At 49.3% G+C, this 69,161-nt stretch overlaps 5 protein-coding genes across 12 annotated transcripts; 3 read left to right on the plus strand and 2 right to left on the minus strand.

Annotated features, from left to right (window-relative positions):
• Positions 1-3,669: 3,669 nt before the first annotated feature.
• LOC122374098 (alpha-1,3-mannosyl-glycoprotein 2-beta-N-acetylglucosaminyltransferase-like) lies at positions 3,670-26,201 on the plus strand. Of its 2 annotated transcripts, none has more exons than XM_043352643.1 (10): positions 3,670-4,063; positions 6,583-6,711; positions 10,590-10,662; positions 13,107-13,351; positions 13,567-13,810; positions 14,118-14,241; positions 14,573-14,677; positions 15,102-15,192; positions 24,076-24,246; positions 24,759-26,201. In XM_043352643.1, exons 2-10 carry the CDS (start codon positions 6,601-6,603, stop codon positions 24,870-24,872), a joined length of 1,278 nt encoding a protein of 425 aa, XP_043208578.1. In that variant the 5' UTR covers positions 3,670-4,063; positions 6,583-6,600; the 3' UTR covers positions 24,873-26,201. The 2 variants fall into 2 exon arrangements, with proteins under 2 accessions (XP_043208578.1, XP_043208577.1); XM_043352642.1 differs by having other exon boundaries at positions 3,756-4,063; positions 10,551-10,662.
• A 2,278-nt stretch (positions 26,202-28,479) lies between these two features.
• LOC122374099 (NADH dehydrogenase [ubiquinone] 1 alpha subcomplex subunit 7-like) lies at positions 28,480-34,653 on the plus strand. 3 transcript variants are annotated; one of them, XM_043352644.1, is made up of 4 exons: positions 28,480-28,568; positions 28,847-28,940; positions 31,647-31,900; positions 34,483-34,653. In XM_043352644.1, the coding sequence occupies exons 2-4, from the start codon at positions 28,866-28,868 to the stop codon at positions 34,568-34,570; spliced, it is 417 nt and encodes a 138-aa protein (XP_043208579.1). In that variant the 5' UTR covers positions 28,480-28,568; positions 28,847-28,865; the 3' UTR covers positions 34,571-34,653. The 3 variants fall into 3 exon arrangements, with proteins under 3 accessions (XP_043208579.1, XP_043208580.1, XP_043208581.1); XM_043352645.1 differs by having other exon boundaries at positions 28,513-28,727; XM_043352646.1 differs by having other exon boundaries at positions 28,513-28,537.
• Positions 34,654-36,081: 1,428 nt separating this feature from the next.
• On the minus strand, positions 36,082-49,096 carry LOC122374100 (protein SSUH2 homolog). The gene is made up of 8 exons (XM_043352648.1): positions 48,995-49,096; positions 47,708-47,965; positions 45,836-46,035; positions 45,367-45,504; positions 39,109-39,216; positions 38,662-38,837; positions 38,019-38,226; positions 36,082-37,530 (listed from the first exon to the last, which is right to left on the minus strand). The coding sequence occupies exons 2-8, from the start codon at positions 47,895-47,897 to the stop codon at positions 37,384-37,386; spliced, it is 1,167 nt and encodes a 388-aa protein (XP_043208583.1). The 5' UTR covers positions 47,898-47,965; positions 48,995-49,096; the 3' UTR covers positions 36,082-37,383.
• A 960-nt stretch (positions 49,097-50,056) lies between these two features.
• On the plus strand, positions 50,057-59,204 carry LOC122374102 (protein SSUH2 homolog). Its single transcript, XM_043352654.1, has 8 exons — positions 50,057-50,540; positions 52,450-52,760; positions 53,193-53,392; positions 55,457-55,594; positions 56,595-56,702; positions 57,343-57,515; positions 57,810-58,020; positions 58,652-59,204. The coding sequence occupies exons 2-8, from the start codon at positions 52,451-52,453 to the stop codon at positions 58,796-58,798; spliced, it is 1,287 nt and encodes a 428-aa protein (XP_043208589.1). The 5' UTR covers positions 50,057-50,540; position 52,450; the 3' UTR covers positions 58,799-59,204.
• Positions 59,205-59,440: 236 nt separating this feature from the next.
• LOC122374101 (selenocysteine lyase-like) lies at positions 59,441-68,797 on the minus strand. Of its 5 annotated transcripts, none has more exons than XM_043352653.1 (7): positions 68,776-68,797; positions 63,184-63,443; positions 62,764-62,908; positions 62,092-62,233; positions 61,738-61,864; positions 61,208-61,450; positions 59,441-60,868 (listed from the first exon to the last, which is right to left on the minus strand). In XM_043352653.1, the coding sequence occupies exons 2-7, from the start codon at positions 63,421-63,423 to the stop codon at positions 60,386-60,388; spliced, it is 1,380 nt and encodes a 459-aa protein (XP_043208588.1). In that variant the 5' UTR covers positions 63,424-63,443; positions 68,776-68,797; the 3' UTR covers positions 59,441-60,385. The 5 variants fall into 5 exon arrangements, with proteins under 5 accessions (XP_043208588.1, XP_043208584.1, XP_043208585.1 ...); XM_043352649.1 differs by lacking the exon at positions 68,776-68,797 and adding an exon at positions 64,165-64,200; XM_043352650.1 differs by lacking the exon at positions 68,776-68,797 and adding an exon at positions 63,936-64,168.
• Between the last annotated feature and the right edge of the window lie 364 nt (positions 68,798-69,161).

Genomic DNA, 69,161 nt, shown 5'->3' on the forward strand with positions numbered 1-69,161 from the left:
TGACCTTGAAAGGTCAACTTGAAAATTTGACCTCAGGTCAAGGTCATGACCTGACCGGAAAGGGTCATGTTGCATATCAGTCGATCCGTATCGTCGAGCTGAACACATCTAAGGCGTTTTCATCGCTCTAGCATGCCTCTATCAAAAGTTATTTGCGAAAAACTGTTAGATACCATTCGTGACCTAAGATGACCTCAGGGCATAAACAAAGGTCACGGACACCATTTTCATGTTCAGTGTGTCTAAAACACTTGTAATTCGGTGTTTGGGAGTGTTTATAATGTCTTTCATCCAAAAGAGGCGCGTTTCAATTTTCTCCCATTGACTTATAATGGGGAGGTCGCAAAATTGACCTGACCTTAGGTCATCGATATCAAAATTCTGAGATATACATTTTGTACATGCTATTGCTCTTAGCAATCGCTGAAAGTTTCAAAGCGATCGGTCTCTCGGTGTAGCTATGACAGACATTGAAACTTTTTATGAGGTGAGGTCACTTCAGGTGACCTGGTGACCTGACCTTGAATGACCTTGGTCTGAAATTTTCACAACATGTGTAGAATTGATGTATGATAAGGTGTACCAAACACGGCGGCGCTCCGCGCCGCCGTTTTTGAGATATTCGCGAAAAACCACAAGGGGGGGTGTTCAAACACCCCCCCCCCCCCAGCAGGGCGCGGGTTAATATAGATTTGGCCCGAACCTTTTGAATGAAAGGAATCACAAGGAACAAGGAAGTCCCCGCTAAGCTGAGCTTGTGTTGACCCTGCCCTCTACCCTCCGATTAAGCAATCCCTGGTCTATGGCAGAATAAGTTCAAATTTTAACGTGCAACTGCACACGTAGCCGCGCACGGCCGGTCCCCTCACTGACTTCGCCTGGCAGCGGCCTGCCACCAACCAAACCATACCCGTCAGGAGCTCAAAAACGTCAAGCACACGTCGCGTTTCGAACCCGGAGTTTTGCAACCGGGACGTGCGCTCTCACCACACGGAGTCCATCGCCCTAACGACCGAGCTACCGGGACGGACATTTACCTAGGGGTTTCGCCTCGTGACATTGACAGACGTCAGACACTTTGGCCGAACTTTAGCCGTAGCACTGAGCAAGCTGCGCAGGGCGATAGGTGCCGTAGCGTTTAGGTTGGGTAACCTGTGAGCTGAACGCGATGTCGTGAGTTCGAGCCCCACTCCCGGGTCTGGTTTTATCTGGACACGAACCAAAACCTTTCCTTCTACTGCAACACAGACAAGCACGATGATATCTTTCACCAACATCTTTCCCCAATATCCTCTCAAAAAAGTCAAAATTATCGCTTATAAATGTTTAGCTAAGTTTCATTTTTAAAGAAAATATTTTTTGGTCGTTTTTCTGGAGCCATTTCAACTCTTTCTTTTCGGATTCTTTTCGATCCGATAAAGCCCACCAAAACTGAACGTGCCAAATGAAAAAAATACCCAACTCAAATAACAGTTTAGAAAAACCTAAGATATCATGCAACTATCGACTGAATAGTTGCATGCTATTAATCCGTCCTATATTTCAATTACCTATCATTGTTCAAGATTTTGGCTGGAACTGGCGCCATGCCTCTCGCTTGCCCGTTTGTTTGAGATAATGATTCCCTTCAGTCGCATTCTTGCTGGTTCCACATGAACAATATACCACCATACCGGAGTGAACGCACCCGCAACCATCATCCCCTCCCCTCAGCCTCGGCGCAGTGGCGGGCGGCCCTGGGCGGCCCACTCCCGGGCCCCGGCGCTACGCACGCCCCATGCGTCGTGATACCGCGTCACTTCCCCTCCCTCCTTCCCCCACAATGACCGGTGACCTCACTTCCCTCGGGATTTGGACTCGCCCTACCCCGACCGTAGCGCCACGTGGTGGCTCTGGAGATCTTAAATAGACCCACTGTACAAATAGCTGTGTGGAACTTGCTCTCAATGGCAACCAGCTCATGCTCGTGTCTGCTGTTTTGTTAGTGTACAGAGCATGCAACATTCATGCCTCCAACGGATCCCTGGGACGGCAGCTAAGGGGGAGGGGGCGGGGGGAGGATCCAACCGTCATCCCAGATAACCGTTCAAACGTTCCAGATAGCCATACGGCGTGCAGCCGTATATACGGACTACGGTACAGGGTACCCGGCCACAAATGAGTCACGATACCTACAATGTTACATCGATGTGATTTCAGATTGGGGCCGAATAGTTTTCATTGTAGAGCTGATATTCTCCAGGACAAGCTATCAAGTACGATATTCTCTGAAAGCGTGTCAAAAATGTCGCTGAATCAAGAAGATCCTTTTCCATCCCCGCACACCAGCTCTCGGCTCTAATGATGATCAGAGAGCAGTATCAGTATGAAGTTATGATCCTCCCCTAGCTGACATTTTGACGCAGGACCCAGTTTCCGCTTTGGTCCTAGTCCGGGTAGTTAGCAGCCTGAGCCGGCGCATCTCTCGCTATGCCCTGGGGTAGCACACCGACTTGCAATGTTGTGATGCAGCCGGGTTCAACCGGCCGATCCGATCCTAGATGGCAGCACTGCACGGAGGCCCGGCTCAAACGGCTCGAAGGGCGGCGGCAAGGGCGGCGGAATCGGCGACCGACCCGACCCGCGAGTCCGCGACCGACCTCTCGCCTCCGCGGTGAAGCATCAAGCGGCTGTGACTCGCTGGAACTGGCGACAGTCGATTGCAAAATACAACATACCTCTAATACTGACTAGACGAGTTCTAAACGCAGAACAAACTAATGAGACACCACTTTCAGTCACCCTACGCTACGCATTTCCATGCGTGAAATGAGAGGGATGTTTCAGGTTCTACAGCCTTCAGTTGAAAGAATATCATTAAGAATTATTCAAAAGTGCGTTGAATGACTGAAATATTTCCAATTGCCTTAAGCAGTTGACATTATCGTGCGGTAGATTGGCTACTTACCACTGTCGTGCCAATTCTATGTTGATGTTGATGTTGCTTGCAGGGGTGATTTCCTTTCAGCCTTCAGTCTTTTGAAATAAAATAACTAACAACAAAGGAAAATAAGTCTCAGGTCACAAATCCAGAATCCACAGGGCTGACTTGCACTTCACTGCACTTCGCTTCAGCTTGCACTTCAACTTCAATCTCGCTGTTCGAGCGCGCTCATTCTTCAACATTCTTATTTGCACACTGGCACCGGATTCTTTTCATTGACAACCAAATGTTTCAGTGAAACGTTTTATAAACTTTCTTCTAGTCCACCATGCATGAATCGTACAAATGGCAGACACCACGCAAACCAGATCCAGCATCACCTACCCGTGCACCTACCGCACCTACCTCATGGCCGAGGCCGCTTTTGTTTTGATTCGATTCCAAATTTGAGCTGTGCGCCAGTTTTGCCGCTGATAAAAGTTCAAAACCGGCGGTAGCAAAACTGTAAAAAAGTTGTTATTATTTTGCTATTAGTTCAACGATATTGAGTTGCGAGCGTTGCAGTCAGTACAGATAAGAAATAGAGTCGACTATCATTGATCAAAATGCGTCAAAAACCACTGCAACCTCTCTGATTCAATAATTAAAACAATTTAGCTACGGTGAACTTTTACTGATGAGGTTTCATTCAGCAAGCTTTTATGTTCACTTCTATTGATGATAGTGCGAAAAGTAAAAAAGCAAACATTCCGTCTTGACTCTTGAAAGTTGAAACGGAGATTTTTTAGTGCAAATCAAAACAAGTTTCACTTTTTGGTTACAAGGTCTATTTTGTAATAAATTTCTTGCCAAAGGCGAATCAATAAAAGTTTTACTATACGTAGTATTTCTCCTTGAATCTGCGATGATTCTGCGGACCCGGTTGATGAACAGAGATTCGTTCTTCATTTCTGGCGCATATCTTCTATTTGTCATTGAATTATATTTCCATGTAAAGAATATCAATATCGACACGATTTTCCATTGTTGTAGTCCATTTATTTTAGTAATAAAGATTAAGCTTCACCAATAATATAAAAAAAGAGCCTACAATGATACCACCGTACTGGGGTGGATGCTCATCTTGAAATAATAACAAAGGTAAGAATATCTCAATATTTTGTCAAACGAATCAACGTTAGGGGTAGATAAGGCATAAGAATTCCATAACGGTGTTGCATTATGGTAATGTAGTTGTATTGTATTGGTAAGGCAGACGTAGCACGAGCTGCCATATGCAATAGGATAATTTGTAGGTTGTAGAAATTAGGCCGTAGGTTGTAGGTCAGGTTAGTTAAGGTGGTTAGGTTTTGGTTTGGATTGGTTTAGTTACAAAGATGCATTCCCGCGCATCCAGTCTGAGTCTGCAAAGTATTGCAATTTTTATGAGATCTTGTCGGTGCTGGCTTGTTCTGCTGGTGCAGATTTGGTGTGGTGTGGTCAGTGGTGCGGATTTAGTAAAGTGTGGTGTGAAATTGGCTTAGTGACAGACATGACAGACCAGACGAGATAGATGAAGAAAATCGAAAAAACATGGATGGAGCTTCGACGCAACGTAATTCAGTGTGCTCGGGTCAAAATGAGTGTGCGGTGGTCAGAACGGACTGCCGCCCACTGCTGGTGGGCCCACCAATCGCGTGGGTCGCCCGCAACTCCGCACTCTTTGCACTGTTACAACACGAAACTCACCCCCTGGCTCTGCAAGGCGTGAGAGAGAGTGAGAGAGATGAGCATGGCCGATGAGAGGGATTCAAGATTTGTACCGCCGATGGGAGGGCCAGAATATCACTGCTCCGCCGCTTCAAGCAGTCAAGTGCGAACAATTTATCGGGTACGTTCGACGTAGCTAATGCCTAGGTTGCGTTGAAAGAAGCTGAGTTTGTTGCATTCTGCACTCTGCAGCATTCGTGAACGAGATGCTCTCAGTTCATATGAGAGTTTGGCGTTGTCGCTTGGTGGTAGGTAGGGCGAGATGCGCATGGCTGATGGCAGGCCTTGAGGACCACCGTTTTGCCGCGGCCAAGCCGCGGCTAAGTAGTCAAATTGACTTGCCTATCAAATTAGTTGTTTGATACAGCTAATGAACTAACGAGAAATGCCGATAATGCATGCATGCGATGGGCCCATTTTTTGCCATTTATATTTCAATTTTTGTAACTGGGGCCCTCACAACTGTCAAGCCGTTTAGCTAAATGGCAGTGTCGACACCATTAGGGTAACCTTGGTACATCGCACAATAATCACCATTTACCCACATGGATGAATCGCCAGGGGCAGGTACCGGATAGCCCGGATAGGGTTCTGTATCTGCGTGACATGCTTTTTGTTCTAGTCTTGCAGTGCGTATTTCTAGTTTCGTTTCCATCCTAGGTGCTGAGGCGGCATTCTTGTGGCTCATAGCAACAATTTGAATTGACTCAATTGAGGTCAGTGCAGCTTTTGACTGGTCACTTGTGCGGGTTCGGTGCGGATTTTTTTTTTGTACTCTCAGCCGGTTTTGGTGCGGATTTTCCGGCTCTGTTTGAAGGATTGGTGCAGATTTTGAACTTGGGCCGGTGCGCCCCATCGACCTGCGAGCCATACTTTGCAGACTGGCCGCGCATATGACAGCTCGTGATGTGTCTGCGTTACTGGTACCACAATTTTTGGACTTGTGTGATAGGCACTTTCCATTTGCAATGGATGTGTTCTCATCTGCCAGGCAAACTCTTTTTATTTGTTTTCCTTCCCTTCTCTCTATTCCTCTACCCATTTTGCTACTCTGAGACTATAGGTAGCCTTTGAGTCTAAGCTAAGTATAGTAAGCTGTTGTTATTTCAAAATTCAACATGATAATTTCTCAAATTGAAGTGCTAAGTAACAGTTAAGGAAGTACGTACAGATCAAGTTGTTCTGGATATAGTTTTGACTGCAAAACATAATGGTGGGTGGTTTCAGATTTCATCATGAAATCTGTCTTCATTAAGTTAACCAAGCCAGGTTTAAGATAGCACCTGTCTGAATGGCAAATGGTGTCTGAAATGGCCCTCAGGCACCTGTTTTCATCATCTACCCTCATAACCCTAACATTGTGCAGATCCTGACATGGTTAGTGCCTACTATGACAAACTTGAACAGATGGCTCTTCCAAGGAATATTCTCACTCAGAAGTTAAACTTCTGACTACCTTTTCTGTGATGTTTTAAGAAATGTAGATAATGACCAAGTAATTACATGCCCTTCACCATTGGGCATTTTGATTGTCACACTAGATCAAAATATTTTCAATGCTCCCATGTTTTACTACCATCCAGTGTAATTCTTGGAATTTAGTTAAAACATTATGAGTGGGCAGGCTTTATCTGTAGTGAGCAAAGTCACATCTATCAAAATTGGGTCCAGTCTGCCCCACTTAACAGACTTCAACTGGTTGTGGCTGCTCCCACCAACTGCAGACCATCCCTGTCAAGTGGCAAGGGTCTGTGTCAAGCACCACGGTGACTAGAACTGTGTTGTTACCACCAGGCACCAGTAGTCCAATACTCTGCCACAGAGCTACGGAATGGACTCTTTGATATGTTTGTCTCCAGTCTTCGCCCATTTTCTATGGCATCAGACTGCATACTGCCATATTTCGCCAGGACTGTGAGCTGTGAGCCATGCGTCAGAAGCTGCTGGTGTACGTGGTGGCCGGCACGCTGGTCTGGTCGCTGGTCTACCTGCTCGTGTTCGTGAACCGGCCCAATGGCAGCGTCCGCAGGACAGAGGAGGTGAGTGCTACTGACCGGGGATCAGGAAGGGGGAAGGGTTCGAGCAACATAATGTCATTAGGTAGTTTGTGTGTTTATGTAGTATTGCTGTAATCAGGACAACATCGAGACTCTTAGAAACTTTGGAACAGTATCTGATGCCTAATGCAATTTTGGCAAAACCTCAGTCTATTTGTATCTCATACCGCTCACTGCGGGAACGTGTCCCTCTGTTCCGGCGACGGGAACCGGTCGTGGGAACAGAGGGCGCTGCCAGAACAGAGGGTGGAGCCATTGCCGGGATGGTCCTGCCCGTTGCCGCCGGAGTGGTGCTGGCATGCTGGCCTGCCGCCGAGCTGCTTCCGCTGCCGCCGGTGACCTCGGCCCTAAACGGCGGGGGGTGGTGATTTTCGCTGACCTGGAATGACGCTGGTAACGCGTGATAGGTGTCATTTGACGTGTTTGCAGTCGACGCTCCGGTATTTTGGATGTTTTATTGTGATTATTCGGTGGTTTGCATTGGGCTGAACTTGTCGCGTTCGAAGGAGATTTAGCGATTGTGTTCACATGTCGGTGCTGACACATGACTGGCTGGGCTGACTGATGGCTACCAACTAATGGCTGACGCAGACATGATTGATTGAGTGAACTTCGGGCTCGAGTGTTGCCCCGTCTAAACTCGGTGAGATGAAGAAGTGGTGTCTAGTTGTTACCGGCCGGTCGCCGGACTAACCAGCATGGTGGCACCGGCATGCCTGACGCTCCGGATTTCAATTAAAAGACGGAATGTCCCAGTTTCTCCCTGGGCCTGTCTACCGGTTTGTCAATCGTTAGGTTGATAGCCCGTGTTCGGGTCTTACGGATGAAATAATTCGTCTGTTGTGGTTTCTGGTTTAGGACTCGCCCTACAGCTTCATTATTTCTGTTGTTCTTGAACATCTTGGTACCAAAACACTTGTCCATGTCGACATTTCCATTTGTATTGTCTCATTAACCCTTTGCTCTTCGTTGTGAACTTCAAGCAGCGAAACCACATGTTGGAGTGTCCTATGCCTATGAACTTAGCCTTCAGTATAAGCATGCGCAAAATTAACTGTGTATCATTTTTAGCTGCTTTTTGGGACCAACTATAGACCTCTACTTGGACTGTGGCCCCAGATAGAAGTCTATTGTCAAACGTCAGATAGAAGTCTATTTTCAAACGTCTGATTTTGTACTGGGCCAATTTTTCGGTGAGTTCTCTGGCTCTCCATTCTTACTGAAAAACATGCTTGTGATTAGGCATGAGGTTTCACTAGTAGTTTTTTTTTAAGGGAAATAATCAGCTATTACGAGCAGCGCTCATTGCAAGCTACCCAGTGCTGAAAACCGTCTTTTGATTACACCAAGGCCTTACTGTATATTCAAGTTTGCGACCTTATGAAACATATTCCTGAATTGCAGTTTGGCACGAAAGGTGGTGCGGCTCGGTTCCGCCCATTTCATACAGTAACTTTTGACGGATTGCGTGCGGGTGAATTTGTGCCGCAGCGCACGGGCGCCCGTGGCCATTAGGTGGTCGTTGGCGTGCGCCAACCGCCGCTGACGTGTATACAGGGCAATGTCGCCGTATGTATCGCTCGTCCGGCGGCAAACCCCGGTGGAATAAACCGCCGCTCCGTTTTGGAGGTCGATGGAAATTGTTCCTGGCTGCCACCATGGCGTGAGGTCTGTCCAGGGGCAGTGAGTGGACTGAGTCCCTGGAGAATACTCACCGCGATGAAGTTATGGGACTCATTGGGCAAATAACGACGCAGAGGATGCATTGCAATGCCCTTGCATAGGGAAGGGATAGAGTTCTCGCATGTAGGTTCGAGGAATGTTCGCGAACATGAAACGAATGGCTAAAATCTAGGGTTTTATGTTTTTTGCTTATCAAGCCTTTGTAGCCAATCCGTACAATCTGCCGAGCTCTTTTTCATACTTTGTAGCGTAACCACTACGGAATTATTTATCTTAAAATAGAAACTTTTTCAACATTGGTACAGATACTCGCCCGGTTGCTTTTCCGGTCTAATCTGCAGCTTTTTTGCGACCTCAGCCTGATTGCAACCATGCAAGCTTATCTGCAAAATTGCAAACTGTGCAGGCCCGTATGCGAAAGTGACGGATGTAACGGAAGCTCTCGTAATATTTTGTGCCGACGTCATTCGCGTTGATAGTGAGATGAGGCATTATTGTCGCACTGTGTTGCATGCCAAGCTCCTTTTATACATTATTTATGTTTAGAGATTATCCTGGTTTGAATCATCATCAAAATTATACTTTGAAGGTTAACTTAACCCACCAAGCTCATCGCTGTTACTGATGTTGGTAATCATTCTTTACCACAAACCTTGCCGCTTGAGCCCTTCCACTAGAATCATTACGTCCTCGTATCTCACCAGAATGTGATTTGGTCCTGTTGAGCCCGGCCACCCTCTCCCAGTCTCGTCTCTGTCGTTTTTGGGTGTGTTTCGCCAGGTGTCGGTGGGGACCCGGCGGGTCCCGTCGTCGCCGGGCGCCGGCCGAACTGCACCTGTGACCGACGCGGCGACCCGGTATGGGGGGCCAGTTGTCGGTGCTGGTGCGTGCACAGCGGACTGGTGGTGCTGCGTGCACGGTAAACTGGTGGTGCCTGGTGCGCTGTGATTTTGGTGCTCGCGCTGATGACACGGACTGGTGATCAGTGAACGTCCAGAAGCGTGTGGTGCCCCGATGTCGTAGACGTAATCACATCGTTGAGCGGATTTGAAGATCTCGCTGTCAAAGTACACTCGACTGAGTTGTTTCAAACCTCAGCGAGGTCATCTGATATTTGAGGTCTCCTGTCGCGGTCCATGCCCTCTGCACGTCCAGCGCCAGCCGTCTCAGCGGCTTTATCCCATCGCTTAGGCCTTCTCTCGCAGTTTCCACTTTTGTCAGGAGCTCTGTGGTCAAACGCCTTCCACTCTTTCGGGAACCTCGTCTGGCCCCATCCGGCATCTCTGTGTGTCTTTAAATTAGCCGGTGTTTGCGGTGCCTGCACGACGATGCGCCTGGAGCCGGTGTCGGCCCCTCTGCTGTTCTCGGCGGCGGCGCGGCTCCGTCCGGCGCTGCTGGCGGTGGCCACTGGCGGCGCCGTGCTGCTGCCGCTGCTGCACGCGCTGCTCTCGGCTCACGTGTGTGGCCGCACCGAGACGGGCGCCCAGCCGGCGGTGTGCGGCCGGCTGGCCGTTCAGAACGTGGCGCTGCAGCTGTCTGCCGGACTGGTCCTCTGGCTGGTGTACGGGTGGACGGCGCCGGCGGCACAGGCGCCCCACTGGGTACGAGCGCAGAATGGCGGAGTGGAGTGGTCACGAGCAGATTCAGAGTGGATAGGGGAATGCTGGGTGAATTTTGAAAGGAATGTAGGCTGGAATAGGCGGGAGAGCTCAGGAGATGGCATCCAGGCACTGTTGGGGTTGGACGAGGAGGGCAGTGAATAAGAACTTGTGGTGTTAGTCGACCCGCAAAGCAATGACCTAGAACAGCTATCAAATTTGATGGTGGTTCAGAATACGAGTCGTTACCCTGAATGTATGTACCAATAGGTGGATGAGTGTGTCTACGAATGCTAAAGATGATGTTGCCGTTAGTTGCAGCCATAAAACATATTCCACCACATTTGTGCCGTTTTGCCGTCGGTCGTCTGTATCGCTATACATGCACCACACAGCAGCTCCTCATTCGTGATATAGTGATGTTAAATAATTACAACCCAAATCGGCCGACCTTGCACAGTGAATTACCGTCATTGCAGCGGGCCCGACACGGCACCGCCATTCTATGTTGATGTGCTAACTTGCCCGCTCCGTTCGCAGACGTTGAACAGCCTGACTGAACAATTGGCTGACCTACAGAACACGCTGTCGCAGCAGAACGCCGAGAACCGGCGGCTTCTGGACGCACTCAATAAGATCGCGGACAACAGAGGTAACGTGACGCTTCGTGGTGAGCTAAATCACAGTCGCTTCTTCTGCTTTGACGCTTATCTTCTACCGTCTTGCATGCATGGTTTTGTAGCCATGTATGGCTAGTAAACGGTGAGTTTTGCTTTTGTGTCGAGCGCTTGTATTTCGTAGCTTTCTGTATTTCCCGGATGGTATTCATGCCAACCGGGTACCAACGGTGGCACTGCACCGTTCTGCACGCGTCTACATCGATTGCCGCTGTCGGCCGCGGCGACTCTACGAAATCTAGCGTCGTGCATTAGTCACGGGTGAGGCGCTATGAGGCCCGTTAGCATGCCTCGCACTCTTGCACGGGGTCAAATAGCACATCGTGTCGACTCGACGGTAGCACTGGACTAAAGTTTCAGGGCTGACACTGCGGGAGTCCCCACCGACGGTTTGGATTGTGCCATGGCCCGGTTGGCAGTTATGGTCGTATGCTATTATATTTTCATTCCTCACCGCCTACTTCCATTGAGGTTGTGTGCTCGACCAAAACAACGAAATGGAAGCCCATCGCAGTTGGAATTTCACGCTTATTGACATACCTATCGTCTGCGTCGGCTAATAGTCATTGAGTTCCGCTTGCTTTCTGTGTATACCTTCTGTGTAGTTTAGTTTCTAACCAAGCATGCAGTCCGAGGGAAGTGATTCTCTTCCAACAAAAGATTGCCCATAGTGATCACACTCGAAGCCGGCAAATTGGCTCCGGCCAGCGGGTAATGAAAACTCTTCACGGTTTCCCACTTGCAGCTGTTTCAAATGCAGTCACTTTTAAGGCCGTTTATGCCTGACTGCATCGACCATGTACGTTTATGATGTCCTGAAATTTTAATGATGACCATCGACCAAATATTTCTTGAGGCTCGGCAGTGAAATGAATTATTTCTTGTTCGTGGTGGTCCTATACGTTTCATTCTTTATTGCCGCAGCGGTGTGCTATTAAACATAAGCGTAGCGTGGTGCTATCATTTTCGAAGTCGTGACAATGTTGCCACTGCCTTGTTGACAGTAGAACATCACTGCTACCTATGAGTATCGAACGCAGTGGGACTAGGGAAAGTTCCGTAGGTGTTAGCTATCGTGCATTGTTGAGCTAAATTTGATGCTATAAACGTGTGATCACATGCGTGTATGGGACGGAACGGATGATTATGATTTTTGTCGACCCGAAACCAATATCCTGTCGGTAAATTTATATATCAAATGGCAATCGCCCACATACTTGTCTGTAGGTCGTGTTATCGTTATTCGTAAATCGTTTTCGTTTTTATCGTTCATTACCATGCTGCCGTTGGGCAGCGGCTTTAGTCAGATAGTCCCCGCCCGTCAGTTTCTCCGTCCCCCCCCCCCCCCGGGGGAGTGCTACGGGGTTGGCCACTTCCACAGCTGTCGTGTGTTCGCCGCCCTGGTGACTATCGGCCCTTCCCAGCCACCGCCATACCGCAGTGGCGCCTGATGGTAGCACTTCCCCCAGCTGGCCCATCCCTGCCCTACACCCTCGCTTCCTCCCCTCCCGCCCCTCCCGCCCTCAGTGGTACACAAAAGCGGAGCCCGCCGACCGCCGACCATCCCCCGCGGCCGACCACCACCTGTGACTGCAGCCCGAACAGGTGTCGTGAAACGACCCCGCCCCTGCTCTCAGTCACTCTGAAACATGCTGAGGCCCTCCCGGCGCCCCCGTCGAGTCCTGCAGGATCCCGCTGGGTCCCATGGTGCTCCAGCCTGTGTGTTCTGGTGTGCTCTGATATATTCATGAACATGACTATGTTGTCCGGGGCGTTGTATTCACCGTGAAACAATCTAGGTTTTATGAGCGGCCAGTAATAACTTGTTTGTGGCGTCGTTAATGGTGCAGTATTAGCACCGTTGTGTGGGCCCCATTCACCCAACAGTGCATGTCGTATAATTTTGTGATGCATGTCGTTTCGTCTATAGCGCATATTGGCGTATTACCTCTGTGTACGCTTCTGTTGTGTGTGTTTCTATGATGACACAACCGGGACCGGCGTAATCGGGTACACAGCCTGACTACCTATTTATCAGTAAACAACATACAAAGCAGAGAAGACGGATCACATTTACTAAGACGTCATGTTTGCAGACTGGCGTAGCATTGCGATGGCGAGTGATGCGGAATGAAATTTCTAAACGTTAGCTTCAAATAATCGACATTCAACCATCACGGGCATCACCTAATATGGACTACAATACTGTTGGACGTTGGTTGCAGAATTACGTTGAAAAGACTATTCTTTTTACGCTTCTGACTATATTAAAATGTGATTATTCTGCTCATCATTCATAAAACATTAAATCAGGACAATCATCATAAGTTCACCATTTCGCTCTGCATCTGATTATCTTTTCCCTCACTCACCAACCACCGCGGCCTCCCTCCACTAATCCCGTCCCCTCCCCCGGCAGTGGCCGCTGCAGCGCCGGCCGGCTTAGTTGCGCCGGGCGCCGCCGGCGGCGCCACGGTCGCCGCGCCGGTGATCGCCGTCCTGGTGTTCGCGTGTAACCGAGTGACGGTGTCGCGCCACCTGGACCAGGTGTTACGCTACCGACCCGACCCGGCGCGCTTCCCGGTGATCGTGTCGCAGGACTGCGGCGACCGGCCCACCGCCGAGGTCATAGCCGGGTACGGCAGCGCCGTCAAACACATCCAGGTTAGTTGCAGGGGGCGACAGGCCCAACCTTAGAGTTCGCCGGGTTTGACTCATCTTTCAAGCTTGAATAAACTTTTAAGTTGAAATTTTGCTCTGACGGCATATTTTAGTCGTTCATTGGTAACCTATTGCATACCCAAGCTTACATAAGGACGTGCAGGCCCAATATTTCGCCCATTCGCCCTATCTTGACCGCTCACACCCTTTTCCTACAGCAACCGGATCAGAGCGACATAGTTCTGCCGGCCAAGGAGAAGAAGTTCAAGGGCTACTTCAAGATCGCGCGTCACTACCGCTGGGCGCTGAGCCAGGCGTTCGACACGTTCAACCACTCGACGGTGCTGATCCTGGAGGATGATCTGGACATCGCGCCCGACATCTTCGACTACTTCACCAGCACGTACCCGCTGCTGCGGGACGACCCGACCCTGTGGTGTGTCTCCGCCTGGAACGATAACGGTGAGTTCCTGGGGGCGCACGCACTGACGTGTCTGACCCTTCGATTGGTATGGACCATAGACTAAATGAGATAAATTACAAATGAGACATAAATTAGCAAAAATGAGACATGTTTGTCATGCAGTCGAAACAATTAAAATGTATTGAACCTATCTAGGTTCATAACAACGTGATATTCGTTCAGAACAGCGTTTACTTCTGACGGATGCAAACACCTGTATCCTTCTCCTGCCGTCCGGGCGTCGTGTTTCTCTACCAGCAGCTGACCTTGCCGTCATATATGACTCTTGTGTGCATTCTCCGCCAGGTAAACTGTCGCGGATCAACGCCTCGGCTGCGGAGCTGCTGTACCGCAGCGACTTTTTCCCGGGACTCGGCTGGATGATCACCGATAAACTCTGGCACGAGCTGCGAGACAAGTGGCCCAAATCGTACGTAGCTGGGGAGTCTGAGTGGTTGTGGGGCGGAAAGGTGCAAAAATAAGTCATTTGCATTGAGTTCGCTTCCTGAGCTCGGCTGGCATATTTAATATTCATTAATGTTACGTGTTTCCCATCCGGGCTGGAGAAAATTAAATCTTCGATTCTCCCCTCTGGCTGCTTTGCTCTCGACATATTTAACTCCTCCAGTTTTCCGTACGCCTCTTTTGACTTTCTGGTATGTTCTTCGTTTTTTTTTTCATTTCATCCCATATTGAGGATAAAATCGTTGATGCGACTATGACTGTAAGACGCTCATTTCCCTCTCTGTGTCCTCTGTAAGGTACTGGGACGACTGGATGAGGGAGCCGGCCCAGCGACTGGACAGGGCCTGCATCAGACCAGAGGTGTCCCGCACCAGAACGTTCGGCAAAAAGGGAGTCAGCAAGTGAGTCCGCCGGGTGGACGCCGGAGGGTGCAAATTGGACGGGGATTGGGTGGACTGGGTGTGGTGGTGGGCGAAAGTGGGGTGGGTGCCGATTGTGGTGTGGTAAGTAATAAGCCAAAAGAAAAGGTTTTCGATGACGTATATTGCATCCAACAATCACCTATTTTTTTTTTTTTTTTAGAGTGCATTACTTTTATGTGCTTGCGTTCGGTCTTGGGATTTCTCAGCAGATGTCGCCAATAGCAGAGAGATTGATCTAGAATGTCTCGTTGCTTAGTGATTAATGTCGTGGCTTCTGTTTAGGTTCTAAGTGGTTGTATAAACCGCAATTATCACGTTCGTTTGTGGCTGATGCAGTGTTGTGGTGATCAGTTTCGTGTTGTTTTCCTGCATTTGCATTTATCTCTACTTCTCTTGTTTTCAGTGGGTTATTCTTCGAGAAGCATTTGAAGTTTATTCACTTAAACGATAGACCAGTACCGTTTACCAAAATGGACATGAGTTATTTACTACGGGTGAGTAGTTGTGACGCCGTTTATCTGCCGTACGATGTGCAAACGTTGTAAAGCCCGCGCCTGTAGGAATAGGTTTTCCTGGTCGACGGGCGCCGCGTCGGAACGCGAGGCTGGCTTTCACCTCGGGCGGGCTGACCGTTCCGACTCCCACCTCGAGCTGGGTTATAACGGGTGAGCACCGGCCGATCGGGGCTCTCGTGTGGTGGCTTCGCTCGAGGTAGGTGTCCCGCTGACCCGGAGGATGGGGCTTTGTGCTCACCCCGCCTCCCTAGCTAGGCTAGGAGCAAGGTAAAGTAAATGTGTAGATTGCGCGTGTTAGGGTATGTTAGGCTAATCTGCGCGTTTATTCTGAGGCGACGTAATTTCCCGTAGACGTACATTCCCGAGCAGTCTTGTTTCATTCTTTGGCGTTATACTTGTTTTATGTAAATAATAACGGAGCAGAAATCTTTATCTTGTTTGGCAGAGGGAGACATTCGAGACGAGAGACGAAAGACGGAGATAATGAATGAGTCACGGAGTTTAAACATTAACGTAACGTAAATGTAATAATAACGTAACTTGCAATTAAGACGGTGTAATGCACACCGCAACCCACGAGGGTGCGCGACCCAACCGTGTGTGCACAAAGGTGATGCATTCCCTGTCCACCGGATGCCTAAGTAAAGTAAAGATAATAGTTGGACCACCACGGCTGGGTGGCAGACGGCTGTTGGAGGATTGCACGGGTGTCGGCGGTAGCGCTGCCGCTGGCATCACGGGTACATTACATAAATTTTGGTGCATCGGCCGGGAATCGCTGTTACGTGTGCACATTGCGCTCAAGTCGGCAGTGAGCCTTCTTCTGATATGGAGAAGCCCGTAAGTCTCGACCGAGCAGGCTAGTTCGCGTGCACAATCATGTCAGTCGGTGTGACCCTTGTTCAGCCACTATATAAGTCTTAAACTGCGTTAGTTGGTTGGAGAAGCCCGTAAATCCGCGACCCAGACACCTGTTGTTTGGGCGGCATGTTGTGCAAGTCGGCAGCGATCCCTTCTCTTGATATAGAGAAGCCCATAAGTCTCGACCGAACTAGCTTGTCTTGCGTGCGCTTTGTGCTGTAGTCGGTGTGACCCTTGTCCGACCGCTATATAAGTCTTAAACTGCATTAGTTGGTTGGAGAAGCCCGTAAATCTCGACCGAACAGCCCCAGTCGATGTGCCGATTTAATTTGCTCACTCCGTGAAATATTCATTACTCAGGGACAATCGAGCGAGCCAGCCACCAAAAATTCATTAGGAAAATTTTGTTGACGACTGCAATAATAAGACATCGGTGAGAGGAAATATCTGACCGATAAACGGCGAACCGTATGATTGATTGATAAAAGTATATGATTGATATAATTGAATGTTGTGCGAGTGATGAAATTGAAATGTTTTCGTCACGGATAAAGGCCTGTCCTGACGAGAACTTCAATTATTGTTATGCCTGATATCTAGTGTTATGTTTGAAATGCTATGGAACTTTGCTGTGCTTCATTTCTTTCTAAAAACTATAAATGGTCAATTCAAACTTTGCTATCAGGCGTTGAATTGTAAAACTTTATAAATTCGTAATGATATGATTTTGACAGCGATGTACCTACCTACAATTTTCGTGATGCGTAATGTGGTTTTGTCATTGAAACTGATCACTTCACTCGTCAAAATCATTTGAAATGCCGGTTAAATTATTACCTAAACATTCACTAAGCGAGCTGTTAGAATTAGGACCATGTTTCCTCAGAATTATTTGTAAATTTTGCATTTAACCGTTCAAAGGTTATTTCACCGTTTTACTGTTCTTATTCTCTCATTCACTGATCGGGAATCAATGAAATTCTGGGAAAAATTCTGAATAAGGTATTCATAAGGAAATGTCAAAATTGCCATATTTTGCTCATAATTCTCATGAATTATCGTAATTGAACATATTGATTATTTCCCATTTTACTATAACCTGGGCTAGGCTCACTGATCGAATATAAATTAATTGCCGGTGAAACTTTAAATTCACTAGGTGGAAATGTCAAACTTGTCTGTTTAACTCAAACCTTTGATAAATAATGCATTTTGCCGTATTAAATCCTTTCACCGTTTTAATCTATTTGCTTCGTACAGGTTTTTGTAATCGTTTACTTTGATCAAATGCTGCAAGTCGTTAATTAAATTTCATTCATTTAACAAATGTGTTATGGATACGTATTGCCCGACCTTTATATTTAAAACGCTTTATTGTATTTGTAAAGCTCGATTAAGACGGTAGGAATGTAAATTTAATTACCAATTACTTTCTTGATTTTCCGTTTAGGTACGTGCCTAAGCCGACGTTTTGAAACGTTCATGTAACAAAATGAATCATCGTTAAACATCGGCTTTTTAGGGATGTTATTTACCGTTTAACTTTTGGCACTTACGCGCTTTACGCCCGTGTTCTACATGATTCAGGGACCAAATAATATAAGATGTCGTTTTAGTTTATATCCACTTTATTTGCCTGTAAATGTATCAAGATAAAGCAAATTTCAAACTTACTCACATTTTACTTGCATATCGTTTAAATTGTTATAACGTTTCAATATGCTTTTCATTGTTGGACGAAGGCTCACCGGTTACATTAAATTGCTTGTCATAATTTGAGGTAATTGATTTAAAAATAAAACTGTCAGCATTGTTCAGGTTATGATTTTAAGCATAATCTGGTTCAATTTCACAGTTTTAATTTCATTTTTACGTTGATGATGATTAGTTGAGCGTACAGCCCTTTTATGCGTTTCTTCGGATACCGATCCTGTGGATCTATGTCTGGTTGATGGTTCCCCGCTCCCCTAATTGACAGCCGCCAACGAACGAAATCGTTCTTTCGTATTCGAAGAACTCAGAGCCGAATACCAGTTTCGCTATTCTGTCCTTATCTCCAGCGCCGGCGCCGCCCGCTCGACTTGGTCATTGGTCAATGGTCACCGACCTAGCCGGTGTGTTTGCTGTTTGGCCCGTCGTCCCAATCCATTATTCCAGCGCCGCTGGGCATGCGTCGGAGCGCTGTAATGGCGGAGACTAGTGGAATGCGGTACCGCATTTCCGCAGACTATTATCCTCCATGGGCGAAATGCGCCAGAGCCTCGTCTCCCAGTCAATTCCATCTCGGTCCCGCTCATTATATCAGCGATCGGTCATTTCCTCTTCCTGGCTTTCACAGCCATCGGCGCTGCGCCGCACGCACATTTGACCCGCTTCTCTGCGCAGTGGGAGTCGAACCATGTCCCACTTTCTCTTTCACCAGATCCCACGCACCATCTAATCACTTCCCCGCTCGCCATGTGCCAGTGACGGTGACCCGACCCACAGTCGGCTCTGTCGCTGAACCGTTACCAAAGGGCCGGCGACGAGAGATACCGCTCTGAACTCAGTTTAGGCGGAACGAAATTTGAATGACTTGTTTTGTGCAAAATTTCATGGCCCATTCAGCATGATCATACCGACCATTACCTGTGACCACGCAATGCCGCTCTAAACTCAGTTTAGGCGGAAGGAAATTTAAATTATTTGTTTGGCGAAATAAATGGCCCGTTTAGCATGATCATACCGGTCAATACCTGGGACTACTGAGACGGCCGCTCACGTGGTCAGGTCGGATGGTCGACTGTGACGTGTTAAACGTACAATTTCGGAATAGTTCAGTCTTAACCAGTGTCTCATGGAATACAAATTTCATTAACAACCAAAGCTTGCAGTCATGAGGTATCGATTTATTTGCTGTAATTTTCAAAGTCCGACCATCAATCGGAAGAGGGCCATGAATCACGGACAATCATCCGCGGTGTTGTGATGTCACGCCCCACGGCCAATGTTAGCCGTCTTTAACAACCAGAGGTGCCCCAATAACCGCGGCTGGTATGTACCGTATATCCTTCCTTCTATCCAATACTCTCTCCTTTCATCAGGCATATTTAAATTAAGCATGTGCTCTGTAACTGGTTGATTAAAAGTATGAAACGTTGAATGTGCGAAGTGTAATGAAGTGTTCTGTAAATGGTTGATTGTTCGCAAACGTTTAAATGTGGAAAGTGTGATGAATATGATGTGACTGACTTAGCTAGGCATTGCGTAATGAACGTTTTTCCTGCCGAGTTGTTTTGTTTTTTATCGTCAGGTGCGCGGCGGGCGATCTCCGAGAGCCTCCGACGGATGTGGAGGACAGATCGCCTGCACGACAGGGAGCCGCGTCGCCCTCGGCTCGGTCAATGTCGCCGTCGGGAAGCAGATACGAGAGAGTAGAAGTCGTCGCGGTAGCAGAGGAGAGAAGGAAGTAGATGTCGCCGTCGGGTAGCTGAGAAGAGAAGAGAGTAGAGGTCGTCGCGGTAGCAGAGAAGAGAAAGAAGTAGATGTCGTCGTCGGGTAGCAGAGAGGAAACGAGAAGTAGATGTCGCCGACGCGGTAGCAGAGAGGAGACGCACCTGCACCGTCTGTCCGCCGCGTCATAGAGAGAAACAAAGGACGTCGCCAGGAGGCGTCATCAGCTGCGCCGTCGGCAGAGGGCGCCGCAAAGTGACGGCGGCGTCGCCAGCATCACCGCCGAGTGAGGGAGCGCCGCCCCGCCGTCCGCCGCGATAGAGAGAGGAAGTCGCCGCGCCGCCGCGAGAGAAGAAAGAGGGAGAGAAATGGAGCGGGGGACCGCTTCCGCCGCGAGTGGGGAGAGAAGCGGTGTCGCCAGGAGAGCGTCGCCGCTAGCGCCACCAAGTGGCAGAGGACGGCGCGACCATGAGGGCGCCGACGCCGGAGTACCGCGCGTCGCCGCCACGAGCGACGCCCGCCGTCTGCCGCGGTAGAGATGAAGAAAGTAGCAGCAGATGACCAGAAGTAGCAGCAGATGACGCCGTCGCGAAAGTAGCAGCAGATGACCAGAAGTAGCAGCAGATGATGCCGTCGCGGTTGAAGGAAGTGAACAGAAGTAGCAGCAGATGATGCCGTCGCGGTAGAAGGAAGTGAACAGAAGTAGCAGCAGATGACGCCGTCGCGGTTGAAGGAAGTGAACAGAAGTAGCAGCAGATGATGCCGTCGCGGTTGAAGGAAGTGAACAGAAGTAGCAGCAGATGATGCCGTCGCGGTAGAAGGAAGTGAACAGAAGTAGCAGCAGATGACGCCGTCGCGGTTGAAGGAAGTGAACAGAAGTAGCAGCAGATGATGCCGTCGCGGTTGAAGGAAGTGAACAGAAGTAGCAGCAGATGATGCCGTCGCGGTAGAAGGAAGTGAACAGAAGTAGCAGCAGATGACGCCGTCGCGGTTGAAGGAAGTGAACAGAAGTAGCAGCAGATGATGCCGTCGCGGTAGAAGGAAGTGAACAGAAGTAGCAGCAGATGACGCCGTCGCGGTAGAAGGAAGTGAACAGAAGTAGCAGCAGATGACGCCGTCGCGGTAGAAGGAAGTGACACAGTAGGGCGTCGCCAGCTGAGGGCGCCGCCATCCGAGGGCGCCGCAATCCGTCGCACCGCCGTCCTCCGCGAGTCTAGAGAATAGCGGTGCCGCCGAGAGAGCGTCGCCAGCTGAGGGCGACGCAAAAGGGCGCCGCCAAACGAGGGCGCCGCCGTCCGAGGGCGCCGCCGCCGGAGCGCCGCGCCGCCGACCGCCGCCCGCCGCGATAGAGAGAGGGAGTCGCCGCGCCGCCGCGAGAGAAGGACGAGAGAGAGGAATGGAGGCGTCGGTCGGAATGTCGGAGGCATCACGCCGTCGTCCGCCGCGCGCCGCAAGGAGAGAGGTGTCGCCGAGAGAGCGCCGCCGCTAGCGCCACCTAGTGGCAGCAGTCGGCGCGACCATGAGAGAGTCACCAGCCAAGGACGCCGCCGCCGGAGTACCGAGCGTCGTCGCCACGGGCGCCGCCTGCCGTCCGCCGCCTGAAGCGAGCGAGAGAGAGCGTCGCTGCTAGCGCCACCAAGTGGCAGCAGACGGCGCGACCAAGAGGGCGCTCGCCGAGAGAGCGTCGCTGCTAGCGCCACCAAGTGGCAGCAGACGGCGCGACCAAGAGGGCGTCACCAGCCGAGGCCGCCGCCGGTGGTGGAAGACCCTACGACTACAGGTGGCGCTGCGGGCGGCCTGCTGCTGGATCAGCCTGGGAGCCGCCAACAGAGGCGGCTCAAGGAAAGGAGCTGCTGCACCCGACCGGGTGCTGCCCCCTGCGGTGGCAGCCAAGCGGTGCCACCCACCGCTGCGCCCCACTATGGCGATCTGATGCTGCAGCCCGGGCTCCGCCGCCCACTGCTGCGGTCTGCTGCTGCAGCCCGGGCTCCTTCGCCCACTGCTGCGGTCCGGGCCTGCCGCCTGCTGCCGGCTGCAGCCCCTCTGCCGGCTACCTGCCCGCTGCCTGCAGCCCGCCTGCTGCCGACGAAGTAGCCCGCCTGCTGCGGACGAAACAGCCCGCTTACTGCGGCCCGAGCCGGCTGCCTGCTGTCTGCTGCCGCCTGCTGCCGGCTGCAGCCCCTCTGCCGGCTACCTGCCCGCTGCCTGCAGCCCGCCTGCTGCCGACGAAGTAGCCCGCCTGCTGCGGACGAAACAGCCCGCCTACTGCGGCCCGAGCCGGCTGCCTGCTGTCTGCTGCCGCCTGCTGCCGGCTGCCTGCCCTCTGCCGGCTGCTTGCCCGCTGCCAGCAGCCCGCCAGCTGCATGCCGCCTGCCTGCTGTCTGCTGCTGCCCGCTGCCGGCTGCCTGCCCGCTGCCGGCTGCTTGCCCGCTGCCAGCAGCCCGCCAGCTGCATGCCGCCTGCCTGCGGTCTGCTGCTGCCCGCTGCCGGCTGCTTGCCCGCTGCCAGCAGCCCGCCTACTGCGGCCCGAACCGGCTGCCTGATGTCTGCTGCCGCCCGCTGCCGGCTGCCTGCCCTCTGCGGGCTGCTTGCCCGCTGCCAGCAGCCCGTCTGCTGCGGCCCGAAGCTGCTGCCGGCTGCCTGCCTGCTGTCTGCTGCTGCTGCTGCTGCTGCCGGCTGCTTGCCCGCTGCCAGCAGCCCGCCTACTGCGGCCCGAAACGGCTGCCTGCTGTCTGCTGCCGCCCGCTGCCGGCGGCCTGCCCTCTGCAGGCTGCTTGCCCGCTGCCAGCAGCGCGCCTGCTGCGGCCCGAAGCTGCCGAGTACCGTCCACTGCCGGCTGCATTGCCTGCCCGCTGCCGGCTGCTTGCCCGCTGCCAGCAGCCCGCCCGCTGCGGCCCGAGGCTGCTGCAGGCTGCCTGCCTGCTGTCTGCTGCTGCCTGCTGCCGGCTGCTTGCCCGCTGCCAGCAGCCCGCCTGCTGCGGCCCGAAGCTGCTGCACCGGCTGCCTGCTGTCTGCTGCTGCCCGCTGCCGGCTGCTTACCCGCTGCCAGCAGCCCGCCTACTGCGGCCCGAACCAGCTGCCTGCTGTCTGCTGCCGCCCGCTGCCGGCTGCCTGCCCTCTGCAGGCTGCTTGCCCGCTGCCAGCAGCCCGCCTGCTGCGGCCCGAAGCTGCTGCCGGCTGCCTGCTGTCTGCTGCTACCCGCTGCCGGCTGCCTGCCCGCTGCCGGCTGCCTGCCCGCTGCCTGCCGGCTGCCGGCTGCTTGCCCGCTGCCAGAAGCCCGCCTGCTGCGGCCCGAAGCTGCTGCACCGGCTGCCTGCTGTCTGCTGCCGCCCGCTGCCGCAGAGCAGGGAATGCCGCCCCAGAGGTGGCCGAACGCTGCTACTCTCATGCATCTGAATGTCTGATCTGAGTATATGTTTGATGTCTGTAAACATGTCTAATGTGTGTATGACTTGCTGTTGCTCCGCTTGAAGGCTGCTCCGTATCCCTGCTACTATGTTATCGCGATCTGTGCATTTCGGAACGTCTTAGTCTGTCGATTGTAAGGCTTTACTAAAGACCCCCTCCCCGGAAGTAAGGGGATTTAACCCACCTTGCGGAGAAGGGGGTATTTATGTAAAGCCCGCGCCTGTAGGAATAGGTTTTCCTGGTCGACGGGCGCCGCGTCGGAACGCGAGGCTGGCTTTCACCTCGGGCGGGCTGACCGTTCCGACTCCCACCTCGAGCTGGGTTATAACGGGTGAGCACCGGCCGATCGGGGCTCTCGTGTGGTGGCTTCGCTCGAGGTAGGTGTCCCGCTGACCCGGAGGATGGGGCTTTGTGCTCACCCCGCCTCCCTAGCTAGGCTAGGAGCAAGGTAAAGTAAATGTGTAGATTGCGCGTGTTAGGGTATGTTAGGCTAATCTGCGCGTTTATTCTGAGGCGACGTAATTTCCCGTAGACGTACATTCCCGAGCAGTCTTGTTTCATTCTTTGGCGTTATACTTGTTTTATGTAAATAATAACGGAGCAGAAATCTTTATCTTGTTTGGCAGAGGGAGACATTCGAGACGAGAGACGAAAGACGGAGATAATGAATGAGTCACGGAGTTTAAACATTAACGTAACGTAAATGTAATAATAACGTAACTTGCAATTAAGACGGTGTAATGCACACCGCAACCCACGAGGGTGCGCGACCCAACCGTGTGTGCACAAAGGTGATGCATTCCCTGTCCACCGGATGCCTAAGTAAAGTAAAGATAATAGTTGGACCACCACGGCTGGGTGGCAGACGGCTGTTGGAGGATTGCACGGGTGTCGGCGGTAGCGCTGCCGCTGGCATCACGGGTACATTACAACGTGATAGTGACACCAGGGCTTTTAGTGTTAAAGCTTTTTAAACGGATACGGACTGTTACACACAATGTGTTGCAATTCATTTCCCAAGAGCTTCTTTTCTTCACGTCACATTTGTTCCGTTTGTTTCTACGACGAAGCAGACACCCTCTCTTGTTCCATACGGCTGTCCCTCTGTTCGTGGCTCCACTGACCCTCCCCCCCCCCCCCCTCCCCGTATGGCGCCTACAGGAGAACTACGACCCGTGGTTTGTCGACCACGTGTACTCGTGTCAGGAGGTTACCTACACTGAGCTGAAGGCCCGCCAGATCGGCCACAAGGACTGCGTCCGGATACAGTACGTCACCAAGGACGGCTTCAAGAGGACCGCCAAGATGCTGGGACTCATGGACGACCTGAAGGTAGGTGGATTTCACAGACCAGCTGACTGCAGATTGCAGAGATCGGGCTTATGAGAGGTTGTGCCACGGTACTGCGGAAATCATGCAGTGACACTGCATGATTTCCGCAGTTTCCGCAGTCCCTACTGTGTCCTGGCCATAGTTTGTAATTACATAATATCTGGTCGAATCGCATGTTGGATCTCTTTGATGTGTTGCATGTTGTCACATTGTTTCTTCTGAACATAATAAATAATTTTTAGAAAATACGATCTCATATTTCCATGCCTCTCTGTGGGGACAGTCGCCAGACTGATCGCACATTTGCGAGTTGCGTGTCTTGCGGCGCAGTATATGAGCAGGCGCTGACTACTACTGCCATCTGGTGACGGAAATGTAGGCTGAGCTTCGCGGTACTTCATTCTGTCTTGAAGAGCTACGTTGGACTAGCGCATTACTACTTGTTGACTCGCGAACCTTTCCGCCCTATGTCTCACCGCCTCGCCCCCCCCCCCCCCCTCGTCCTTCTGCAGTCGGGCGTGCCACGCACCGGGTACCGGGGAGTGGTCAGTTTCATGTACGAGGACCGGCGGGTATACCTGGCACCCCGACCCGACTGGACCAAATACGACCTCACATGGAGCTAGCGCCGGCACCGCCGCCCGCCCCGCCCGCCGCCGTCCGAGACGCAGTCGCCTCACTCGCCGCCGATGGAGACAAATCCTGCGCAGATGTGTCTGTTGTCCAGCCTGCCGTCTCCGAGGCTAACTGTGATAGACGGAGGACGTCGCCCGGTGTCAGCGTGGGCCGGTCGCTGCGCTCCTGTGATACGCAGCTGCCGGGAAGTGCTCTGTGATAGCCGAGCTGCTGCAGTGCAGTGATCGGTGAACTGTGCAGTGCAGGGAGAGTGGGAGGTCGCTGGAGCGCCTCTGCAGGGCTGGACGTCGGTAGCCCGTGAGAATAGACTCCGCCCTGGACAGAAGTATTAAACACCTCTGGCTGGTGGTTATTGTTGATGGGACTGAGAGTGTCGTTTGTTGTTAATGCACTGCGGTGTAGATTTGTAGTTAACCGACGGCGTTGGGTGCGCCGGTGTTGTGATTTTGGGGTGCGGTGTCGGGCGGGTGTTTTACCAAAGCAGTGACGTCGAGCCGGGAGGGACTCTGAAGGGACTGAAGGTAGTGCTCGTACCGCAGCCTTCGTGTGGACGCTGCGACGTGTTACGGAGTCGCGCCACATCGACACGGGCGTCGTCTGTGAATCTCTCAGCGCGGAGATCCGCGTCAAAAATGAATTATATGAACTCGCCCACTGCATGGTGCTCTTCAGAAGCTGTTACGTGGTGGCGTGCGTTTACGGTTTGAGAGTTTTTCCTATATTCTCTATGAAAAGCGTTATCTGCCGAGTGCTACCACCTGCGATGAATTCGTAACTGCATTGTTAAAACAGTGTTGTCCTCAGAAGAGTCTCCAGAATTGTTATGCTAGTGCTTTGCTTAGCACTCTCCAGAATAGAGTCCATTTTAGCCAATATGTACTAGTATGACCTCCGATATATCCATATGGCTCACACGTTTACCACTTAACATGTATCATAAACAGGCTCTTCCAGCAGTTTGTCGCACATTATACTTGTGCTGGCCCATGACGAATCTACCTGTGCAATTGCGCATAGTGTGTGCTCCACAGAATATTAAGTGCTTTAGTGAGCAAAACTGTCGTAAACCGAGCGTGCCCGGCTGCCAGACGCTGATTGGCTGCCGCGTCTGTGACGTCACGGGTGCTAAGGACAGCTAGTCTCGTCAGTCTCGAGAGGACACACTCTGGTCTGCGGTTAGGAGTCTCGGCACACGATGGCTGGGGCACGCGCGACGCGTGTGTGCGGAGTGCTGAAACTCAGCGAGGTTGTGGTGCTTGCTCTCGTCTGGTCTGGTATGGCTAGGTCCACGGATATTTGTCACAAAAGTGGTGGATGTTTTCTGGCACAGTACGAGTATGCAACGTGTTTGTTTTGTTTTGAGGTAATTGGAAATACAAGGGTAAGTGATGGATTTGGCCTCTGTCCGCTTGTCAAAGTATGAATTGATGTTCTTCGAACCTCGTCCACTTGAAATTTTTGGTCAAGTTGAAGCTGTTTTTTATTGTTTGAACTACGATTTCTAAATGAACGCAGCGGGGAACAGGAATCGCCAATGAAATCAACAACCACGATACACCTCCGTCAGATAGGGATCGGTGCAGAGATGAGTACCTATAGCTGTTTCTATTTACTCGAGCATTAGGTACGCGTGACGTGACTGCACTTGCAGCCGTCGCCGATTGTAGTTTTCACTTTTCAAAATCGTGCTCTCAGCTCTGTTGCTATCATAGCCATTATACATATGTCATATCATAGCCATTGTATGTAGGTATAGGAATCTGTCATATGCCATAGCCATTGTATGTATAGGAATCTTGGGCAGGGTTACTTTTAAAGGGGGGGAAGAGGGGAATTTCCCCCCTTCGAAAATTCCGCTCCCCCTTTCAAATCGTGTCTGAACGGCTAGGGAGGGAAGGGGGAATTTCCCCCTTTCAAATTTATTTTGGAGCCCATTTTCAATCAATTCGCTATTCAGATTCTATAGTCATCGTTAATCAGATTCTCGTCATCAATCAACGTTGCTGGCGTTAAGATAATTATTAATTTTCAATTTTCGGTTCCATCCAACCATTTTACGTTCAGTGCAGCAGGAACTCCAGATTTGACCCGATACCGATCGGATAGTCGGTGGGACCGTCTCTTGTCTTGTCTCTTCCGTCTTTTCGCAATCACTGACATATCGGTACAGGCGTCGGCGTAGAAACCGGCGGGGGACGGGATTACCTCTCCGAACCAAGGGTGGATACAGGGGGAGGGGGGCAATGGGCCATGGCCCCTCCTTTGACGCAAAAAGAAGGTGACCCCCTTTTGGACCCCCTTTTATATTCTGTGTTCTTTCTCAGAAACGACCCATTTATTCACGATTATTTTCACTTTTTCATCGACGCCAAGGCCAGACATCTAAAATTTTTGTCCCAATATGACAATGGCCGTGTTTAACCATCCTCCAAACCGGAATCATTGAAGGAAAAACAACGTTATTTTTGTCCCATAGGCATCAAAGCTTTGAGTAATAAATGACTTTTCTCTTTATGCAGCATTCACGTTCATCTGCTTTGCATGCAGAGCAGGGCGCAAAAAAAGTACCTCATCACAGCCGGCTTTCCCAATGGAACTTTCACTGCTCACTAATACTAATAGTAATAATTCAAGTTTTGTGCTTCATTAGTTTTTGTTCGGATATCACTGCCCACCTTGTAGTTGTAGAGGTTGCAGTTTTGTAGCGCCGTCGTTTCTCTACATACACGACCACACAAAGAACTTTGGAATTGCTCGTTAACTGTAGCTTTTGTGAGCGTTTAAGAATTTCATGTTTTTTGCCCATTTTTGCTCGAACAGTTTGACATCAATTACTCCTGACCTAAGGTGACCTAAGACTTGAAATTTTGTGCGAAGGTTTCAAATTGATGCCCGGTAAGGTACTAAAAATTTGGCGGCGCTGCGCGCCGCCGTTTTTCGCTTTTCAAGAAAACCCACATGGGGGCCAAAATGACCTCCAATCAGGGCGCGGATTAACCTCTCTCTTTAGAAAGGCGTTACTTAATGTTTGGCCGGGGTATACCTACTAGTTATTGATACCACTGATAGGTTGATACTACTGATTGGCATTTGCAAGGGCGCAGTCAAGTTGGGACTTCCCCCGCCCCTTACAGCCAAGGTAGGTGCGTATATTTTTTAGCAAAATTATTTTTTGGCAACCTTCCAAAATAAAGTGGCTGAAACCCGAGGAAAGAATAGGATTTGGGGGTAGGTAAGGTTCTGCGGGCTCCATCCTAACGAAAAACCTAATGGTATTGCCGCCCACCCCCCTTTCAGATGCCCCTGGATCCGCCTTTGCCCCGAACTTTATTCCCCCTCTCAACTTTTCCTGTAAAAGTAACCCTGATCTTGGGCCACTGTAATCTGTATGCCCACCTGCCATGCTACAAAGAGGATGAGTGCTGCTGTTTTTTCGTGAGAGATGTGAGCTTTACTAAAGTCCATCATTGATATTTTGTATTTTTGGACAATGGGCATTGGGCATGACGCGCTAAGTCGTTGAACGATTCTGATTTCTAATAGCACGGTTTTTGGTTCGTGGGAAGAATCCTTTAAAGTTGGTAGCAATTTGGAAGTTTTCGTATCGTTGCGAAAACGGCGCTTTATAGACGTAATAGTTTTGATAAGTTTGGCTGTAATTATTTATTTTGCTTTGTTTTTTGGGGGTAGGTTGATGTTTTTCTCGTTTGTTTTTTACTAAAAAATTAATTACACAATTACACACTTAATAAGCTGCATTTAATATGCATATCATATATTTTAGTTAAGTTTTGCTTGTGATAAGGAGTAAGGATATTCGGTAACGGCTGGTTAGATGGTTTCAGGTAATTTCATTTTGTTATATTATGACGTGTGTTTAGTTATGTTAAATTAAGTTTTTATATGGAGTATATTTTTTAAGAACTACAGCTCCTTTACTTACATGTATTACTTTCTTTTTCAGGCCAAAGTAAGCCGAGATCATGCCTCCCAGGCCACGTGTTGAACACAGAGACATCTCGCCCATCATGCAGATGTTGAGAAATGCGCTGCTGGGGGTAAGTTTTCTCATTCTCTGATTCAAATATCATTTTTTAAATTATTTTCTTGAAGTGGTTAGGCTTTCAGTTTCAGCCCTAAATATGTCATATACCTACGGGGAGAAAGTACCTAACCAGGAAACAACTACAAGTGGTTATACATTGGCTGTTGTCACAGTGTCTACTGTCTGTCACATTGTAGGTATCAAGTCATTAAAGCTTCCAATGTGCATGAACTCAGCTAGATAAAATGGACTTTGGTAGGTATGGAAGGCCTTCAGTTGAAATGGTAGGGTGCAGACTGCAGATGATGGCAGTGAATTATAAGAAACTACCAATGATATATTTAGAGCATCTTGTTTTGACAAAAAAGATACTAAAGAAGCATATTTTACTATTTGTTCTTATTGCCTATCAGCCTAAAGGTAGTGTGCCACCTTTGAAAGATTTCCCATTTTATTTTTCCTAGGATAAGAAGCTTCTGTTTTTACCTAATATCGCAAAAAAAAATCAAAAATGGGCCTGGAAAGTGGAATAGTGCCTTTTTCGCCTAAAAGTTTATCGGTTTTTCGATATGTATAACAATTGTAGTGGGCTGACCTGCAAACAGGCGTCGGCAACAATCGCGAATGCGGCGCACATGTGACAATAAGCAAAGGTCATTATAGAGTTACGACGTACGGGAATGAGTTATCAGCTGTCTAATCGTAGACAACACAATGTAAGCCTGTATTGGTATTGTTTCTTTTATTTGGCTGTCGAACATTATTTATGGTTTGAAATATGATTTTATGTAAAATAATTGATATGAAAAAGCCGTCTCTTAAGTTATGACCCCATTTCACCACACGCAAGTGGCAGAAATGACAATGATCAGCTGACGCATTTTTCTTGGCCGAAGTCAGAGCGCGCGGCCTGACGCACCACCACCGCACCACAAAGTATGAGCAGAAGCCGCGCCCAAAGCCAGGGCCCCGGTAACGTGAGGTAGCCGAGTCGGGGCAGCGTGCGCTGACCCAAGCCGGGGCCGCAGCTTTGGGCGCGGTCTACCGCATCCCCGCGGGCAGCCCCGGGCTATCACATGACACCGGGAGGACGCGCGGCCCCGGCTTGGGTCAGCGCACGCTGCCCCGACTCGGCTACCTCACGTTACCGGGGCCCTGGCTTTGGGCGCGGTCTACCGCACCACCTAACAGGCGTGTTCGAAACCGCAGGAGATGATGATGAACGGGTTTATCGAAACTTGATTGGATGAGCATATCGGTAATAGCGATTTCAGTGTGTGCATTTATTGTTCATAGTGGTGTGAAATGTGGTTGGGGTACGACCGACAACCCGTCGGGGCGAATTTCGCACTGGGGTACTCAAAATTTGAAGAATTTAAGACGTTTCCATGAGTTTTGAAGGTATGGATAAGTTCTAAAAATCCGGTTCTCCTTATCTGGGCCATGAACTCCATACGGCCCAGGAAAGCTGGCACACTACCTTTAACCCTCGCCGGCACAGGCCAGGCCCCCCAGGCCCCTGGTCGAGCTAGAGCTTCGCGGAAAAAACGAGCGTGTTGCCCGTCACGAGAGGAAGCCGATGATACCCAATTTTAAGGTCCTAGGTCATCGGGTGACCTTCCAGGTCAGGTCAATGACCCGAAAACCGGGAAAATCGGGACCTGTTAGAAAGTCGTAAAGTGTGGCTGTCATGTGGTTTTCCGGGGTGCTGATCACGAATATCGTGTTAGTTTTGATCAGAGATGATGTCTTGAAGCATTTAGACCAGATCGGGTCAGGTCAGGTCAGGTCAACCGGTAGGGGTTGTGACGGGTATTCGTAATACGTGTCAACCGCCTCTGACAGCTTCGTAACATGTTACGAAGGCACCAAAACTACTTCGTAAATGTTCAAATGGTTGCTAAATTCGAATTCAGCTCCAAAAACTAGCCTAGAAACAAGTAAAACTCGAAAAAGTGAACCGAGGTCACCCGAGGTCACCAAAGGTCAATGACCTGACCTGACCTTCAGGTGACCTTGACACCCACCCTTATGTATGGGAGCAGCATCAAATCACATGTTTGAACGTTTGAAACCACGAGAAGGTTGCAAACGCGCGGCTAATGCGAGCCGACATACGCCGAATCGCGATTCCGGCCAAACATGGTCTCGCAAAAGAGGTCACAGGTCAAGGTCATTTGGGTCAGGGTCATGAAATTTTCAGGGTAGGTGTCAAATTGATCAATGCGAGGGTACTGAAAGTTTCGTCGCGATCGGCCGCTTTTTACGCGAGTTATTCGCGAAAAACCTTGGGGGGGGGGTTGCATCACCCCCCCCCCCCCCTGTGCCGGCGAGGTTTAATTTAACTTCAACTTAGCATTCCAAATTTCTGATGTATTATTGAGACAGGGCAGAAACAGTGAGCTCATCAGCATAGGCGGCGGAACGGGGAGGGCACCGAGGCACTGTGCCCCCTTTGATTTTGGCATTTTAACATTAGCCCTATGGGCGTTGCATGGAAAGAATGGGACCAAAATTTGGCAGTGCCCCCCCCCCCTTAATTGAAGGTGTTCCGCCGCTACTGCTCATCAGTCATGCTTCTCAATTTTATTATCAAGCATTAAAACACTATTGAGAAGCCATCTCCATTCACTCTCCAGTAGGTATGCTGTTTTACTCCAAGTTTCCCTCTACTCCCACCCCAAATCCCAAATGACTCACTGCCACCACCGCCGTGCAGCGGAAGGCCACGCCGGCGGTGCGGTTCCCCGACTCGCAGGCTGTGGCGCCGCGCACGCAGCCGCCGCCCGAGCTGCCCGACGGGCCTTTCCACAAGCTCAGTGCCAACTACTACTTCACTCGGGACGCGCGCCGTGAGGTGCTGCCGCCGGTGCTGCTCGCCGAGAACACCGGCGCCGCGCTGCTCACCGCCAAAAAGAGCAAGAAGGAGAAGAAGAAAGAGAAGGAGGCGGCGGCGGCGGCGGCCGAGACCGAGTGAGTACCAGGAGGGGGGGGGGGGGGTGGAGTACCGGGGGTACCTGGGGTTACGGGTGTCATGGGTTGTGGAGATAGAGGTTTATTGTTTATTGTTTATTACGCACGAAACAACCACAGGCTCCAGGCCCACTTACGGCTGCAGTCACATAACATACATGGGGCACATAAAAGATTCACGAACATAAAAGATGAATGACTAGACAGCGTAGATTAAGCATACGTAGATAGCACCGCTGCCTCAGCCATGGACATCAGTAGGAACCCTCACTGTTTGCGAACTTAAAAACCTGAGATCTAAAAGAAGATGGTGAGTAAAAGAAATCAGTCCCTGGCGCTTTTTTCAAAAGCGCGTTGCATGTTTCCGGTAGCCGCGACAGGAAGCCGTTACGCACAGATTTCACTCGCCCGCCCGGCACATGGAACATGCCAGTGTGACGGGTGCGTCGTGAGGGAACAGCCAGCGAGAACACGGATACAAGATACTGGCAGTCCAGGCGGTCATGCATGACAGACTGCAAGAACCTCATGTCGGTTTGAATCAGGCGAGCTTTGATGGACTGGATTTTAAAATGGTTCAAGAGTGTGGTGTAGTCCATGGAAGGGCAGCGGGGCTGAGTTTTACGCCCTAACCACATCAGAAACCTATGCTGAACACGTTCCATGCGTTTGAGATGAGTTGCGGCGGCCCCGGACCAGGTGACACTAGCGTACTCCATCACGGACAGCACGTGGGCTCTGTACGCTGACAAGATTGCATGATGATTGAAGTCTGGGCGGCGAGCACATGGGGACATCTGGACACTGCGCATCAGCAGACCGAGCATACGGTTCGCCTTGCCAACCGCGGCATCAACATGATCGGCAAAAGTCAGTTTTGCATCCAGGACGACACCAAGATCGCGTATCTGCTCGCATCGCTCCAGTTGATGTCCGTCCAGGTAATAAGTACCCTGTACCGGGGCCGTGCGGAGAGTGAATGATATCGTCTTGCATTTTGCTGGATTGAGCTTCAAGTGCCAAGTTTTTGACCAGTCGCGCAGACGGTTCAGATCGGCCTGAAGGGAAAGGGTGTCCTCGTGATTTCGAATGCGGTGAAAAATTTTGACGTCATCCGCGTATGCCAAACAGCCTGTCTTGATATTGCTTGGAAGGTCAGCGACATAGCAGGCGAACAAGATTGGGCCGAGAATGCTGTCTTCCGGGACGCCAGACAAGACTGGCGTCCACTCAGAGTGCTTCCCATCGACAATGACCCGTTGGGAGCGCTGGCACAGGTAAGACTCAATCCAGCAATCCAGAGGTGACCTTTGTTCTCTGCTGTTGTAAGCTTTAAGTTCATTTGAATCAATATTGTAAAATTTGATAATCTTACTTCGGATTTTGAGTGTTTCATCCAGTACCTACCAGCGCTATTCGAGTTTTATCTTGAAATTGTTTTCATGTTAAAGGGACCCTCCCACCTTCAAAAAAGTTTATGAATTGGCATGAAAGTGATGTCGCTCAGTTCAGAAAGAGCGAAAACGAATATCTACCAAATTTCACCGAAAAATATTCACCGGTTTTCAAGATATTAGACTTTTACTTTTGTTTACTTTTTTTGGATCTCCGCAGTTTCTAGCGACTTTATTTTAGAAGTGCGGCGTTTGCGGCAGATGTTGCGCGCAAATAGCATACACCACCGCGTGCTACAAAACGTTTTAGTCAAACATTTAAAAATCGTTAGATATCTGCGCTGACGTCACACATTCAGAGGGGTATTCCTAAGCATTAGCCCCTCTGAATCAAAATGCTGCAATTTTGAAATTCAATATTTTCGATTTAAGGCATTTCTCGATGTTGTGAGTGCCGAAACCGGTAATTGTGAGCCAGGGACCCCATTTTGGCTATCTCAACTCAAATCTAATGTTAAGGTGGGAGGGTCCCTTTAATTTGCTCCATCTATCGATAGATCTTGTTGGCGTTGTTTAATAGCACTTATTTTTCCGGCAAGATGGCAAGTTATAGTGCTTTCGTAACATGTTGCGACGTCGTCAGTGGTGGTTGACCCCTACTATAGATACCCAGCAGGACGCCTATATGACCTGACCTGACCGGACCTGGCCTAAATGCATGAAGGCATCATCTGTGATCAAAACTGAGAGAAAATTTGTGATCAGCACCCCGAAAACCCCACAACAGCTTCACTTTACGAAGTTCTACCAGGTCCCGATTTTCCCGACTTTTGGGTCACTGACCTGACCTTAAAGGTCAATCAATGACCTGGGACCTTTAAATTAGGCATCATTGGTTTCCTCTCGTTACGGGCAGCACGCTCATTTATTCCTCGAAGCTCTAGCTCGATCAGGGGCCGAACGGCAGGGCGGGGGGGGGGGGGAGTGTCCTACCGACCCCCTACACGCTAGACGCTGGAAAAGCCGCACACAGGCGAGGGTTAATATGTTTTTAATTGATGATTTCCAAACTCTGGATCTCCTCCCCGATACCGACCGTCTCGTCGCTTGTCTCAGCACCGACCCCCCCCCCCCCCACGATGCCTTGTCACTCTACCCCAGTACTGACACCCCCCCCCCCCCTGACAGTGCGGGTGCCCAGGTGTCTACGGTAGCGGCGTCGGCAGTGCCGCGTCCCGGCCAGCCCTACGTCTGGGACGGCCGTGCCGAGGTGTGATCGTCGACACCGACAGACGACGTCAGGGTGCGTGTACATAGGGAGCTAGGATACTATTGTGGTCAATACAGCTATGTCGATAGGTGGATGTGTTTTTGGGAGGGTTGGGGAGGGAAGGGGAGTGATGGATGGGGCGGCGTGGGTGTGTGCTGTCCAATGAAAGCTGCTCGATGCGGGGCTGGGGTGATAGCGTGGTGAATGGGGGTGTGGCTTGGTTCATTTGGTGGAATTTATCATATAAGCAAGGTGACATGGCTAAGGTCAAAGGTGTCAGATCTAGAACAAAGCAAGTGCAGGGCAATTGATTCAAGATAACCTACAAGTCGCAGCAACAAGTTCGATGTCTGTTTTCACTTATAGTTTTTGCGTTGTTAGTATCGAAACCCGCGGCGTCGGTGGTTTTCTTTTATCTTCACTGTTTCAACTCCCTCGCTCACAAGAAAAGTGTTGAGCAGGCATCTCGGAGTGGGTCAACATCAGCCCATGGTCGTATCGATCTGTCTGTGAATCCCGGCTCAACTCGCTGGGAGTTGGCCCTAGGTCTGCTCTGAATCCCGGCCCAGCTCCCTCGCAGCCTGGTTTAGGTCAGCAATGAACGCCGGTGTTGCCAAGTCGTTCTTCCGTCTGGGCCAAACTGTGGGCGTTGGAGTTCTCTATATACCGTGGGCGTTGGATGGGCGGAGCCGCGGAACTGGGCCGGGTCGGACCCGGCTCGCAGATACGACAGAAGTTGTTTTACATGGCACAATATTTCTCCAAACAGTCCTGAATTATTTTCTTTCAGCAATAGAAAGCCGTTGAAACATCGTTTTTATCATAATCGAGATTAATCAAGTGTTTCCATTCGGGATGCATGTTTAATTGGCGAATATGGACGGAATACCAGTTGTCAACTTTGAAGACCTTCATCTTTGGCCGAGCCTGGACCGGTTTTTGTAAGGTCTGCGGTGGACTGGAGCGATCATCACTGTGGCTTGTCTGTCCGGCCACCTCGTTTTTAACCGTGACGGCCCTGGGAGTCTGCTGCATCATTGCTGACCTCGCTGCATGCCAGGCACGCTCGGTGGGACAACTGGTCCGGGCAGAGGCACAAAATGATGCACTGGGCACTTGGCACCTGGCACCATGCCAGGGAAAGTTCCGGAAAGTCTCAGCACTTGACCACATCGCAGACCGGTGTGAACCAGTGTCAGCCCTGTACTCGGTCCGTTCTTGCCTGGTCAGAACAGAAGTGATTTGTGATCGGACAGACATGAGAGCGTGCCTGGAGTACTAAACGGGGCGGTACGGAGGGGAAGGTGGCGGTGTGGCCGCCGCTTTGCCGCCGCTATTGTGGAGCCGTGCGTGGGGGATATCTATTGTAACGGCCACGCGCGCACTGGAGACGAATGGTGGAGGCGATGCGTATTGGGTGGTGACTGGTGTGTTGCCCACAGTCTCAAGAAAACGCCATTTCCATTTCTCCATCAGGACCTAGTGTAGTATCCATTTCTCCATTAAGATGCAAGAGATTATGTGCGATGCTGTAGAATCTAAACACACACAAAAACAGCGAGGCAGCTAAGAACTCACAACCTGACAGCGGTAGCCACATGACATGCACTGTATGCTTGCATAGTCACATAGCTCGGCAAACAAAACTGCTATGTGTCACATCAGCCATAAAACACGAGGAGAAGTGCACGGTTCTTTTTCCAAGAAGATGTCCAAGTGATCCAACAATGTAATGGATCGTAATTATTTGCCCGAGTTCGGCTCAAAGCTAGCATAATTGTTGACAGGTAATTGCGACACTTCATAGTGTACACTGTACAACGTTAAATTACGAGAAGTTCTGGCAAGGTGCTGCGAGGCATTCTTTGCTAAGTCAGACATATAATGGTTCTAAAATTGAATTGGCAGACTTCGCCTCACCTCACCAGTAGCCAGTAGGCGAGAAATGCGTCAGCAATCTGGATCAGTCCACTGAGCATTCGAGCTCAATTCCATTGTAGTACTTGCCACAAATACCGGCTTTACCCACGATTTCGGGTGTTGTTTGCAAAAATAGTAAAATATAACATCCATCTCAATCTTGGCAGCTATTTAGCCTCGTATAAAAGCTGATTAAGATTGAAAAAGTCATTGTAATGACTCAAATGGGACTAGTATTCAAGAGTAGAAAATGGGGGTAAAGGACGTCTTCATCAAAATATCCCGAATGATTCTGGAAAATGGCTATCAAAATTTTCTCCCCGTACCGATTTCCAACAGACGTCAATGTCCCAAACAACCCCACCCCAGTTTCTCCCTCACGGCACAATTACAAGCAAGGGCATCAGCCGCGTTATAACACCACGCAGAGCGTGCCGCGTGTTCTTCACACCTCCGGTACCGCGGCCACCCTCCCCAGTCCCCACCCCTCCGTTGCCGGGCGATCCTGCGTCACCAGCGTTTATACCAGCCCTGTGATGGATCACTTTGCAGTTGACCGAGTCATTACGAGCCGAGCGGCTGGCTCTGCAGTCCGACCGATCCCGGTCTCTGTCCTGGACTCACACACCCTGTGAAAGCCGCACGAGCGCACACTCCCTACCCACAGACAGTTTAGGGACACTGAACAGAAACGCACCGCCTTCCTCTGCCGCTCAAGCCACGTTGTCCTGTCTCGAGTCTCTGCGTTCTCACGCTCTGAGTCAGCGCTGGTAGACCGTCATTCCGCCCGGCTGGGCCGTCCCTCATCGCTGCAACACGCGCTGGTGTTATGGTGTTTATCCTTCCACCGCTCGCCGTGTGATGGTACGGGAGGCGGCTCGGAGCGATCTCCGACGCCGTTACATCAGCACGCAGCAGCCGCAGCACTGGGACGGGTAGTCCGGGAAGTGGACCTTGTTCTCGTTGCCGTAGATGTGGAAGACGCCCTCCTTTCCGTCCAGAACGTATTCCACCGCGTTTACGGGGACAATCTCCACAGAATGACGCTGCGGAGGGCAGATGAAAATGACGTCAGAGGGGGTACAGTCCTCGAACGGACAGACATCGCATGGTGCAAGGTGACTGATAAATCACATTATTTTATCTGACTGCAAGCAGTTCTAATAACATTGTTCGTCGTGCTGAGTTGCGAGCGAACGATGCAATACGATTGTCGTTGGCGGCGACTAAACTCATTCACACCGAAACGCGTAAACAAAGTATGTAGATACCAAGGACTCTGCACTGAATGTCCTTCACATCCAATAAGCCTTGCAGCAAACTACCCAATGTGTTTCAATCATACTCGTCGAAGCAGTGCTGTGCGTCTCCTTGATTGCATCAGAGCGTAGTGGAAACTTATGTCGGCTTTCCTCGGTTGGCGATGTCCTCCGGACCAAGATTACTTTATCCGGACAGTCCGCGCACCAAATACCCTACTAATCATCATCCTGTGACCAGTCGTCGGTCAGTATTATCTGGTGACCACTCTCACCTGCATGAGGATCCGCTCGTTGGGCCACTTGGTGGCGTGCTTGTGGACCAGGTCCTGCGAGGCCTGTCCGATCTGGGGGTCCAGGAAGCCGGCCACCGGTGCCACTCGGGGCTGCTCGTCGCTGAAGGCCACCTGACCGCTGGCCGACTTCACCAGCTTGTCCGGCAGCGCCGTCTTCTCCAGCACGAACGTGTCGTCGTGCTTCTTCCTGGACGTCAGGGAGACAGAGATAATAAAATGAGAGCCGCACATGTGTTTGCCAAGTCCTTCAGGGTATACAAGATGCCTTTGACAGGCGCCTATATACTTACATAGATCAGCTTCGGCGAAAGGAGATGCTCTGTTTAAAATGCCGAGTTGTACGGACGGTAAACAAACTAGAGCGCCGTATGTACATCGGCCGATGGCCATGGGTTAAGTCCTGCCCTCTGTTTACAAGTCGTCCATTAGTGAATGTTTTGCGCCTTAGACGTGCGAACAGCCACGGTTGGCGCTCCAGTCATCTCTACGCGGTCTACCTACTGTCCCTACCTAGCAGTAAGGCGAACGCACGTCAGGCAAACGCACGTCAGGCAAAGGCACGTCACCTTCCGATATCGAGCGTCCCGTGTCCCTGGCTCCCGCACCAGCCCGCGGTCCTCACCAGGTGACGGTGAGCTCCACGTAGCAGCGCAGGTAGCGGCGCCCGTCACACGTGGAGCACGTCTTCATGCCGGTGGTGTGGCACCAGGTGCACGGCTTGGTGCCGCGACCGTCGCACCAGGTGCACTGTTCGTCACCAATGCGCGTCCCGGTACCCGAGCAGCTGCTGCAGGTCTCCTGCAACAGCCGAACGATAAATGGGGTGTTGATAAACATGGAGCAATTGGCGTAAAAGACAAGGACCAAAAGACCAATAACATTAGCAGTATGCGAGTAGTCATTAGTTTGATATTCGACGTTCCTTTTACTCACTTTGCTCGTCTGTTTTTACAGCTAACGTTTACCGATCTCCGGACTCCGACCGGCAATTGTGAAGCTGTATAGTTGCCGCTGTTGACAGTTTCTCTCGGTTTGTCGTAACTCGTATACCCCGATGCGGACTACTCACGTGTCCGCGGCCGTCACAGTCACCGCAGCGGATATCGCCGTGTCCGCGGCAGTCGTGGCAGGGCTTCACCACCTGAGTGTTGGGCACCTCCACCTTCTGGGAACCGTCCTGTCGACACAGAGCGGAGGCAGAGGTTAGGTGGGCGAGAGAGAGAGAGAGAGAGAGAGAGAGAGAGAGAGAGAGAGAGAGAGAGAGAGAGAGAGAGAGAGAGAGAGAGAGAGAGAGAGAGAGAGAGACCGACACCTCCTGCTGCTCCCGTGAAACCTTTGTGTGAAAAGTCAAACGTTCAACATTATTACTATCATTTCACGAGCTCAATGACTATGTAAGAAAGATATGCTCTACCGTTCTTCTTTCTTTTGCGTATTAACCGTCCTTGCCTAACACTTACCAGTTCCAAGCCTGGAGATGCTTTCAACATCCCGCGATATGTGACTCATCATACGCTGCACATCTCTCCTAAACAAAAATAAACACACATCATCAGGCGCATACACTGAAAGAAAAAAATACCACCCTAGTTAGTTTTTGGGTGGTGGTCATATTTTGAACAGCCTTTTACTTATGGTAAACCAGTTTACGATCCAAATACTAGGCCCAATATCAAAGGAATACTATGCAACTACCAATGCTCATCAAAATACCATGGTCTTAGTACGGTAATATTTTTTCATCATACTACCTTGAAACTAAAGCATAACTAATAAGAAACCAAAGCTCTACTAACGCTAGTATTATCCTGGTACCGCCTACTAAGAAAAATACCACCCTAGTTAGTTTTCGAGTGGTGGTCATATTTTGAACAGCCTCTTACCTATGGTAAACTAACTTACGACCCAAATACTAGGCCTAATATGAATGTAAAACCATGTGAATACCAATGCCAGTAAAAATTACCATGGTATTAACACGGTAACTATATGTCGTCATACCATGCCCAAAAACCCACGTGATACTAGCACGAAACTAGGACTTTACTATCGTTAGCTACTCCCTGGTAATGCTTACTAATGACTTATCATGGTAAAACCATCCTTTTGTCATCTGGATACCAGCTTTGCTTTGCTGGCCAACCATCGTAAAACAATAGTTTACTATGTGACATTTATTGTGATATTACCAGTCGGTTAACAGGATCTTACTAGTCATCAACCAGCATGCTTCATATGCTGTGCTTTAGCCTATCCATGCCAAATTTGTTTATCATTACGACAGCCACTTACTGATGCACAACAGCATGCATGACAGTATCTACCTAGCAGTCGACAAAGCAGCTCTTCACTTTTCCAAAGCATCTACCTAGTAACCTACATGAAATATTTCACACATAAAAAGCATTTGGCCACAAACAAAGTTACGTCTGCACATAACCAAACAACGCGCATGAACAACAATTATTACAGTTCACTTTATCATCACAATGCAATCGGTCTCTTTTCACACAATCGTTGAATGTCGCCCTTCCAGCGATTTATCACGCAACACCTTCTCCAAGGGCATTGGTAGCCATATACCGAAGGTTCGAACTTCGAAAGCCAGCTCTGGAAAAGAGCAGGCATTGATATAAGATAAACCAATGGAAAGATTGATTGTGTGTGCTGCAGTGACACTCTATCTCCTACCCCTCCCACCTTGACTCGCAGTGTCCCGTGACCTAGCTCCCAGTTTGATGAAACAAGGATTTAAGATAAGTTGTTTTAAAAAAATGGCAGCATCTAATAGAACAGGGGATTTGTAGGGTGAGGAATTTAGCAAATTTGGGACATTAGGCCAGAGGCTGGTTCAGGTAAAATGCCCTATAATGAATTAATTGCCATGAGGTGCAGTGTTGAGTGTTGGCAATAATTCAAAAATTCTACTCTTAACCAGCGCCCCACTGGGGTATGTTCTGTAACGCACTTCACTGGGGGAGGCGGGGGCTATTTATAGAACCCCCCCCCCCCCCGCTCCAACTCCGAAACTACTGGGCCGATTGTCAAAACTGAAACGGCGTCTGATAGCCCTGGAAAAACTGTCGAGCAAAACCTAATTTTATTGACCTCGAGATCACCGTTGACGTCACAGGTCAGATCAAAATAAAAATTAGCAACGTTTTGGCTTGTTAACCCTCCCCCGTATAGGGGGGGGGGGGTCGAACGGACTCCCCCTCGGTTTTTCGCGAATACCTCGCGTAAAAAGCGGCCGACCGCAACGAAGCTTTCAGTACCCTCGAGTTATAATCAATTTTACACCTACCCTAAAAAATGTAATGGCCCTGACTAATGACCTTTGACCTGTGACCTACTTTTCGAGACCATGTTTGGCCGGAATCGCGATTCGGCGTATGTCGGCTCGCATTTGCCGCGCGTTTGCAGTCCTTTCGTGGTTTCAAGCGTTCAAACATGGGATATGATGCTGCTCCCATGCATTAGGGTGGATGTCAAGGTCACCAGAAGGTCAGGTCAGTTCATTGACCTTTGATGACCTCGGTTTACTTTTTCGAGTTTTATCAGCATCTTTCTAGGCTAGTTTTTTTTAGCTGATTTCGAATTTAACAACCATATATGAACATTTACGAAGTAGTTTTGGTGCCTTCGTAACATGTTACGAAGCTGTCAGAGGCGGTTGCCACCTAGTGCACCTACTACGAATACCCGGCAAAACCCTTACTGGTTGACCTGACCTGACCTGACCCGACCTGGCCTAAATGCATGAAGACATCATCTATGATCATAGCTAACATGATATTCGTGATCAGTTCCCTAAAAAAACCCAATAGCAGCCACGTTTTACGACGTTCTAACAGGTCCCAGTTTTCCCCACTTTTGGGTCATTGACCTGACCTGGAAGGTCAACCGATGACCTAGGACCGACGACCTAGGATAAAATTGGGTACCATCGGCTTTCTCTCGTCACGGGCAGCACGCTCGTTTTTTCCGCGAAGCTCTAGCTCAATCAGGGGCGAAACGGCAAGGAGGGGGTTCAACGGACCCCCCCTTAAACGTTCGTGGCTGGAAAAACACCAATACGGGCGAGGGTTAACCCCCACCCTACTGTGGGGAGGGCTATTCATAGCCCCTCTCGTGTTTACGCAATATCTTTAAAACCGCTGGACGTATCAAAACAAAGCTTTTAGGACCTTCGGCTGCATCAATTTATTTGACACCTTGTGCACTAATAAAATTTTCGTAGCTACTATAGATCGGCCGGAAATGACGCCAGAGTGACATCATGTTCGGCCGATTTTGATGCAAAGCATTGAACAACGGTAATCGCTCTCAAGATCTGAGTTTTAACCCGGCAAGCGGTGGGCCTCCCGGCTACCTTCCGCGCGGTGGGAGGGGGGGATTTTTGACCCCCCCCCCCCGAATCTCCGAAGCTACTATGACGGATCGGTAAAATTTAAATGGCGTTCGATAGCCTTGTTAAATTTGTCGAGGGAACTTCAATTTCATTGACCTCGGGGTCACCGATGACATCACAGGCCAAGTCAAAGATAAAATGTTTCACCGTTCACGGGTCTTTTAAGGAATGCGCTGCAACATCGAGTAAAGGGCATTTTGTCAAAAATCAGCGATAGGGCGTGAGTTGCCTATTATACGAGCATATGTTGCTATTGGAGGTCACTGATAATACCAGGTCCGATCACCAAGGGTCAGCACATGAACCTATCTTTACTAAGTAGGGTTGTGCGATGCATGTTTTATGGCCAATTTTTCATATTCGCCTCAATGGTGTTGGTTATAAGACCATCAGGGACGGTTTTTTGGTCACTTTCTGGTGGAGGTCAGGTCAATGTCAGGTCAAAAAGGTCAAATTTCAGGTCAAAGTTGATAGTTTCGCATAAAATTGGTATTGATTCGATGCCACTCGTCACGGCGAGTCTAATGGTGGTCTTTGTTTTGCGCTTTGTGGTCTAGAATTGCCAAAATCGAGTTTGAAAATTTGACGTCATTAATTTTGAACAGTTTTTTTTTTGTTATAACTTGGCAAAAAGGAGTTATCGATCTAATACTTGGAATGTGAATAGAAGTCCATAGTGGCTATTACATATATTCCGTTTGTTTCGAAAATCGAAAAACTTTTGGGATTTTTTGGCTATTATATCTATTTCTTTTTATTTTTGGGGTCAACTTCAAAAACAAAATCGAGAGAACAGTATAGTAGCCCTGGTAATTCTACACATTTCATGTCTTGAACATTTTTATGCATAATCAAATTTATAGACCTGACAGCTCTTCCCGCGAAGCTTTTTTTTGGTCGACAATGGCAGAAATGACGTCACTCCGACGTAGCGGCCAACTTATCATAGCCTTTGGAAAAAAAATTGGTCACAATGTGCAAAAGGGTACTGAAAGTTTGGTGAAGATCGGCGCAGCGGTTCTGGAGATATATCGAAAAAAAAAACTAAAGATGGATGCAAAAAATGCCCCCCCCCCCCACCGCCTTGAGGGTTAAGCTAGATCCTTTTTTTTGCATGGGTGGACTCTACAGGGCTACCAAACTGATTTCGGACTTTCGAAATGTTGAATATTTTGAAAATTATAAATGTAAAAACTCAGAAATTGTATTTTTTATTTTTTTACATATACGTTTCTGAATGAAAAAAAGCAGAATATGACCACGTTTCCATGGGCATCACTGATCCGGATCAGTAAAAATGGATTAGCTAATCCAGTATAGTTAGACAATATATGAAAATGAAAATAAGGGATTAACTGATTATATAAGCCTAATCCACTTGGAATTATATCATGTAACGAAGAGTTCGAGAAATATAATACGATTTAAGTTTGCTGATCCGGATCAGTGATGCCCATGGAAACGGGGTCTATATGTGTTTGAACACATATGCGTTGAATATATGTGAACTTCATCTGACAAACACCTTTTTTGTTGAAAAATGTCAACTTCAAAATTTGACCATTTTTGACCTAAAGTGACCTGACCTGACCTCAGCTATATTCAGCTAAAATGGCCTAAACTGACACATACAACACTGATTTCGATATATATGGCCTACATGAACCATAAAACATGTCTCACGTCACCGATGCACGATATAAAGCTTTCGTGACCTGGGATGAGATGGCCTTGACCTGAAAAATTCGAAGTACAAGTTCGGTACCCTCAGGTTATGTTACGCATATATTCACGAGTGTGCAAACAAAAAATGAGCCTGATCTGATTTGTTGGCCGGCGCCCAGAGTGCCAAGACGCTGATATTTTTACTTTGACCTGACCTGTGACGTCATTGATGACCTCGAGGTCAATGACATTAGGCTTCGCTCAACAATATTTCCAGGGCTACCAGGGGCCGTTTGAATTTTGACAATCGGCCCAGTAGTTTCGGAGTTAGGAGCCCCCCCCCCCCCCACTGTAACGTGCTGTAACGTGCTGTGGGGCGCGTTAGAGCACATACCCCAGTGAGGCGTGGGTTAACAAATAAAAAAACACGTTGATTTCCGACGCTGGGAAATGCCCGCAATGATACCCACCCCACCACCCTCCCCCTACCCGGTCCAACAGGGTCTCAAGGAAATTCAACAACATGAACCGAAACAAAGGCTGCGATCTTTGCTGGAAATGGCACTCGTGAGATAAGTATTATTATGCTGAAGATACAACGACTTACTTGTTATTTCCGAGTATCCTCCACCGTCAGCTACGCTAACCACCCACACAATCACCGTTCAAATATTTAAAACCACGGAGCACCTTCACAACGCCGGCGCGCGGCCGGAACTGACATGGCGGCGCCGCTGCAGCAGAGTCAGACGCACGTGGATTGTTAGTAAGGGTGTAGTGTTGTCATGGTGTTGCCATGGTATACCTTACCATAGCAGCAGAAGCACACCCAGGGAACTGTTGCAAGAAATTTCTGGCCTTTCGTCCATAAAACTATTAATTGCTCAGGGTCTCAGCTAGTCCTTGGATGACGCTCCTTCCAACATATCAAAAATTGGCAAACACCTCTATGGAAAGGAGGAGACTTGATCGCCGAATTCACCTGCTGGATCCGCCCGTGGAAAGGTTGATTTTACTATGGTAGGGAATATTAGCTTACGAGGGTATCTACTAGCCTCAGGTGGTTACCACCTTGTAAACTGGGGTACAAAACCACCCCTGATAAACGTAACCATGGTAATATCAACATGTCAAGGCAGGATAGTATTCAGCACCATAGTAGGCTGGTAGTAATATGATGGTAGGCTGATGGTAAAATTTACCAAAGCTAGTAACTTAGTAAATTGATGGTAAAAACTTTTTTCAGTGTACCTTGAACATTTTCTGAGGCGCTACGGGTACGTCCCAGGGCAGGGGCGGCTGGAGGCCGGTGGCTGCCAGCGCCGCGCCGTCCGACGGCTCGTACTGCCACTTGGTCTCTCGTGCCTCCGTGAACGTGTCCAGGGTGTACTGAGGGGAGGGGGGGGGGGAAAGGGAGCAGCGTGAGATAGGATGAGGAAGGCGAGTGGCGTTGGTTGGTTTCACACGAAGGTTGCGACGCCAGACGGCTTTTATAGTCTACATAGCACCTGTAACATTTATACCGTGTTACCAGTTACCGAAATTAAATTACACTCTCACCGATAGCAAGAGTTAAAAAGTATCTATTGATCAGAAGTCATAAGCTATTTATGATGCCAATTGCAAGCCTACGTGGTACATTGTGTGATTAGCGCTCGACGTATGCGTTATGCTAAGTCGTAACCGTCGACGGTAAAAGTATAAAAAAAAATGAACGGACCTTAAATGCTGACGACGGGGCGATGTTGACGATTTTCATGTCGTTGGCGGGTCCCTTTCCCCAGCAGCAGTTTTCCGAGACGAGCTGGTTGAGGCAGGCGCGCGCCTCGTTGTCGGTGAGGGCCTCCTGGTTGTAGGAGACCGGGCCCTGGTCACCGCCCCCCGATGGCGGCTCGTAGGGCGGCGGCGGGGGGAGGAAGCCTGCAGAACGGGCCGACATAGAACATTAAAGCGTATGTTTCTTGAGACGGATGTCAAGTGAATATCTAAACGGAAGTCATGTTGCTCAAGATATGTGGTGACGAAGACGACTCGTAAGGCAGTTCAATCCACGAAAAAGTTTCTGATTGTGCAGGCGAACCTTTTATCAGAATAGTTTTTAACCGAAACAATGCTTCCTTTATATATGACGAAAAGTGTGGCCATCACCTTCGGCAAACATATTGCCAGAAGAATGGGAATAGGTATAAAACAAACGAGCATTGCGGAACGAAAACCGCACGCTCCGACCGACAGCTATCGGCGAAGTGAGTACACAATACACCTGATGTTTGTGGACGCTATCAGTTCAGGAAAACCGAAAACAAGCAGCCGAAGCAGCCGGCCTCTGTGGGTCATTCAAAGAATCGGCTTCCGCGTCCCATTGACGGGCCGTTTCAAATACCTAATCTCCCTAATGGAATAACGCAATCGCGTCTGAGAGCCCAGACTTGAGCGTCAAACAGACGTGCTCACTGCTCAGGTACCGATAACCTAGGTACGCCGTACGAGTTCTTTCAAACTTGTGAGTTGTGTGCCGTGCGCAACGCCGGAAACTGATGCTTGAACAAGCGAACAAAGCGACCGTCCAGCTGTGCGCATACGTGCGAACCGTAAAAAGCCCGTCTCTTGAAGACCGGCATGGTAGGAGATTGACATTATAATCATTGATACAAGAACCTATTTGGTTTCCATCCGAACAGTACAATTGACTGAAGTGAACTTAATTTATTATCGTATTTTTAATGAATTGCACTTCATACAATTTTACCAATTAATCCATACAGCTAGTTGCCAAAATAATAGCCAACCCCCTATGAATCACAATCCTTTACGAGTACATATGTATACAGGCATCGGTAAAATCCTTTTTGAAAGGATTGCATTCCCAATCCACATTCCTAGTGCCGAAGTGGATTGCATTCCTACCCGCAATCCCCTTTTTTCTCTTGGATTGTGATCAAATCCGCAATCCTTTTTTGCAATCCTGTTGTATTATTATGTGCACTAGTGGATCTGGGGGAGGGAGGGGGGCATATGGCCGTGCCTCCATCCCCAAATCACCCACTTCTAGTACCTAGTCTTGCGAGTAATTCGTATCTAAGGCACAGGTATTTTATGGGAAATATTTTTTGCCTCAAACACCCCCACATTTAAACCTCTACCCAACCAGTGTTTTATATTTTTAAAACTCGCCCTCAAATACGCAATTTTGCTCCTCCTATGTAGTTCATCAGCGTATATTATTTTGAGCGTTTAAATTAAAAGCGTTTAAAGTATTTCAAGTTTCGATGTAAAGCCCTTGATAGCAAAGTACATTAAGCCGATGAAGCCGATCTCATAATTTTCAATCGCAACAAACCATTTCAAAGCACTAATCAAACACAATCCGGATTGGATTGCAAAAATTGGAAGTATGATGCAATCCAATCCGCAATCAAATCCTGTTTTTTGGAATGGATTTCAAATCCAGGTGCAATCCACCAAAAAGGAATGCAATCAGGATTTTGCAATCCTGCAATCACAATCCTACCGATGCCTGTATGTATATCGCCAAAAGGCGACACCAGCTGCTAGCTATCAACCCACACAGTTCCCGTCGTCGACCGCTCACCTCCATCGAAGTTGGTGCCCTCGTAGCCGGGCAGGTCACCGATGGAGTCGAGCGGCGGCGCCGTGGGCACCAGCTGACCCTTGACCTGTCGCTGGGAGCTGTCCTGGCCGGTCGAGTTGGCGCTGGTGGCCTGCCAGCCGATCTGCTGGCCGGTGGGCATCTCACCCATCGGGTAGTGCGGGCCCGACATGGCGGGGCGGCGGCGGGGCGTCCGGGGAGGGAGCGCGGCCGGCCGTGCTCACCACCGTCGGCGGGCAGCTGGGGGGGGGGGGGGGGGCAGGTCAGTGGGGGAGCACCCGGCGGGGAGGGGTGGCATCGTCCGGTGACAGTGCATCTACCGATTATACATGTCACATTTGTATATAACTTGCATTGCGTAATGTTCTATAGCGCGGATTTTGCATTGTGGAATGACGATATATTTCAGAGTACGGGTCGACGTCCAATACAGGGCAGGGCGCGTGACCAGCGGGCCAGGGGTACCCGCGGATGTCCTGGATGGCACAATCTTGGATGGCACTCATCAGGGGCCTCGCGTTACGCTGAAACCAAATTGTCATTGTTACTACTCTTTCTTACTTCTTAGACCTCGCCCTCATCTTCCTCCTTTTCCGCTCAAGCCTCCTCATACGCCTCTTCCTCCGCTTTCCTCTCATCGTGAGCGATTCCTCATGCACTAGTGTGAAACACAAGGAACGTTGTGGCGGAAATTAATTTCATTAATCATTGGCACGGCGTGAAACTGTCAGTCGTTGAATGATTATCAAACTTGTTACCTATCTCGAACGACAGCACCACAAATTTGCTCATTGGATTTGAACAATCACACAATTTCGATTGTTAGGTCGAAATACCTATTACGATATCAAATATCTCTTTTTGTACTCGACTAAATACCTACTTAAGTCAGAACGTCCCGTCCATTTTAGCCTCTGCTGACTATATATCACATTCATATCGTATACCTACGTCTAGGCTGAATAATACGGCCCCATTGACGCCAGGGCCCGCGGGTCCTGAATGCCACGATAGCTGCGATCTCCCTCCCCTCCCTCCCCTTCGGTTTCGGGCTGCAGCGACACCCGACCACGCGCTCGCTATTCATTCCAATTCGCCGCCAAGGCCAGGCCAACCGACGGCGCCGACGACCGTCCGCACCGCACGGGCCGATTCGCCGGGTCACCACGGCACTCACCACTGTGACACCATCGGTCAACACTACACACGAGCGAGCACAGCACCACCACGACACGTGACGGTCGGTCACCAGATCACCAATGCACCAACCTGAGAGAGCGGTGCCGGCACCACGCCCAGCTCACAGCTGCCCGACTCGCGCGCAGCCGCCGACCTCACCCCAGGCGGCCGACTGACGCCCGGCAGAGTGCGGGCTCGGAGGGAGGAGAGAGGAGGCACCGTCCGGCCCGGCTGGCCCATGTGGAGCGACCGCCAGACAGAGCAGCAACTTTGGCGGCCGCTCGGGACCGGCAGATACCCGACGGTTGATGATATATGCGATGGACCCACGTCACGTCATACTTACTCTCTGGTTGAGGAAGGGCAGGGTACCACTGTCGCCACTGCGATTTCTCGGAACATGGCAGTGATAAATTGGATATCTTTCCGGTGAGCTCTGATTTCGTAGCGCCAAACCATTTTCAGGTCAATGCACTTTCAAATGTGGTCATACATGAACCACTACATTGCCTAATAAGAGACGCTTCCGTAACACTGTCAGTTGTATGCAATTTTAGCACACAAGAGAAAAAACGGTTCAACTTTCGAAATGAAGCAATTTTAAGTCCCTACAGCTCAGAAGCAAAGTAATCTTTCTACAGCTTGCATATCTCAAACCGTCGCCACTCGCCGGACGTTTCGGCTTTCCACATAGGTCACGGCCGAAACGGTGCGGACACTGCCCCTGGGACCTCACCCGGGCTGACCTCATACATGTGAATAGAAATAAGACGCTAATTTGTTATCGAATGACATCAGCTTCCATATCTCACAATGATGAGACACCCGCGTTGAGAATGTGAGTCTCAAATTCTATTCACATTATCAAAGCGGGGGTCTCCCTGACTCCAGCGCTCGAAACGCGTCGTGCGGTACAGCATAACTTCAGGCGTTTACTAGTAGCGCCATCTATGGGGATAAATAATAGCTCAAAGTACAACAAACACTACGCCGAAGTTAGTGGTTTTGATTGACATTCCTGAAGGGGAAATGTGTAACTATTTGTCAGGGGGCGGTATATAGGCATTTGAGGCGAATTGCTAACAGAGCGAGGTAATGTATACTCACGTGAACTAAAAACAAAAAATCAGGTCAATAACCTTCAGGTTTTTTAGCGCACTGCTCTGAGGGAAACCGCTGCCGGTAAAACTGGCGAGCATGTCGTAGACCACATAGAGATATACCTATTTATGTATATATCTTTCAAGTTTCAACATTAATTTTCCACGAAAATTTGCGAGCAGCCTGACCAGTGACCACCCACCTTCTATCCCTGCCTCCGCCCCTGGAGTCTGTCACTAGCGGTAAAGATGGCGCTACCTGCCTGTGAAGCCACCCCGCTCCGGCCCTCCTCCCGCCAGCGACACTCACGAGTCCCCGTGGCCGGCAGGAAGGAGCGCTGCAGCCGCTGGAGCCGATTCAGACATCACTAGCAAGGATCACTAGCAACAATCGGCCGACTGTCGGGGCCAGTGGTCGCAGTGGTCGGTGCGCAGCGGTAGAACTCCGAGCCCCGAGGAGACTGGCAGAGCTGTCCCAGAGGAGATCCAGTAGCCGGTGGTCATCGGGACGCGGCGCTTGCTCCTGCACAACACAGGTTAGTCACGTGTGTTGGTCACGGTATTTCGCGTCGACTAGTAAAATATCTGATCGACGTGGCAGAGATTTGCATTCTTTGCAAATGGCGAATCAGGAAGTAGAGAAACGGTTACGAACCTACTGCAAATGTTGTAATGTTGAGCGTACCCAGAGAGGCCATTGGGGACGTGAACATGCGGCGCACATCGCGGTGCAACGTTCAAGGTCAATGTCGTATCAGCGTCAGTCACGTAACGCGATAAGATGTGGCTGCGCTGTGCTAACAGGTGATAAGTTTTCTATTACCGTAACTCGGCACACAATGACATTGTGAATGTGTAATGGTAAATCGAGGTATACGTTCAATGTTGCGCCTAGCCCCACTCTGGCCTCGAGTTGAAGTGTGGTGTCAATGTTAGACTACCCATAATCCTATTTCACTGACGAATGACGATAACAGTCGAAGAAGCTCGTCGTCGGTGGTGGCTGCGAGCGGCGCTGGCTCGTCATCCGGCTCGTGTTTTCATCACAGCACCACTTCAGCGCTGGGTCTGGGTTTTCCCACTGTTTGCGCCCGGGGCGCCTGGTTGGCCTGCACCCGGGGTCGCCTGGGTTCGTCGAACGCCGCCCGACAGAGTGACTCTGCCCCAGTTCCATCCGCAGGGGTACCGTACCTAGAATTGGTAAAGTTCAGCAGTTGAAGTCATTTTGTCACAGTCCTTGTGATGCTAGGTCGAATTAGTGGCAATATTCGACTTTATTTTAGCATCATGAGTCCGCGGCATCGGACCTTGAGCCAAATGCTGAATTTTCCAAGCAAGCCTGCAACTTTTAGGAACACTGCCACTGACTAAACAAATGCATTCTGGGTAAACAAGTTATGTCGCCCTCGGCTTTCATAACAAATATTTATCACATCGACATTCGACACCCATCCCAAGAAAGCACGGTAGGACCGCGCGGGTCGCGGCGCGCACATCACCCTCGCCCGGCGCCTGGCAGTCCGCATTTGACCTGCCGGCTCAGATTACCGTCTGTCCTTGATGTCTGACCGGCGAGAGCTGACCGGACATTCCAGCGGGAGCTCAGCGGGACGGGGAGGTCATCGGGGGTTCCCGGTGACTCGGCTACCTGACGCGACTCCGGAGCGGCGCGGTGGCATTACGACTGGCGAGCGGACCCGTCTGCAGCCACCGGCGGATCCAGGGAGGGAAGTTAGGGTCACCGGTCATATCCCCCGACCCCTCAAAAGCTGATAGTGACCAGGTGCGCCTTACAACAACGCCGTTCGATTTATTCAGATATGTCGGATTATCTCTCCCGTTAACAATTTTTTTTTTGGTGCAGCCGTTCAAAGACCAGTCATCTATGCAAATCACTTGTTTCGATCTACAGACTACAATATCAATTACGTGATTCCCTCTAAAACCGAACGGACGGTCGGATGTGGTTCCTACGAGCTGCCGTCGCCGCAACCACCGGATAGCGTAGTTCCAGAAAAGATGTGCCCATCAGGCGGGAAGGGAGGGGAGGATGTCAGGAGATGTTGCACAACTGGTGCAATGCTGAGACAGACACGGCTGGAATACGTGCCATGCGTGCATTGTGGACGACATAAAATGATCGTGTATTTACTGTTGCCATTTTGGTAATAACATCGGAGCAGGAAGAAACAAGATGTCCTGAACCCATTCGCTGCCGTTGCATAAAAAGCGACAAGCTGTGCCACAATAATGACACGTTGGCGGAGGTATGTGTTTGTTGATGAGTGCAAGTTATAAGCACGTTGTAAAAATAATTTTTATTTATTTACTTTTATTCACGTTTCTAGCTTCCATGTCTACTTCGTTGTAGCTGCAGAATCGAGCACTGAACTGATTCCTCAGAAGTTATTATTTCTAACGGCTGGTATATGTTCTCTGTTTCAGAATGGCTTACAATGCCGGACCGCCGCAGGGTGGCCCTCCCTTCCAGCAGTATCCGTCCCAGCAGAACCCACCATACCCGTCCCAGCAGAACCCACCATACCCGTCCCAGCAAAACCCACCATACCCGTCCCAGCAAAACCCACCATACCCGTCCCAGGCTGCCCCACAGTACCCGTCCCAGGCCGCCCCGCAGTACCCGTCCCAGGCTGCCCCGCAGTACCCGTCCCAGGCCACCCCGCCGTATCTGGACCCCTCCGCCTCGTCGGCGCCGCCTCAGATCGACGGATACAGGGACATCGGCTTCGACGGAGGTGAGTTTCGATAATAAATGATTGTGGGCGAGCCACAGGAGTTACATAGGTCGAGGGAACTTTGCATTGTGCTGTTAACTTCATTTATCTAAGGAATCGAACTTCCCCACGGATGTTAGTCTTACATAAATGCGATGTTACATGTTCGGACTTCAGCATAATCACCGTACTGCTTTTGAGACCATCTGTGTAATAAGTATCGCTTTCACATCATAGATGGCGCTAGTAGTGAACGCCTGTAAGTATGCTGTACCGCACGGTCCATTTCAAGCAAATGTCGTTCCACTTTCCGATGCTTCGGGAGCACTTGATGGCGACCATGAATTTTGGGAGGGGAATTCTGACGTTCTCAAATTCCACATGACGCTTCATGACCTCGCCCACAGTCAGTTTGCCGCCAGTTATATCCCTAATTTGGCCGATTCCCGGTAGGGTTCGTTCGACCGCCGGCCGATCCGATGCCGTCCGCGCCTCCGGCCGACCAGCCGCGCATAGCCTTCACCCAGGATCCGCTGACCCGGGACGAGGTCAAGGACGCGCTGTCCGCCTTCGTGGCCCAGCACTGCTGCTACGGCAGCGGTCCTATCAAAGACATGCAGATCAGGAACGTCGCTCCCACCTTCACGTTCAAGGTTCGTGAGCCTGAAACCATTAATTTGCTTTTTCTGAAGATTACTTAGGTGATAGCGCTTTTGCAATAGGTAGGCTCATCGGTATATCACCGTGTATTCAAATAGGGGGCATTCCACGTCAAATCAAACACCGAAATCCGTCATCCCCTTCGATTTTTCTGAAAATTTGCAGGCAGACTGGGCATGGTTCAAAACTGAGTTACGTGTAATATTTTCGAAATTTGATAACGTATCGCCGAGATATAGGTCATCGAATATAGCCAAAAATGCCACACATCATTTTTTTAAAATGCTTATAACTCTGGTTCCTTTTCTGGTATCAAAATGATATTAACAGGGTTTTGTAGGCAATTGATAAGGCTTTGATTTTTAATTATAAAATTAAATTGAAGTGACCTTGAAATGCATTTGACCTTGAATTAAAACAGAAAAATTTAAATAGCAAAAAACACGCCGCCTTCGATTTGAGTAATTTTTACATATTATGTCCGTCACAATGTTCCTAACCATCTGTGAAAAAATTGGAGTGGGCCATTCATAACTTTCGCGGCAAACGCCGTTTTCATGCATCAACATCACGCAACCGCGCGTGACCTTGAAAGACAGAGTCAAGACATGCTTGCTTGTGTACACTTTCTGAAATGAATGATTGCTGATTAGTGATATCCCAAACTCTGCGAGAATGGAAATGCATAGTCATCGTAGTCAAGCATTCACGTTCCATTGTAAAAGTGTCTCAGGCAAACGGTATTTTGCGGTGAATTTTGAGCCGTGTGGAAATGCATCATGAAATAATTCAACGAAAACATTATCACGCAACGATATCTTCACGTCTTTTGATCTTCACTATACGAAAGAACATACATTTTTGAGTATGTATGGGGAATTTCTAGTTAATCCGATAATAAATATGGCAGTTAGAGACTCCTGCTAAGAGTAACATGTCGCCGGCTGAGGCGGGATCGGCCGACGCGGGAAACGCAGCAGTCACAATTTTGTGTTTACACGTTCATATTTCAATTGTTTACCAACCTATTTTCAGAATTCTTTCACCATAAGATTGCCTGTACATTTCTTAGTCTTCTCACAAAATTTGACGCGAATCGAACGTAATCAGCGGTAAGGAGCGCGATGTAAAGACGGAACCGTTCCGTTCCGTCCCGGCACAGTCTACAATTCAGGCGGCGCGTAGCGGTCGGCGCCGGCTGCCGAGTCGCCGCGTCGCCGCGGCGACAGGATGTTCACTTTACACCGCTATTACTAGAACAGTTGTGAACCGATTTTCTTATTGCTTGCACGATGAGATGTGCAATTCAATTCTGGAAGGTAGCCATAAGTAATTTCGCATCAATATTATGAGATATTGGCGAAAAACAGGAGGGGTGGGGCGAAATTCACTCTTCCCCCTCCAATGCGCGTGCTAACATACGTTTACATATGTGCCATTTTCTTCAAAACTTATGAATGGCCCACTCTAATTTTTTCACAGGTTGTTAAGAATATGGTAGGCAATAAAATATATGAAAATGAGCCAAATCGAAGGTGGCGTGTTTTTTGCTATTTCAATTTTTGTGCTTAAGAACAGAGTTAAGCAAATTTCAAGGTCATATATTTAAGTCGATGCAATTCTAAACAAATTCTTAAGAAATTACCTAAACAGTAAGGTTTATTTCATTCAAATCAAACAAGTACAACCAAAGTTATGGTCGTTCAAAAATATAAAGATGCAACATTTTGTAAAAATTTGATGCCCTATATTTAGAAGACCTGTGGTCAGAATGTGCAAAAAACATCAATGTAATGTCCGGGGCGACACAGGAACTCGCTCACAAATTTATAATGAAATCGCTGATGGTAAGGTGCAAAACAGCCGATTTTTGTTCGATTTGACGTGGAATGCCCCATAGGTATTGCTGGTATGCCGAAAGTGTTTGACTCTAAACTGTAACGGCAGTCATTCATGAAGATCTTACGTCAGTTTTCTCGTTTGATTCCATAACTGCTGAAATACTTGCACGTGGTGAATGTCCGAGCATCTAATGTGACATCCTACGGAATTTTCAGTATACCCTGGAGAGTTTTGTGGAGAAGCGCGAGACAAAGTGGAAGTTTGAGCCGTTCTCGGGAAATGGTCTTCCGGCCGGCGGGGGCCCGGCGCCTCAGCCGTGGGAGATTCCGCTCACACCGGGGGCGCTGTTCAAGGTGGGATCACTACTGGTCGGGCTACCCAACACAGCGGCGCAGCTAGAGCTGTTTTATTGCTTGGCCGCCCTTATCACTCTTATTAGTTTATGTGCTTATACAAGGGCGCAAAGATAATTTTTGAAAGCTATGCATTTCTCGCACTGGTATGATTTCAAAGAGGCAACAAAAGTTTCGTTAACTTTCAAAGAAAGCTAATTCTTGCTTGTTTTTACAAAACGTAGTCGCAAGCCCCGATCAATCAATAGGTAAATGAACCCCATCCAAGTTGCCGCGGATCGTGTTCTTCCAGGCCCCATACTAAGTCGGGACTACTATGAACGTCAAACCCCTTGGGACCCCACTTTTTTCCGATAATTTTTAAATGCGTCAACTTTCGTTGACAATATTCTGGCAATGTATGTTTCAGAACCTGCCGAAACTTTTATTACTAAGGTATTTTGACGCCAAACGATTATGGAAGGTACTTCTCATTCACTCGTAATGCTAAGGTCAATTCAGGCCCGGGCAGAGGCTTGCGCTCGGCCACACTCGAGCCCCGCCACCAGCGCCATCTGCTCTAAATGCCATCTACCAGCGCCCGCTACCGCTACCAGCTACCGCCCACCATCAAGCCTGAATGGAGCGATAGACGCGAGTGACCGGTCGCCGGGCAAGGAGCGCCGGAGGGGTAGGGCGGAGCTTAGCGCTGACGTCATTGCGTGGCTCCGCCCCATGAGCGCGTAGCCTCTACCCAAACAGCAGATTCGTTCCGTGAAATTTAACATTACGAGTGAATGAGAAGTACCTTTCATAATCGTTTGGCGTCAAAATACCTTAGTAATAAAAGTTTCGGCAGGTTCTAAAACACACATTGCCAGAATATTGTCAACGAGAGTTGACGCATTTAAAAATTATCGCAAAAAAGTGGGGTCTCAAGGGGTTTGACGTCCATAGTAGTATCGAGTTCCGCATTTGCCGTGCGATAACGTTCACTCTGACTGTGGGGCCTGTGTTTCAGGACGAGAAAAAGGTGCTACAGGTGCCGAACACTCAGACGCTGAGGCCCTGTCACGACTGCCAGGCTCACGGGGATGTGCGCTGCAAGCACTGCGCCGGCAGGGGGCAGGTCAGATTACCACACGATCACCACTCACCACATGGGTCACCAAACACTGCCGTCAGAGGGCAGGTCAGATTACCACATGGGTTACCTCACGGGTCATGAAACACTGCCGACAGGGGCAGCTCGGTCACTGCTCGGGTTACCGTTGGGACAACTGGATTATGAGCTCTCCGGACAAATATTTCGGAAAACGTCTGAACTCGACAGCACTCAGGTAGTCAATCAAAGAGTCTTGCTATGATCCGCCCCCATGTAAACTGGGATGGACTCAGCCCCGGCGATTCACAGGGGTGCCTGCCCAGACAAATGTCTGCCCCTAATTACTGTCATCCTTCCGGCTCTGAAATGATCTCGTCAGACCAAAAGGGCCTACCCCCCTCCCCCCCCAAGTGTCAACGCCACCAGAGCTGACCTGTAACACCATCCACCGCCAACGCTCCCAGGACCGGTGAGCAGTGAAACTGGTGTGACCCCATCGTCTGTATACCCCATACCTGGCCTGGCCGGCCTGCCCGCCTGTGTGCCTCAGAAACCTGATCTTTAGTCCCATCCTTGTGCACGCTTCTAAGAACCGATGACCTTGCTTGGGCCTTAAGCGTACCCCAGACCTAACCTGTGCTGACGCCCCTGCACCCCTCCCCAGGACCGGTGCGGCCAGTGCGGCGGCAGCGGACAGCGGCTGGGTGACGTCTGCAGCCGCTGCGGCGGCGTCGGCACCAACAAGTGCACCTGGTGCGTCGGCAACGGCATGGTCACCTGCACCACCTGCAAGGGCAAGCGCAACCTCAAGTACTTCGTCGAGATGACCGTCACCTGGTGAGCGCGCGCACACTCACCGCGAAAGAGAAAGAAAGAAAGGAAAGAGAAGAAAAGAAGGAGAAAGGAGAGAAAGAAAGAGAAAGGCAAAGATAAGGGATAGAAGACGCTGGACAATTGATCTGCGGTCCGGAACTGGCGGTGTTCTGTGGCGAACGAAGACGTGTAGGTGGGTTAGGTACGGTAACCAGTCAATGTAGCAACAAACTGTGAAAAAAGTTCACTTACGGACGTGTTCACGAAACAAAGTACAATCTCCCCTCCCCTCACTCCCCCCCCCCGTCCCACCCCCAGGAAGGTGCACGCCGACCGGTACGTGGTGGAGACTCCGGCCGGCCTGCCCGACTCGGAGGTCACAGCCGTCAGTGGGGAGACCGTCTGCCAGGCCAAGGCGCACCTGGTCTGGCCACTGACCGGCTTCCCCGACAGCCGGATCGTGACGGCCTCCGAGCACCTGGTCAGAAAACACCACACCGGGTGGCCGATGGGACGCATTCTGCAACAGGTATGGTACGGGGACATTCTCTGACAGGTATGGTGGGGGGACATTCTGTGACGGGTATGGTGGGGGGACATTCTCTGACGGGTATGGTGGGGGGACATTCTCTGACGGGTATGGTGGGGGGACATTCTCTGACGGGTATGGTGGGGGGACATTCTCTGACGGGTATGGTGGGGGGACATTCTCTGACGGGTATGGTGGGGGGACATTCTCTGACGGGTATGGTGGGGGGACATTCTCTGACGGGTATGGTGGGGGGACATTCTCTGACGGGTATGGTGGGGGGACATTCTCTGACGGGTATGGTGGGGGACATTCTCTGACAGGTATGGTGGAGGTTTAGTGTGACAGGTATGGTGGGGGGACATTCTCTGACAGGTATGGTGGAGGTAGAGTGTGACAGGTATGGTGGAAACATTCTGTGACAGGTATGGTGGGGGACATTCTCTGACAGGTATAGTAGAGACACACTGTGACAGGCTTGCACGGTATGGGACATTTTGCAGCAGGCATGATTTTGGCAGGCATATACGGTACAGAAAATTCACGACATAAGAGAGGACATATGACCGCTTTCTGGTGCGTGTGTTTCTCCTATTGAAAACTATCTAAAATTGTCTTCCCTCTTCCTTAGCGCCACGACGTGCAACAGATCGCGATACACAGCGTCTCCTACAACTACGGCGGCAACGAGGGCACCTTCTTCGTCTGCGGCCACGAGCGGAACGTCCACTTTCCCGACTACCCGTCTCAGTGCTGCGGCTGCTGCGCAGTCATGTGATGACGTCACGATGTGGGGATGACGTCATGTGATGTTGAGATGAGGTTATGTGATATGGGAATAGCGTCGTGACGGTATTCTCATTGCGTCATTGACACTACGGTAAATGAAGGTTTGTGACCACAGGCCAGACGGCAGAGCTTTTTGTACATTTTGAGCGCTTTGTTTGCTTATCAGCTGTATTCCACGCATTCGTGTACTGTGATGTACACGTGGTGTTAACTTTTTATTTTTTTGCAGCTTGGATAGTCTCCTTTTATAGGCGATTGTGCACACATATACGGTGTAGTGATCATGCAGGGTTCATATTCCAGCAGCTGCGTTCAGTGCCTTGAATGACTCGGGGAAGCTTCAAGGTAAACAATTAGCAGGACCAGTTTTCGTAAAAACAAACTTTTCTTTCCTCGAAGCGTGTTTTTCTGTACTGCTATCCAGTATAAGCAGACAATCTCAGTCTTATCGACCATCCCCACACGCTTGATATGCATCTTTTCCACATGTCACTGATGACATAAAATTCGCATCAGCATTTCAAATCAAGCAAAAAAGGAGGATGAAACGCATGGATGATATTTTATAAGCACATTTAATTGACCAAGTATCTTATGAATTTTTCAATCGGCAGTTTCATGGTATAGCCCATTGCGATTAACACTTGTATTGATTTATGACGACACACATAGGTACTTACCAAAAATTTGGCGCAAGACACCAATTTATAAAATCCTGAGAAAAATTTGATATCAAAACATGTGATGTCGAAATAGCATCACCAATATGGACTAAAAGTACGTTACTCGAGCGATAAAAGCTAAAAAATCATGCATGGCTCGAGATTATACAAGCAGATCTACTATTGTATCGACACCTTTTTTTTTTTAAACCCCACATCTGCTCTCCCGTGAATTTCCGGGAGGCACGAAAGATCTCCTTTTAAAAGTGTCCAATCGTCCGATCCTGATCAAATATGTGTGTTCGTAGGCCTGTTCTGGTATTGCTTTATCTGCCAAGACAGACAAACTTGAGAAAAATCGAGTGATTGTACCTTTTTTTAAGGTCTCTAAACCAACTTGTCTGAAATTCACCGGAGAACAAATGTGGGGTTGAAAAAAAGGTGTCGATATGAGGCTTGACATGCTCCTAAATTTGATAGCACGTCGGACTTGAGCCGAAAACGGCGTCCGGATGTAAAATATTACGTACATCACTACACACTCGGCAGATCACAGGAGATTTTACGATCCACGGCAGATAGGCATAATCGTCATTTAGTGAAAATATTACGCAGAAGCCCTGTAGTCCCTGCAAAACCTGATAAGATGTTACATGTTACGTTCCAGATAACATGAAAAATATTGTGCAACCATTATCAATAAACATGCACAGATAAAATAACATGATTGATTGCGTATTAAGCTCGCATCGGTCCCAACCACGGCCCCAGTAAGCGTATTAACATATGGATACCGTAAAATGCTTCATCATTTAATATTACGCTCCATGACATCGTTATGTCGTTCACGAACTACACGTATATCGTTATCAGATTCGTTGACCCAGCCCGTCGTTCCTCCCCGCTTCACTGACCTACGCCGCGTCCTCCTGTTCCTCCCCCGCCTCCCGCAGCGCCTGTCTCAGGTCCTCCACCACGTCCAGCACGTCCTGTTCGCTGGTAGCCCGGCCCAGACTGAGCCGCACCGTTCTCCGGGCGTCCTTTGGAGAGACGCCACTCCGGAGCAGCACCCCGCTGAGACCGCCGACACCCCGCGCCCCGTCCGGCGCCCCGCAGAGGCCGGGCGCCGCCGAGACGCCCTCATCTCCCACATCACCTGATGTCTCCGGTGTTTCCGTACGTGGTTCTCTCGCCCCAGTCACCACTGTAGTAGCTGTATCACGGTCTCCGGCCGGCGCCGCGGGCGTCTCGTGGCAGGCGGAACCCACGCTGGCCAGCAGGCGCCGGCACCGGAGCAGAACCTCCCTGCCAGAGCGGCGGCTCGAGAGGACCGCGCTGCACGTGTTGGGCAGTCGGGGCGAGTCGCGCAGGTTGATACTCTCGGCCACGCCAGTCTCCTGTTGCGGGGAGCGTAGAGTTAGATCAAGTCTCACGGTTGTTGGGAGTGAGAGGGACACGTCGAACAAACGCATGACAATCGAGAGACAGTCGCGAGTAAGATAGCCTGCTGATCTCGACATTCAGTTCAGCAATACTCTGCCCTGCTGTGCGATACTACATAGCAAGGGCACCCGATTCATTATAGTTGTTTGGACGACACTGTTCAGTTAAATAACAAAACGTCATTATTCAAGGCCCTAACACAGCTCTCATTCTACATTATAAATCGCGCGATAACGTTTGTTCGAAGGCGCTCCAAACGCACCGTTACGCTTTACTTCCAGCCCCCGACTGACCAGAAGCCGCCGCTCCAGCAGATCTCTGAGTCGCTCCATGTGCTGTCGGTCCCTCTCCAGACCCTGCTGCACCAGCCGACAGGCGGTGCCCAGTCCGCGCACCAGCGGGGTGATCTCCGTTCCCGGCCGCACACCGCCCTCCTGACCGCCGCCGCGCAGCAGCGTGATACACGCACTACCGTCCGCGCCGCGCGTCAGACCCAGGGCAGAGGCCCACAGCGCGGCGATACGCGGTCCGTACAGCTGCCGGAGGGCGGCGGCGAGTCAGACTTCGGGGCGGAGGGCTAGCAGAGAATGGAAGCGGTTGAGTAAAGCACCCCAACAAAACATTCGTTATTAACCTTGGCAAACCAGATAAGCAAGCCGCAAAGTGCAAACTGATGCGCATAAAAACAGCATCAGTAACATTTGTTTCGTCAAACATTAATCATTTACGCCGTTTCTCTATCATTGCTAAACATCTGTCCTGCTTGACAACACGAACAAGAACCACGCACGCGGGTAGCTACTGTCACTGCAGCCTCCCCTACCTTATGGCCGACGACAGTGAGGAAATCGACACCGAGCCGACAGACGTCCACGGGCAGTTTGCCGACCGTCTGAGCCGAGTCCGTGTGGAGCCAGATGTGCTGGCGGTGCGGGGACTCGGACAGAGCGCTGGAGAGAATCGGAATAATAACAATAAAGAGTTAGGGTGGCGGCTCTGAGGGACAGCGATGCTGACAAGGAAAGCATAGCTTGAAGGGCAGCAGGTAACGATTAAGGAGCAGGTGACGTAGCATTCGATACCAAACTACCATTCACACATTCGCATACCATTAGAACCAATGTCAGATTATTAAAGATCCTCGATCTTCCGAGACCTAAGAGACCACCTAGCTCACCGTCCGATCGCCTCGATGTCGTTGACCACCCCAGTCTCATTGTTGGCGTGCATCACCGAGACGAGGCAGGTATCGGGGGAGAGAGCCGCGCGCAGTTCCGACACGCTCACCCGGCCCCCCGCGCGGCACGGCAGCCGGGTCACTGCAGAGACGAGAGGGGGTGATAAATCGGACACAATGCCGCACAAACAGCATACTCACCCGGCCCCCCGCGCGGCACGGCAGCCGGGTCACTGCAGAGACGAAAGGGGGGGGGGGTGATGTATAGAACATGACGTATCACAAGCAGCACCAATAACCTATTCACAAAGCAAATACACAACGGGGTTCGGTACACAACGGACAAAAAACGCACATCCATTCAGAAATCAGTGCTCAACACAAGCCCTGTGCACCGTAGCATATAGAGTAGCATGCATTGTTGGCAACATAGCTGCGACCGGAATATAAGACCGGATAGTCGACACGAACAAGTATTTGTTGACCGTTACGTGAAAAGTTCGATACAGGAGAAACAGATTAGCCAAAAAAAAAAAATCGACACATCTATCTAAGTAGCTACAGGAAAAAGTTGGCTATACTTGTGGAGACCCGCTATTAGCGAGGTCTAAGACCCATGATTCCCGGCTGCAGTATAGCACACACCAGAGCAGACTGATCATGCTAACCCACCAGAGCAGAGTCGCCGCCGCTGCAGGTCGGCGACCGGCGCCTCGACGGCGTCGTGCTCCGTGTCAGAGATGATGAGGTGCGGTGTGCCCCGGCGGCCGGTCGCCCGGTAAAACTCGAGAGAACCGCGGACCACCATATTGTTCGCCTGGAAACGGTACGAGGCAGGATGCAAATGCAGCTTTAACGAAAGAAAATTAACGGTGAAGACTGAAGAGCACTTAAGACAAGTCTAGACTGAATATAAGTGCAAAGGGATGTAACATTCCAACTTATTTGTGCCTTCCCTGGTTTATATGAAAGTAAATGTCAAATTGGACCTACACGTACACCACCCTATCATTCTTCCACTCAAGCCACACTGCACTTGACGTGCAGGAGTTGCTTTCAAAAAGCAGTCAAACTGGGGGAACCCCGACCCACCTCAGTGCCCCCGGAGGTGAAGATAACGTGCTCTGGCTGGGCGCCAATGGCCGCAGCCACGTGACTGCGTGCTTCCTCCAGCACGCGGCGCGCGCTCCGGCCTGGTGGGTGGGTCGAGCTCGGGTTGGCCCAGTGCCGGTGCAGCGAGTCGGCGATGTCAGCCTTCACCTCGGCCGCCAACGGAGTGGTGGCATTGTAGTCCATGTAGAGCGTAGGGTCTGGGTTGGTGTCACTCACCATGGTGTGTGGTGGTATGAGATCTGAGGAGTAGGTGGCTTGAGCAAGAATACTAAGAGAAAATGATAGGAAAAATCCTAAAAACAAAAATCTTCCATCTGTAACGTTGATGAAAATAAATTCCTGCCCGGGGCCGGGATGATTCAATAAATGTCACCGAGGTTTTTTAGCGAAAACTCCGAGGGCCGTTAGGCCCGAGGTGCTTTTCGCTAAAAAAGCGAGGTGACATTTATTGAATTCCCGGCCTTAGGGCTGGAAGGTGTTTCCCATACCTGCCAAAAAGCTCACAACTATAATTGATAGTGACGTCAGCAGCCGTGTGGTTCAGTTCAACGCGTTTAACCACACCCCTTGAACCACACGGCTGGCAATATTAAAGCACTGCATTAAACTTTGAAAAGTGTGGTCTGTGCACGTGACATTGAAATGCCTGGATGTCTCGATTTAATCATGCAATGTAGCAGGTATGGGAAACTTGAAAATTGAAGGTATCATGGGTTTTTAATTATGCTCACTGGTCCAATAGCAGTAGGCGGAACTATGGCCAAGCCTGCCATTTTTGGGAATGCATTTTCGTTCCTATAGTTGGGAATGAAAAACCTAAATATGGGAATGCTACGTAGGCATTATTTAAAACAAGAAGAAGAACCATTAAATGACGTCCAAAAAATATAGAGCGATTGTAAACCGCCTGATATCCTACACTTAATTTGACACTTAATAATGTAACGGAAGTTAGCCCACATTCAGCCCACATTCGGCCCAGCCGCATATTTACGTCTGGACAACGAGTTGCGGGGAAAAGTGCTGATTGTATTGCAGTTTTAGGAGTCGGTGATTAGGCTGGATTTTTGGGTTACTTTTTCGTTCCGATTCATGTATTTCATAGTGTTTGGCTTTTGAATATTTTAGTTCTTTCAGATAAATATTACTTGCCTTACAACTTTTGTAAAAACGTTTCATTTTTTATAAGCCGACGTTCAGAGTCCTAAAAATACATCAGCACTACAATCATTGTAAACAAACAAATGGAGCACCACTTGGCTCTGTTCCAAGGCCATTTTTTAGTTTATCTGTTGGTTTTCTTGCTCTTGTACGTCGTTTTGTTGGACGTTTTGAATCCCTGAAGATTGACTTATATCATATTTAAGAAGCATGTTGACTGAAAACAAATCAAAATTGTGTTTCTTTAATGTAAAAAACTGAAGTTTTACCGAAAACAATCTTAAGTATCCAGGAGGCTGACAGAGCTCCTGACTCCTGAGCAATATCAATATCAAGTTGAACAAGTTATGAAATTTTGGTTGATAAACGCAAGTTGATCGGGCTCATATATCAGCAGGAAAAAGTAAAATTAAAAGAGCTTATTGTCCAAAAACAAGCTATAGTATTGCAGACCTTGGAGCAATACTGAAGAGCACGCTGAGCAGGATCATGCCAGAAAATGTTGACTGATGAGCGCATATTGATGTATTGGTATGAATATTGAATGATAACTTACAACAGCAAGATAAATTAGTGCTAACTATCAAGTTTAAATCTAGAATGAATGGACTTGGGCAGTTTTACTATGCTTAGATGCTATGCAGATTGTAATGTGCCAGTGCATCAGTATACTCAGTGTCTGGCAAATGAAACATGCGATCATTCCATTGCTACTGGAGGAGAAAGCTTGGATCACTAAATCCACTTTATGTTGATTTTGATGTTAATCATCATCACTGTATTTCTTGAAAAAAGGATTGTAGTAAAGGATTGTCAAAGAAGGATTGTCAATGTGACAATCCATGCAACGAGGTGATCATATTATGTGTTCATAGTCATTCGTGATAGTCATTATTGGTCCAATATACAATGGCAAAGCTCTCAGTCTCAGCGTTTCTTCCTGTGGATGGCTAGCAGTGACTCAGAGCTTAGAAGTATTAGTTTTCTTTACAGGGCTGGGATAAAAAGTACTGAGGGTAATCTTCCACCAAGGAACTCTACTTTGACGTGGTATGAGATGTAGGCACAAGTAGGTAGGTGCTCAGTTCCTATAGTCAGTATAGTTGTGTATGTTTAGTTGGGTTAGCTGAGATTAGATTGCTAGTTTTTAATTTGCCAAATGTCCATAAAAATGTGACCTGAGCAATGAGCATACCTGAACCTGACTAACCTGACAGCTGACCTAACCTCAATCATCACACATATTAGCAGCCTACCCAAGACCTGCATGGCAGTAGCACCCAGTTATAGGTAGGTACTCACCCTAACTCAATCTTACCTGCTAACCTTCAACTTGCCAAAAGTTAGACTTATAGCTCACATTGCCAAGCTGCATCCAGAGAAACAGTCAACTGAGGAACTGGCTCATTGGGTGGCTGGTGTGAGTCTGTGCATTTAAAGTGTTTCTTCTCTGAAGCTGCTCTGCACTGCTGTATGTCATGTTAGATGCTCAAAAAATGTGGGAAATGATTACTAAGCTACTTTAGTGCTTTGTTAATGCTCGAGACATGAACAAGTACAGATCCTGCAGGGTTCAGCTATGAGTTAGGTACTGAGTATGTTATGTGAATGTGCTGTTCCCTGTTTGACCGTAAGTATACAAACAAGCACAGGGTCACAGTTATATTCAATCTCCACATAAACATACAACAAAAACAGCCATATAGCCTAACTCCGAACACACCACAGATAACTTAAGCCTTTGTAGGCACAAAAATGTTTTGATTAACAGGACAGGTTTACAATATATCCTCTGTCCTTGGGGGATCTTGCTGCCAAGTTGAGGTATGATGACTGAACTTCAGGATTGATCAACCTTTTCTTAGCCACTGCTTATATACGAGAAAGACCAAATGCTTGTTTGTTTTGATTTACAGGACATGTATACAATATATCCTCTGTCCTTGGGGAATCTTGCTGCCAAGTTGAGGTACGATGACTGAACTTCAGGATTGATCAACCTTTTCTTAGCCACTGCTTATAAACGAGAAAGACCAAATTGAAATGCTTGTTTGTAAACTGCGTTGAAAATTTAATGATCCACCTTCAATTCTGACATGAAGGCACAAATGAAATGGTTCCCTCTCCTTTTGGAATACACAAAGCAAAATATTTAATAAATTTTAGTGGATGGACAAGAGCAATTAGCATATCTTTCCATCAAGTTAACTTCTGGCACTGTTGATGAATTACACTGACGCTTATTCGCTTCATATTTTGTAACAAACGCGCTAAAACTGCAACATAACAGCACTATATGCTTCTTGACAAAATGCAATAGTATTAAAAATTTAGCCCTGATTGCATTCATTCTTGGTGACAACGTAATTACAAAATATTTTGTATCAACTATTAAATTCCGGCCGAAAACAGTGCACGGTTTAAAAAAGAATCATTCCAATGACGGTCCATTCTTGCGGTCCTGAAATCGCCACTATTTCCGGCCTCTCCAACGCAACTCGTTGTCCAGACGTAAATATGCGGCCCAGCCCAGATTGGGGCTGCCAAATCTAGGGAAAAATCTAGAAATCTAGGGAAAAATCTAGAAATCTAGGGAAAAATCTAGAAATCTAGGGAAAAATCTAGAAATCTAGAAATCTAGAAATGCGTGGGTAAAACTTTCCAAGGGCGTTTTTACCCCATAGATTTCAATGCCCATAGGGGTTTCTTCAGCCAGATTGATCATCTCGGCCTGTAGTATCACCATGCCGATTTTGAAGAAAATCGTAGGGGCCGCCCCATTGACCGAAAATTTTCATCTTGGGTAAACTTTACCCTGGATGGGGTAGTGGGTAAATTTTACCTCACCATTTTGTTTGGGTTTTCATGGGCTTTCATATGCTACCCATATTGGGGGGATGCGTGCGATACACTTGCCAGAAATGCGTGGGTAAAACTTTCCCAGGGCGTTTTTACCCCATATATTTCAATGCCCATAGGGGTTTCTTCAGCCAGATTGATCATCTCGGCCTGTAGTATCACCATGCCGATTTTGAAGAAAATCGTAGGGGCCGCCCCATTGACCGAAAATTTTCATCTTGGGTAAACTTTACCCTGGATGGGGTAATGGGTAAATTTTACCCCACCATTTTGTTTGGGTTTTCATGGGCTTTCATATGATAGCCATATTGGGGGGATGCGTGCGATACACTTGCCAGAAATGCGTGGGTAAAACTTTCCAAGGGCGTTTTTACCCCATAGATTTCAATGCCCATAGGGGTTTCTTCAGCCAGATTGATCATCTTGGCCTGTAGTATCACCATGCCGATTTTGAAGAAAATCGTAGGGGCCGCCCTATTGACCGAAAATATGCATCTTGGGTAAACTTTACCCTGGATGGGGTAGTGGGTAAATTTTACCCCACCATTTTGTTTGGGTTTTCATGGGCTTTCATATGCTACCCATATTGGGGGGATTCGTGCGATACACTTGCCAGAAATGCGTGGGTAAAACTTTCCCAGGGCGTTTTTACCCCATATATTTCAATGCCCATAGGGGTTTCTTCAGCCAGATTGATCATCTCGGCCTGTAGTATCACCATGCCGATTTTGAAGAAAATCGTAGGGGCCGCCCCATTGACCGAAAATTTTCATCTTGGGTAAACTTTACCCTGGATGGGGTAATGGGTAAATTTTACCCCACCATTTTGTTTGGGTTTTCATGGGCTTTCATATGATACCCATATTGGGGGGATGCGTGCGATACACTTGCCAGAAATGCGTGGGTAAAACTTTCCAAGGGCGTTTTTACCCCATAGATTTCAATGCCCATAGGGGTTTCTTCAGCCAGATTGATCATCTCGGCCTGTAGTATCACCATGCCGATTTTGAAGAAAATCGTAGGGGCCACCCCATTGACCGAAAATTTTCATCCTGGTTAAATCATGCTTTTGGTTAAATTGATCCGGTATTTAACCATATCATTAGGTCCGGGGTGAAGAGATCTTTCAAATGGTGGTCTTATTTTTCAGTTTCGTCCAGCCGTTTAGGCGTAAAACGGTTTTTAGATATTTCCCTAGATTTCTAGATTTTTCCCTAGATTTGGCAGCCCCAATCTGGGCTGGGCCGAATGTGGGCTGAATGTGGGCTAACTTCCGTTACATCACTTAATACCCAAATTGTGTGAGAAAACCTCTTTTCTTAGAAAACCCAGCTTGAATTTCAAAAATCAAGTGAACGAAACCAAGCTTTAAAAGATAAATGCATGTAATTTTGAATGACAAATAATTAGGCTTCATGCTCAGAGATTTCGGGCAGAAACAAGACAACTATGCACTGCTACACTTCACCGTGCAATACGAAACCTCGCACGCAACACGCGCGCCCTAAACCAAAACAACAACAACGCATGCAACATTGCAACACGCATTACCACGACAAGATTACTCCTGTTTAGTATTATATCACTAGTGGCATGTTCCTTTCGAAGCCTATGTAACGGAAGTTGGCACAGATTCAGCACAGATTCAGCACAGCACAGATTCGGTAGGGGGAAAAAAGGCCCCGGTAGAGGGAAACCTTTATGACCCGTTTTCCCCTAGAAATGACGTCACAAAGAGGTAAAAATGGGTATCAATCGAAAGCTCTCGTTTACCCAGACACAGTCCTGCAGGAAAATTCCACTTTTTCCCCATAGGAAAGTTTTTACGGGAAAATCAAAATTTTGGGTCAATGGGGGGTCCCCCCCGATTTCGTTCAAAATCGGCACACAGGTGCCCCACCACCAGCCGAGAAACTTTCCCCAAAACGGTCCCCGTT

The sequence above is a fragment of the Amphibalanus amphitrite genome, unplaced genomic scaffold, assembly GCF_019059575.1.
Source record: "Amphibalanus amphitrite isolate SeventyFive unplaced genomic scaffold, NRLGWU_Aamphi_draft 001605F_arrow, whole genome shotgun sequence".
In the NCBI taxonomy this organism is placed as follows: Eukaryota; Metazoa; Arthropoda; class Thecostraca; order Balanomorpha; family Balanidae; genus Amphibalanus; species Amphibalanus amphitrite.

Bases quoted from the DNA above. Each gene is read 5' to 3' on its own strand.
- LOC122374098 (XM_043352642.1), top strand. From the start codon at position 6,601: ATGCGTCAGAAGCTGCTGGTGTACGTGGTGGCCGGCACGCTGGTCTGG. The intron at 14,242-14,572 runs GTACGTAGCTGG...GTCCTCTGTAAG, and splicing joins CGAGACAAGTGGCCCAAATC to GTACTGGGACGACTGGATGA. The intron at 15,193-24,075 runs GTGAGTAGTTGT...TGGCGCCTACAG, and splicing joins ACATGAGTTATTTACTACGG to GAGAACTACGACCCGTGGTT.
- LOC122374099 (XM_043352644.1), top strand. From the start codon at position 28,866: ATGCCTCCCAGGCCACGTGTTGAACACAGAGACATCTCGCCCATCATG. The intron at 28,941-31,646 runs GTAAGTTTTCTC...ACCGCCGTGCAG, and splicing joins TGAGAAATGCGCTGCTGGGG to CGGAAGGCCACGCCGGCGGT. The intron at 31,901-34,482 runs GTGAGTACCAGG...CCCCCCTGACAG, and splicing joins GCGGCGGCGGCCGAGACCGA to TGCGGGTGCCCAGGTGTCTA.
- LOC122374100 (XM_043352648.1), bottom strand. From the start codon at position 47,897: ATGTCGGGCCCGCACTACCCGATGGGTGAGATGCCCACCGGCCAGCAG. The intron at 38,838-39,108 runs GTGAGTAGTCCG...CGGCTGTTGCAG, and splicing joins ACTGTGACGGCCGCGGACAC to GAGACCTGCAGCAGCTGCTC. The intron at 38,227-38,661 runs GTGAGGACCGCG...CCTGACGTCCAG, and splicing joins GTGGAGCTCACCGTCACCTG to GAAGAAGCACGACGACACGT.
- LOC122374102 (XM_043352654.1), top strand. From the start codon at position 52,451: ATGGCTTACAATGCCGGACCGCCGCAGGGTGGCCCTCCCTTCCAGCAG. The intron at 52,761-53,192 runs GTGAGTTTCGAT...GATTCCCGGTAG, and splicing joins GGACATCGGCTTCGACGGAG to GGTTCGTTCGACCGCCGGCC. The intron at 53,393-55,456 runs GTTCGTGAGCCT...CGGAATTTTCAG, and splicing joins CTCCCACCTTCACGTTCAAG to TATACCCTGGAGAGTTTTGT.
- LOC122374101 (XM_043352649.1), bottom strand. From the start codon at position 64,192: ATGCGGCTGGGCCGAATGTGGGCTGAAT. The intron at 62,234-62,763 runs GTGGGTTAGCAT...TCGTCTCTGCAG, and splicing joins GCGGCGGCGACTCTGCTCTG to TGACCCGGCTGCCGTGCCGC. The intron at 61,451-61,737 runs GTAGGGGAGGCT...GCCCTCCGGCAG, and splicing joins TCACTGTCGTCGGCCATAAG to CTGTACGGACCGCGTATCGC.